At 42.3% G+C, this 70,609-nt stretch overlaps 3 protein-coding genes across 6 annotated transcripts; 1 reads left to right on the top strand and 2 right to left on the bottom strand.

Annotated features, from left to right (window-relative positions):
* Positions 1-26,800: 26,800 nt before the first annotated feature.
* Positions 26,801-43,709, bottom strand: LOC138356377 (tRNA (adenine(58)-N(1))-methyltransferase catalytic subunit TRMT61A-like). Of its 3 annotated transcripts, none has more exons than XM_069312387.1 (7): positions 41,399-43,709; positions 39,885-39,992; positions 31,652-31,870; positions 31,084-31,227; positions 29,221-29,430; positions 28,111-28,233; positions 26,801-27,153 (listed from the first exon to the last, which is right to left on the bottom strand). In XM_069312387.1, the coding sequence occupies exons 2-7, from the start codon at positions 39,969-39,971 to the stop codon at positions 26,827-26,829; spliced, it is 1,110 nt and encodes a 369-aa protein (XP_069168488.1). In that variant the 5' UTR covers positions 39,972-39,992; positions 41,399-43,709; the 3' UTR covers positions 26,801-26,826. The 3 variants fall into 3 exon arrangements, with proteins under 3 accessions (XP_069168488.1, XP_069168489.1, XP_069168490.1); XM_069312388.1 differs by having other exon boundaries at positions 41,542-43,709; XM_069312389.1 differs by having other exon boundaries at positions 41,563-43,709.
* A 137-nt stretch (positions 43,710-43,846) lies between these two features.
* Positions 43,847-45,402, bottom strand: LOC138356376 (leukocyte receptor cluster member 9-like). Its single transcript, XM_069312386.1, has one exon. It carries the CDS (start codon positions 45,385-45,387, stop codon positions 43,948-43,950), a length of 1,440 nt encoding a protein of 479 aa, XP_069168487.1. The 5' UTR covers positions 45,388-45,402; the 3' UTR covers positions 43,847-43,947.
* A 3,731-nt stretch (positions 45,403-49,133) lies between these two features.
* On the top strand, positions 49,134-56,318 carry LOC138356378 (uncharacterized). Of its 2 annotated transcripts, none has more exons than XM_069312393.1 (6): positions 49,134-49,555; positions 50,044-50,119; positions 52,698-52,891; positions 53,650-53,809; positions 54,130-54,248; positions 54,749-56,318. In XM_069312393.1, the coding sequence occupies exons 2-6, from the start codon at positions 50,048-50,050 to the stop codon at positions 55,203-55,205; spliced, it is 1,002 nt and encodes a 333-aa protein (XP_069168494.1). In that variant the 5' UTR covers positions 49,134-49,555; positions 50,044-50,047; the 3' UTR covers positions 55,206-56,318. The 2 variants fall into 2 exon arrangements, with proteins under 2 accessions (XP_069168494.1, XP_069168493.1); XM_069312392.1 differs by having other exon boundaries at positions 50,041-50,119.
* The last annotated feature ends 14,291 nt before the right edge of the window (positions 56,319-70,609 follow it).

Here is a 70,609-nt window from a genome sequence, read left to right as displayed (position 1 = left end):
TTGCCATTCTGCAGGACCAAAGCTGATGCATGATAGTCTATCAGAGACCTTATATACGCTAAATACATCATTCTTGCTATTCTAATATTAACACCATATTTCGGGCTGTACCCCACTACAGTTCTGAGAGCCTTGAGTCTGTCTCTACATTGTTGATGTAACTTATTGACTGCAGTTGAGGTACAAGGGACAGAGACACCAAGGTATTTGAAAGAAGAGACATACAGTAGTCTATTGGTATGTTGTCTATCTTAAGTTTTCGTGGTCCACTTTTGCGGTTGCCAATTTGTCTGTTAAATACCTTAGTTTTAGTAGCGTTGATTACAAGACCAAGGCTCTCACAAGCTGTATGTATACAATTTAAGACTGTTTGCATTTTGCTGTGGGTTTTAGTATGTACAAGGATGTCATCTGCATATCTGATAGTGATGTTTGCCGGACTAGTTGGGATTGATTTTAGTAAAACATTAATTAGAACATTAAACAAGGTAGGACTAAGTACTCCTCCTTGTGGGGTGCCTAGTTGCATTACTTTAGTTTCACTCTTGTAGCCTTGGAACAGCGCAGAGGACTTCCGGTTGGTAAGATAGCCTCGTATCCACTGTAATAAATGTCCCCCTATATCCATTCTCGCTAATTCATACATAATCACTTCCCTATTAGCAATATCAAAGGCATTTTTTAAATCAAGAAATGTTGTGTACTTGTGCCTTTTATCTCCATGAACAGTAAGAAAGGTTGTGATACAGTTGTGTACACTTTTACCATGTGTGAAACCATTGATATCAGGTGACATGTGCTCTTTAACTCTATACAATAATCTATTAAGCACCATTCTCTCAAAGAGAGAATGGTGCTTAGTTGATTGTCTACTATTCTCTCAAAGGTTTTGCACATGCAACTGGTCAGTGAGATGGGACGGAAAGCATCCGGTTGGCCAGGCTTTGGTACAGGTACCGTAAGACTGGTGGTCCATGATACAGGCAACTGCCCAGAGACATAGCTGGCATTAAACAATTCTAATAATGGGTTACCGGGTACACGATGTAGGAGTCTTAGAATATCATAGGTGATACCGTCCTCACCAGGAGCAGTGCTACTGCCCCTGGAGAGGGCTGCATCCAATTCATAATCTGTATATGGAACATCACATTCATCATGTTGCTTGCTCAACATGAAATTTATGAGAGAATTTCTGTCTGTGGACCTCGCCTGCAATTTCTCCCCAGTGCTAGCTGGTAGCATTCCAAGGCTGGAAACCTGAGCCCATTTTGCAATTAACTGATTGGCTTTCTGTAGCGGGTTTGGGTGTGAAACTTGTCTACTATTTTTACCAATAATTTTGTTTATGCCTTTCCAGGCTTTGCCCAGGGGAGTATGCAGGTTAAGTCCACTAACAAAACCCTCCCATTCATTTTGTCTCAGTTCAGTCATTCTCTCCCTTGCCGCTGCAAGCGCGGCCTGAAACAGTTTTAACATTTGAGGAGTTCTAAGGCTCTTATATGCTTTACCTGTCTGTCTAGCAATTGATTTAAGCTCTTTCAGTTTAGCATCATCATAGTACTGGTTGTGTCTGACCTGTTTACCAGTACTTCTTTTTGTTTGGCGTGACTCACTATTTTTGATGGCCTCATAGGTATATGGGTACATCCGGTCTCTTACCCTCGACCGCGTCGGTACCTTTATGGTCAGGAAGCCACGGATATTTACAATGGAGCTCGGTCAGTCAATATGATTCCTTTGACATCACTCAACTTATGTATTCTGTTCTCGTATTGACAATTTGAATGATATCAAGAATATTTTGAATATCTCTGACATAGATGGTGCTGTAGTTGATTGTTGTTCATGACCTGTCCAGTGGGTCGAGACTGGTCTCATTAGCATCTCTCAGATTAGTGGGAAGAAATTCTTGCTGCAAGAATGTGTGTTCTCAGAGCTAACTAGGGTAACTAGAATACTTATTTCCTAAATAAATACTTTAATTGTAAATATTTGAAAATATATGGTATGTTTCCGAATTTCTGACGATATAAAACATATTGTGGTTTATAATTAAGTTCTTAATAGTGATCCTATCCTGCATCATAATTTACATAATATCTACTTCTGTTTTGTGTATTAAAATGACTACTTTTTATGTTAATTTATTTCTGTAAATGATGATGATGATAAAGTTCAATAAATGTAAGTAAGAACATAAGAATGAAGGTAACTGCAAAAGACTTATTGGCCCATACGAGGCAGCTCCTCGTACATGAAGCCTTGTTTAAAGTATGAATATTTTTCCTCTCTAATAAGGTATAATCTCTGTGATGGATTCACAAAAACTATTTTACATCTGCCTTTCTGATAACATATTCAAATATAATCTTTATTTGTGAATATTTGTTAATTAAGCAATATATCAGAGGGCGTGTAGAGTTCGGTGTTCAATGAACGAAAAGGACTGGATCACTGTGTACAGGAGGCTGATATGGCAGCAAACACTCTCTTGGCGACCATATTTCTTGGATAAGTCGCTCCACACAATTGTCGCTTGGACCGTCGACTTCCTATGGCGTCACCTCTCACATATTTACGTCTAATTTCGTTATGAAATTAGATTATTTCAGAGTAAAAATAGGTTTGATCATGTTCTATGTGTAGCACCAACATTATAGTAAGTAAATATGCCAGATTTCTTCATTACTTACGTAATGCTAGGACGATTTGGGTAGTTTTGGCCTGATTTGGGGTGATTGGGGTAATTCTATGGACCGCACACCCCCTCTCCCTTCCAGACATCAGCATGTCAAAATCAGTACCATAATGTGTTTAAACTATTTAAACTAAGTCATTGTGTATCTCAAGGTATCTTAATTCATTTGAAAGTGTACATGTGCATTCATTCATATACTCGCCTAATTGTGCTTGCTGGGGTTGAGCTCTGGCTCTTTAGTTCCACCTCTCAACCGTCAATCAACAGGTGTACAGGTTTCTGAGCCTATTGGGCTCTATCATATCTACACTTGAACCTGTGTATGGAGTCAGCCTCCACCACATCACTTACTAATGCATTCCATTAGATATAATCATATATGATTACACATAATCATAATCATTCTATACACATAATCATATATGTGTACGTCAACGTATACATACATGCGTATATATACCTCATATTAAAATACTGATAAACGAATGACCATGAACAAATTAATTTATAATTGTAGCATTATATATAATTTTAATAGACTAATTACGTGTTTATACATTTGAATGGTCCAGACAGGTGGCCAGCCTTGGACATATACGCTTCTGGTAGGCACAATGACCTCATGTTAGACCCTTGATAGATTATGTGAGAGAGAGAGAGCTGGGGCAGGGAGGTGCGTGCCCCAGGGAGATAATCCATGCCCATGCCCCGCCTCGAGGTCAGTTCTCGAGTCACACCAAGAATAACATTCGAGCAAGTTGTCCTGACCAGGATGTGGCATATTAGGGAGGGTTGAGGAATAGGAAGCCTGTCTGATAGGGCTCTTGGCAAGCAGCTCTCCCTCAGTCTACCTATCTATATGGAAGAAATGTATCTAGGCCCTCCTCCCCCCTGCCTATTCTCTCTCCCCCACCTTTCTTCCTTCATTTCCTCCCTCCTTCCCTCCCCCTCACTGGTGAGAGAGTAGGAGTGTGAGAGTAGTTAGAGAACTCGTAGTTCTCACGCTCGTGAAATTGTCTGCGACCCTGGAGGAGTAGAGCGGAGGGGGGGGGGGGTGAAAGTAGGTGACGATGGAGGAGTAGAGGGGAGCATTATATGCAGTGAACGTTGGTGTCTATGGAAGAGTACATCATAGAGGAGGGTGAAAGGAAGGTGACGATGGAGGAGGAGAAGGGAGGGGGTGTGAAGGTAGGTGATGATGGAGGAGTAGAGGGGAGGAGGGGGGCAAAGGTAGGTGTCTATGGAAGAGTACATCATAGAGGGGGGTGAAGGTAGGTGGCAATGGAGTAGAGCAAACGGGGTGGGGGTTGAAAGTAATCCTGAGTTTAATTTTTTAGTTATATATAGTGACACCTCGACTTACGAATGAATATTTATGAACTTTTCGGGTTACGAGCCTAATTTCTTCGAAAAATTTGAATCGGGTTACAAACTTTGCCTCGGGAAAGGAGTTTGTTGATATACGTATGGGCTGACCTAGCGCGTGGTGGCATGGTGATCGCGCCTCAGTTTACCAGTGTCTCCTGCCTAGTAAGTATCGCGCCTGAATTCTTTGTAAAGCATTACATTTGTTTTGGGATTTTTGGCTATTTGAACATAAAATTTGTTATGATATATCTTGCCATGAGTCCCAAGAAAGCCAGTGGTAAGGTTCAAGCCAAGAAAACACATGTGAGAATGACCATAGAGGAAAAACAAGAGAGCATTCATAAACATCAAAATGGTGCACGGGTTGTTGAACTAGCTAGGCAGTACAACAAATCTATGTCAACAATATGCACTGTACTTGCTAAGAAAAGGACATTATGAACATTAAAGTGGCAAAAGGCATATCAACAATCCCGAAACAAAGAACACAAACACTTGAGGATGTTAAAAAGTTTTTATTAATTTGGATACACAACAAAGAGTTAGCAGGTGATAGCATTTCAGAGGCCATCATTTGTGAGAAACCAAGGCATTTGCATGAAGACCTTTTAAAGAAAACCCCTGGAACGAGGGGGGGGGGAAAAGATGAATCAAGTTTGAAAATGTGAAAAGTTTGTGTGACAATAGAGCCTCGTGGAAAACTTTTGCTGTGGTCATTACCTGGTGGAATGCACCCAGGATGGAGTATTAGGGCTATACATCTTTTAAATCATAAAAGTAATAAACATTTCCCATCAACCTTACAAACAATATTAACCTATTTTCATGTATTTCCCCCATGTGCATTTTAACAAAGTTGCTAAATTGCCTTTATCATTCTGTAAAATTTCAATTACAGTACTGTATGTATAATTTTGTTAGTATAAATGGACTGAATATTCTGAAATTGCTATTTATTTTACAATTTCAGATTCAAAGGTGGTCTGGACACCCAATTTGGTCAGACAGGTGAAGAGAGCATTTAGGATAGTTCGAAGAGATGAAGATGGTCGCAATTGTGTTCGAAGAGGCAAAGGCCCCCCTTTGCTCCTGGACATTATGTTCAACCATTGACCTCTGCACACCTAACACAAGGTAGGTTGAAAACTCCTCCTTCATGTCATTGGTACATTAGCCAGAAACTCAGGGCTCATGTAGGAATATCCCTAAAAAAAAAAAAAGTGGCCCCAACAATGCATCCTCCAAGTCTGGAGGATGAGCAGGAGCATTGTCGAGAAGCAGGACCTTGAGTGTCAAACTTTTCTCTTGCAGATATTTTTTGGTGGCAGGGCAAACCACTCCACATCACAGTTTTTCTGCACATCATATATTTTTTAAAACTCTTGGATTTTCGGAATGATACACGAGCAAGGGTTTAATTTTCAAATCGCCACACAGCACAAGAGTTAGCCTATCCTGACACAAGTTAGCCCAAGTTAGCTTGTGTCCGGGCAGTGACGTCTCCTCTTGGGTGATGTATGTCCTCTTCGGCAATTTTTTCCAGAATAGCTATGTCTCCTCACAATTAAACACTTGTTGTGGAATATATCCATCAATACAGTATCTACAAAATCTTTAAAATCATGAACAAATCTTTCAGCCCCTACTTTGTCTGAGCTGGCACCCTCACCATGCCTCACAACACTATGAATACCACGTCTTTTTTCAAAATTTCTCAAACCATCCCCTACTCACCTTAAACTCTTTCGTATCTACAAAACTCGTTCTAGGGGTTTTCTTTATAAGATCTTGCATGAAGATTTCATTGTTGACCAAACCACACACTGGAAATTGAATAGACGACGACATTTCGATCCGTCCTGGACCATTATAAAGTCGATTGTGATGAGATGAGGGAAGCAAGAGCATTAAGTAGGCAAGAGAGAGAGGTGAGGAGATGGAAGTATGTACGTATGTACATGAATAAAACATGTACATACTTATACATAACGTGTGTAAATAGTGTAATAAACACAATAACAGTATTTTGGGAGGAGGAATGTTGGCGAGTAATGTGTTGGAGGAGGGAGGGAGGACTGGCAGGGTGTGGCAGCTCACTCATGTTTTTTGGGCTCACCATACCAACATAGTGGATCGTTATGGTGAATACATACGTAGATGGGTATATACAATGTGTGTATATAGTGTAATAACAGCAAAAACACTGTTTGATTGTAGAATATGTCGCATATATGAGGCCCATAATTTTGAGCATAGCGATGTTCTATACTTTGAATTATATAAATTCCACAAATTACACACTTTTAAATAATATTACAGCAAAAAAAAAGAAGAAATGAATGAGAAACTTCAAAATAATTGCGCAACATTTTATTCGCAGCAACTGCCGTCGCACGGGGTGGCGGGGCCGACAGACCCCCATCGCTCCAACGCTCAGCGCCCATAATTTGCTCAACTTCCCAGCTCCATCGCAGCTAAAGTAAGTCACATACAATATTTTTTGTTTAGTTTCCCCGTGATCAGACTCTGCATTTTAACAATATAAGAAGAGAAAAAAAATTTTTGGAAAGAATTTATTTCTTGTGCACCAGGGTGTTATTTGGAGACAGAGCAGTTCAGTGGTTAACTACTAAATTTTTTTTTCTCCCACACACGCACCCCCCTAGGAAGCAGCCTGTAACAGCTAACTCCCAGATACCTATTTACTGTTAGGTAACAGGGGTCATCCCCTTTTGTACAAAGAATCTGCTAAAGCTTTTAGGGCTAATCTTTGACACTCGTTTGTCTTTGTCGCCCCATATTTTTTACGTCCGAGTTGAATGCTCTAAGGCCCTTAACTAACTTTAGGTCATGTCCCATACTTCTTGGGGAGCTAATCGACACTGCTCCTCTCTTTACATTCCTCTCTCGTTCTGTCTAAACTCGATTATGGCCCCGTTTACTCGTCTGCTTCTCCTTCTACCCTTCACCATCCGGACACACTGCTTCATACTGGGTTACGGCTCGGCTCTGGTACCTTTCCTTCGACACCTACCCTAAGCCTGTATGTTGAAACTGGCGTCCTGTTTCTACAGGATCGCCATGATCGCTACTGTCTTCTCCACCTTGCACGGTCCTTACAGCACCCTCACTCTTGCTTATGTCATGCCTTGACCTTTACCCATCCTGTGGTTCCTGTTCCCCTTCACCACCTATCTCTTTCTGTACGGTTGTCTCTCTTACAAAATGCTCTTTCAGTTTGTGTTACCAATATTTCCCCTCGTGTCATTCCATCTTTGCCCCTATGGAGGGGTCCCCGTTCCTAAATTCTGTAAGCCTTGACCCACATGACTAAAACTTTTACCCCTCCTACAGTTCTAAATCACCTTTTCCTTGAACACTTTTCTTCACACTTCCACTCTATTTCTGTCTTCACCAATGGGTCTTAAGTCTGCAGATGGTGTAGGCTACTCTGTTGTTTTTCCTGACTGCACCTTTGTGTCTCCTGCCTCCGGAGACTAGCATCTTCATGGCAGAACTTTATGCTATTCTCTATGCTCTTCATCAACTCTTTTCTCGCTGTCAATCCTCCTCTGTGTTTGTAGTTGACACTTGCAGTGCCCTCATGGCTCTAGAATCCTTTAATCCAGTCCATCCTTTGGTAGTTGAAATTCAACATTGGCTGTTTCTTATCTCCAATAGATTTAAGACAGTGGAATTTCGCTGGATTCCCACCCATATTGGTGCGTTCTTAAATGAGCGTGCGGACACTGCCGCTAAGGAAGCTATCCGCATCTGTCCCATCTCCCGTAAAGGTATTCCTTATTATGACTTTTACCCAGTTATTCATTTCCCCATTCTTGCCCGTTGTCAGGGTTGTTGGTCTTCGGTTACTGGTAACAAATTGCGTGCTCTTAAGAGTAGTGTGTTCCCGTGGCCTTCCTCCTACCACCGTAGTTGGTGGTGGGAAACGGCTCTGGCGAGGTTGTATATTGGTCATACACGTTTAACTCACGGGCACTTAATGGAGCGCTGCCCTGCTTCTTATTGTCCAAACCGTTGTCTCTACATGTCCCGACTTCCAGGACTTACGTGTCTTGCTTCCCGACCATTGTCGGGAATTGTTTATCGAGGGATCAATTGTCCCTCGATAAAATTCTTGGTAAATTCAACACCTTTGATATTGTTCGCCGTATGCGTTTTTGTTCTTGTATTGGCGACGTTAGTGATATTTAGCGCACTATGATTATCCCACACATTTGATGGTTTGATAATTACTGTACTGTACAGTACTTTGGTTTGGAATGTATCAAATAAAGTTGTTTCATGTATTCAAATGTGTGAGAAAATCCACTGGGGCTGTGAGATGAAGCGAACCTGTAACAAAGGCATTGCCAGTTGCATACTCTACCACCACTGATGGTAAAAGTCTTACAACTGGATATCTTGTGTGACGGGTTATGGTATCACAGCTATACTGAACCAAGATGGTATGGCTCTCCCTCACATAAATGAAAGAAATGCTGGTATTGGCCTTGCAGTGTGTAAGTTGCAGGTGGAAACAAATGAAAATTATCAAATAAATAATTAAACAATTTACTGAAATAGTAATGAACAAAAATAACACATGACAATACTTGACTATCATGTAATGCAAAGGTGAACAAGTTAGTATGACCTTAAATGCAAAAAATAAACTATAAGCAATGAATAAAAGTATGAAGATATACTGGTGTTCTGAAGACAGCTACCATACCACCATGGCATCAGTCACACGACGTTGGCTGGAAGTGGACGACGGGTTAGAGACACCAAGGTGATCCTAGAGCACTAAGGGAGAGATTGCCTCTCCAGGGAGGCAGCGCTCTTTATATAGTCCGGCGGTGATGACTCATCCAGCGTCAACACGAGGTGGACATCCGGTCAACTAGCAAAATGCTCGTTGTGGCTGGCGGTGCCTTTGTGTTGAGCTGTACCACTGTCAGTTGAAGGCGGCTAACTGCTTGTTTGCGGGGACAAACTGCCAGTTAGCAGTGGCGCCCGGCTTGCCTCTGAGTCGTACCAGGCCGTGCCAGGCCCTGGGGGGTACGGAGAGGTGGCAGGACTGATGACTCTTCTGGGCTGGTGTAGATGTATAATACTTCCAGTGCAGAGGTATTGAAGGTGAAGGGAAAAGGCAGTTCCACTGCTATGCAGGGGATTCACGTGACACTTGTGAAGCCACAGAAATTCTGGAGGCCCTACTGAAGCCAGTCCAAGTATTAAATAAAACCCCTGAAGTACGCCGGTGAAGGGTAAAGTGAAGGGTGAAGCAAGACCGTATGCCCCAACTTCAGGCACACACAGAAAATCACGTTTTGGTCCCGCCTCTCAACTGTGTATTTGAAGTTGGGGCGTATGGTGTTGAACTGCTTCTTCAGCCTTCACCCGAGTGCTTGTAGGTCTTACGTAAGACGTTGACTCAAGGAGGGGCCTCAAAACTTGCTGTGATTTATGGGGAAATCCGGTTGTAAGACTTTTACAAAGTCAGTAATATACTGTGGTAGAGTATGCAGCTGCCAGTGCCTTGGGCAAGGGTTTACGTCGCATCACAGCTCCAGTGGATTTTCTGCTCGGTGTATATCAGGTTGTGATTTTGTGTGTGTACCGTATTGTTACGATCGCCGTGTGATAAGTCCTTTCTGGCCTCAAGAGTCATTTTTACCCACCTAGAAAGATTGCAGATGGCCAAAGCAGTTATTTAAGTTAAGAAGGGACAAGTCTTAAACAGAATTTTGCATAATATTTGACTGTAAAGGGGTAAATTGAGGTAGATTGAAAAACAAAATGGTGAACCGGGCAGGCGGTACTCACAATTAGGCGAGTACACTCGGGAACTTTTAAAGTGCAACCAAACATGCTCTAGGCTCTCACAACAAGAGGCGAGTGGTGGTGGCTCAGGTGCTCAGCCAATCAGAGCACCTAAGGAGGGAGGGCAGGAGTGAGAGGGGGGTGGTATGTGGAAGTTTGGTGACAGTTGTGTGTAGTTTGTTCATCTTCATTGTAAGTTTCATGGCTTGGTGTGCATTTCCCTAGTAAATTTAATTCGGGAAAAATTCAGGCGTTTGATTTTTTAAATCAACTTTTTAAATGTTGAGTTGTTAAAGCCTCAAAGTGCATGGAGTTGGTTTGGGAGTATGGCATCCTCATGCTGTTGCGTGCTCGCGTGAGGTAGCAAAGGTGATGTAAAGTTGTGGGGTGTACATGCTTGGGACGTCCTCTCTCGGGATGGCTGGCGTTAGACCTGCGTGTTTGTCGGTTGTTGAAAAGCCATTGTCATCCTTTGCTGTTGTGGTATTGATTTTACATTGTTCATCTTGTAATTAATACTGTAGTGCGATATCTAGGGCTACCATTTGTAGGTTTAAAATGTCTAATACAAACAGTTGTCCAATGAGTTTTAATAGGAAATATCATCCACCAAGCACCATTGTACAATTATATTAATACCTGCACGGTGAATGCTCAAAGACCCTTTCTTTATTCAGTGTTGTCACATACCTCATGGGGGTATGGATAGGCAAACACTCATTCGGTTAAACTTGCCTTGTAGTATTTTCAGAGCTCAGTAATTTGGAATCTGGTTAGCACTTTGCAAATAAATTGACCTTTAAAGTGAATTCCTATTTAGGTTTAAAACATCATACCGAATGAGAAACTCGGATTATATAGCCGAACACCAGAAATGTTGTTATTCAATTTGGTTGCCTAAAGCACATTCAAGGACTACACATTACATGGCATTCCAGGATTCCTCTATACCTTGCCTTATGCTGTAAACATTGCCACAACCCTGTGTTTTATTGATTTAAATGGCCACAGGGAGGCATACAACACTGCAGATTATGATGTCATTAGTTATCCACTGTGCTGACAAGTGGGCCGACTGATGTTCGTTGACACCTGTATCGTGCTTCAATTTAATCGCCAGGAGATCACCCTCTCACTAGACTCGTCTGTAGGAAGTACAGTATAGTATGTCAAATTACCTTGGATCATAAATAGCATAAGACTTGGGGGTAGGAGAGGGTTGCAGTGTTTGTCATGGCTCTCAGTTGTTCCTGGTATTAGGCAATTTAGTTCTGGAATCATTTTTGTTGGGCAATGTTAAACTTTTTCGAAAGTAGATGTTTTTCTGAAAGGGAAGGGGGGGGGGGAACCTCTATGCTTGGATACAGTTATCTAAGTCAGGGGTCTCCAAACTTTTCAATGTAAGCGCCACATTATATATTTCCCATATTTATGCGGGCCGGAGGAATAAAAAATGAAAAAAAAACAAAAAAATCAGTGCCAGTAATTTAATTTCCTCAAATATTAAAGTATAAACATGGAAAAATTCAAACATATCTTTTTGGAAAAAATCAGGGTAAACTAAATAGATTCCTGCCTTTAGTTTTATGCAACCAAATTAGTGTGACGAATGATACTGTTGTTTTGACTTCAAAATTTCATTAAAATCAGGTTCCAGATTAGATGAGCCAATTGTAAGAATTGATTTCAAGTGATCATCAGACAAATTTGCTCGATAGTTAGATTTCACATACTTCATTTTGGAAAAAGTTTGTTCACACAAGTATGTTGAACCAAAAATGGACACAAAACTACAAGCAAACTTTATCGAATTTGGAAACTGATCTGGCTGCAGGCATTTATAAAACTCAATCAGATTTCCTTCTCTATACTTATCTTTCAGTCTGTCATCTGCCTGGAGATCAATAATTTCCATTTGAAATTGAATTGGAAGATTTTCAGCATTGCAGTCAAATGGATTATGAAAGAGCCTGATTTCATTTGCTTTGGCATCAAGGTCAGCAAATCGCTTCTGAAACTGTTTTTTCAAATCTGAAATTATTTCATTTGCAAATGAAAAAGGAAATTCAACTTTACTTCCTGCATGAAATTTTTCACAACATGGAAAATGAGCAAAATTCTTAACCTTCACCTGGCCTTCAAGTAGTGCAAGTTTTGCTCTGAATGCCTTGACATGAACAAAGTAGTCACTGATCAAATTTGTTTTGCCTTGCAATTTCAGATTCAAGTTATTCATATGACCTGTCATATCTGCAAAAAATGCCAATTTCCAAATCCATTCACATTCTGATAATAATGGCTGAGGGTTATTTTTCTCTGTGAGAAATAAATCAATTTCTAATCTGAGCTCAAAGAAATGCAGCAAAACCTTTCCACAACTAAGCCATCTAACTGCTGTATAATAAGGCAAGTTAACAAACTCCGCATCAATTTCTTTCAAGAAATCACGGAACTGGCGATGGTTGAGTGCATGAGATCTAATGAAATTAACCACAGAAACAACAGGTTTCATGACACAAGACATATCAACATATTTTAGGCACAATGCTTGTTGATGGATAAGGCAATGCAGAAAAATGGGTTTTGAGCCTCCAACCTCACAAGCTGTTGTAATTTGCCCAACCAAACCCTTCTTTGTCCCAGACATATTCTTTCCTCCATCAATTGTCACACACTGCACTTGTTTCCATTCCAGGTTATATTCTGTCATAGTTTTACTTAGTTCATTGAAAATGTCCTCTCCAGTTGTTGTGGTGTGCATGCTGTGAACTGATGCTAATTCTTGGTTCACATTAAATTCACTATCAACACCACGAATGAATACTAAGAGCTGAGAAGTATCACACACATCAGTTGATTCATCCAACGCAAGAGAATACCAACAAAATCTTTTTGTTTTTTTCCTTTATTTGCCGAATTATGTCGCCTCCTAAATCTTCAATTCTACGAGCAACAGTATTTGACCCAAGACTTATCATTTTGAAGAGGTTTACTTTTTCTGGACATACCTCTCCTGCTGCTTCCACTATACACTCTTTTATGATACTACCATCAGTGAAAGGTTTTCCTTTTTTAGCCAACACATAGGCAACTTTGTAACTGGCTCTAGTTGAAGTTTCATTTTCAGATTTTTTCTTACTGAAAACAGCTTGTTGAGAATGCAGACTGTGCTGAAATGATTCAAACTTTTTAGTGCGTTCTGCTCCTGTGATGTGAGAATAACTTGAGCCACGTTTAGATTCATAGTGCCGACGAATATTGTATTCCTTCAGAACAGCAACACTGTCTCTACATATTATGCATAAAGCTTTATCATTTGCTATCACAAAAAAGTACTTTATCTTCCATTCGTCATTGAACCGACGGCACTCAATGTCCACTTTTCTTTTCTTTATCTTTTCCATATCTGAAAACATAAGGGTAAAATAAATGAAATAAATTCTACAGGAAAAAAACAGCTTGTATGTGGTGTTAAAAAGCATAGCATATTATTATAAAGTGGTAAATATTATGGCAACAGCTTTCGTTGATAAACTTAATGGTTATCATTTTAACTATTTTAAACATGCAATATTTTTGGCTACAATAGTATTATTGCTATTTTGTATAACTAAGATAAAGGCATTGTCAAAGTACAGAGAAAAGAATATTGTACAGTGTTTGTGCTCCCTGAAACGGAAGCAGCGAAGCCCCACTCGCCCTCCATCCCCACAATATACAGTTATACACAACTGATTGGTTGTAATGCACAACACATACCTACCAGTATTAGTATCTGTGCGTCACACTATCGAGAGAGAGGAAAACTGACTCGGGTTGAGCGCCACCGGTCAGCAGCCCCAGCTTTGAATAATTCTGCGATGCCATTCGTACCATAATTATTTTTTCAAGGCCACCACACAGGGATTTGTTTGGAGGGCCGGATGAAATTATGTGGCAGGCCGGATGTGGCCCGCGGGCCATAGTTTGGAGACCCCTGATCTAAGTGAATACTTAGATTTATACAGTAGAATAACTACCTTCTTTTCCTTAGTCAAAATGGTTGCTTGTTTATTTCTAGGGACTTGTATTTTCTTTTATTTTTAACTGCAGCAACTTTCAGTGAATGATAGATTCTTACTGAAAGTACCTTTACTTCATTGTTGTTGCTTTATGGTCATCTCATTGTGTACAGGGATTCCGCGAAGCTTTTGGGGTTAGTGTTTGACACTCGTTTGTCTTGGTCAGCCTTATCTCTTGCCTCCGAGTTGAATGCTCTAAGGCCCTTAACCTCCTTAAGGTTTTGTCCCATACTTCTTGGGGAGCGGATAGAGAATCAACTACAACCACAACCTTTGTGGTTGTAGTTGATTCTCGTAGTGCCCTCATGGCTCTAGGGTCCTTTAATCCTGTCCATCCGGTGGTCATTGAGATTCAACATTGGCTGTTTCTTATTTCTAGTAAATTTAAATCAGTAGAGTTTTGCTGGGTTCCCAGCCATATTGGTGTTTGAATGAGCGTGCGGATGCTGCCGCTAAGGAAGCTATCCGTTCTTGTCCCATCTCCCATAAAGGTATTCCTTATTCCAACTTTTATCCTGTTATTCATTCTTCCCTGTTGGCAGGGTTGTTGGTCCTCTGTGGTTGGTAACAAGCTGCATACTCTCAAACTTAGTGTGTCCCCGTGGCCTTCCTCCTACCACCGTAACCGGCGGTGGGACACTGCTTTGGCACGGCTGTGGGTTGGTCATACCCGCTTAACCCACGGTCACTTAATGGAGCGCCGCCCTGCTGCTTATTGTCCGAATTGCGTTGTCCCTCTAACAGTTGTGCATATCCTTGTTGAATGTCCTGACTTCCAGGACGAGCGTGTGTCTTGCTTTCCGACCGTCCCTCGCAGTCACTTGTCCCTCAATAGAATTCTAGGTGAATCGGATACTTTTGATATCGTTCGCCTTGTGCGTTTTTGTTCTCGTATTGGCATTCTTGGTGATATTTAGCGCCCTCTGATTATTTCGCACTTTGGTGCCTTCTTTTGGTAATTACCTTACCTTCATTGTTGTTTCATTTTAATGTGGTAGTTGTGATATGGATTGTTCTGGCTCACGTGCAAGGTCTTGGATTTGTTTGTTTTAAGAAATTGCCAGTCTTGTTACTATTTGTAGAGTTAGAGATCTGCATTAAGGCCTCAATATTATATTCTTTATTTTTTTAATAACATGTTATCAGCAATTTTTGTGGTTGGTAATATTTAGATTAATGTCAGTGATGTAAATGACAAGGGTTAAGACCCCTTGTGGTATGACAGCATTTTTCCCAGTCATTTCTTTCATTTGTTAAAGGGTCCTCGTAACCATTCTTTTGTCCTTTCTACCATGTACCTGTTTGTTGCTTCTTGGTCTTTCATTTGGTACTTTGGCTATTAAAACAATGGTCTTTGGTAATGTTGCAATTACCATTTCTAAAAAAAATGAGCAGGTTCATTAGGCAGGGTTTGCTAAAAACAAACAGTTTTACAAAAAAAAAAAAAAATTCCATTCCTTCAGGACCTTGCAGATGTTAGGTCAAACTAATTGACAGTAATCTGTTTTGCCCCTTTCAAACAATGATGGTTTTAATATAGGCAAAATATTTCAGAATATCTGAAGTTTGGCAGACAAATCATTTAAGAGCTTTGATTAAATTTAAGTTACCAAAGACTTTGTGAAAACCATGTTGTATAGATGCTTCAGTGTCACTTTTCTAATGTTTTTTAAATTTAACAATGATCTTTAGTTAACTTAATCATAATTTGTACAAAGCTTAGGTGTTGCATAGCTTTAAATTCTTTAATATAAAAACTAAAATATTGACTGAAGTTTCTTCCACTTCAATATTTCAGACTAATTTGCAATATTTGTTAGTTTATGTAAATTGAATAGGTAGTCCACTTTTACATCTTTTCAATGCATTTTGCATGCACCTATGTAACAAGTTACAAATAGGTGTAAATTTTACAAAGTATTTATTTTCAAAGTAAAAAAATTTCAGATGTTTAAACATTGCATCAATAGTAGTAAACAATAATTTCCAGCATAATTTCAGGATAAAGTATATAAAGTAGTTTCATTAAAAGATTTATTAAATAGTATACAATATAACTAATGTTGACAATTGTATGTTTCAGGTTGAGGTTTCAACTGAAGACTCCAAACAACTTCAAAGGCCAGGAAAACATCCAGAGTACCAAGGACAACAACCACCTGTAAAAGAAAAATAAAGTATATCAAACAGGGACACTCATTTTATTAACACTAACACATACAAATTACTACAAAAACCCCTAAGTCCCAATCTTTTAAGATAGGCTCAGCAAGGCCTATCCCTTCCTCTGATTTTAGTGCAGAGCTTGTTCCCTGAATGGGTGCATTACATCCACCACTTTAGTGCCCTAAACACATTGTACATATGCTTTACTCAAAGCACTGTACAATGCATGCCAGGCACTAAAGTTTTAGATGCATCCACCCATTCAGCAAACAAGCCCTGTGAGAATTAACAATGTAACCATTGTTAAGGGTCCCTAAACCTAAGCAAATCTAGTCCATCTATTAGATGGGTAGTAGAGCAAAGCTCTGAAAAAGCCATGCCAGGAAAATCTGCAGGACTGCCTGGTCCCCTTTTATGAAATGGGGTAGGATCAGTACAAACTGCATCAATCCCTGTGGGTTGTAACAGTAGGACATGGTTACACACCTATAAATGGACTAGATAAGAGAATTAAGATTAGGTCATTGATATAGCTAAAACATCAAATTCAAACTCACCCACTTTTGTAGATTTCCTTTTGCAGAGTAAAGGAGCCTCACTCCAAGCCAGTCCATGCATCATAATCACTTTCACCTGAAAAAATATTTCAACAAATTAATTTCAGATTTAAAGCCAATCTTGCTTTACTTTTCAAATTAGCATTCAGTACTTTACAAATTCAGATGGAAAAAATTTCTTTAAGGAATTTACCTTTCCTACATATTCTAGTAGTAAAGATCTAATTTAGCAATATAAATATATATGGAATCAATTTGCCAAGTTTCAGTAAATGTCATTTGAGAAACTATCCAAAACTGCACTTCAATGGCAATTTACATTTATCTTTAGCCAATGCTATATTGTTTAAGTTAATACTATTTTTTTTACTTTTATGCAAATCTATTCAGATTAACCTTTACTACAACTCACCTGATTCTGTTTAACTCTTCCAACTGACAGAGGGACTTCTGGACTTTCCAAACCACATTCTGGAAAACTATATAAATTTAAAACAAAGCTAAAGTAAACATTGAATATTTTTTTTACTTTCAAGGGAAAAATACCATCACTTAGAACAAAACTTTTCCTGCCATTAACTTTGACTCATGATTACCCTTAACAGTGTTATACATTTATAGATTAAAGCGTATTTAACAAACATTTAATGTTAACTAAACAAGATTTATATTTCATTAAAATTATTAATAAAACACCCTCAACTATGCTGTTTAAGATCTAATGCCCCACATTGCAATTTTCACAATTTCAACATACCATTCTATTAAATACATTCCTGAAAGGACTAAACTTGCACATATTGTACCCACTAGCCTAAGCCTAGACTTCCATACCCTAATATTTAATAGGTTTTTAGCAATTAACTTCTACCCTCTAATTCCAATGTACACAACACTACTTACTGTAGATCTGCAAGTATTTTCCTGCAGCTCTTTGTTGCCAGGACCTTCCACAACCTGTCATGTGAACAGTAAATATTACTAAAAAGTTATATGCATAGCGATGTTATTTTGTTCATACCTGAACCACCAGTTTAACAGTTGCTGTTTTAAATGGCACACTAAGTATCTTGTTGTCCCATCTTAATTACAAACAAAGCTATAGTCATTTCAAGTCAACATCCTATACAAATTTTATTTTCCAACAACTTTAGTCTGGAACATTGCAAACAAACTTTAATTTAAGAACCATGTATAACATTTGAATAAAAGCAATACAAAACATATATACAATTTATTCTTTTGCAACCACTGCTTACTACTAGGACAAATTTATTCTGTTGAATTATGTACCAAGCTTTTTAGTCTGAAAATTCATAATTAACCCAACTATACTACCAAGACAATGTGATTTTACTAAATTTAGTAATTTTCTCCCCCCCCCCTTTCCAACTGTTCAGTGTCAAAAGGGAGGGGGGGGGGTGTCCATTTACTGTACCACTTACATTTTAGTGTGGGCTTCATCCACTTAGCTGGAACATTTGTGCCAGCTGCTGGTAGGGGAGGCATACCATGTGCCAATTCAGGAAGCTTTCCACGTTCCTCACTGCATGTCAGCTCAGGACCTCACTACCATGTTGGGAGGCAGTTGAAGACTAACCAATCAACATCCCAGGCTGGAGAGCAGTGCCACCTCGGGGAGAATTTACCACCTGCAAAAAATTTAATACTCTTAACAATCTACAACATCTATCTCATCTTTACCTAGCCTCCAAACCTTACATTTGTCAGCATTAAACTGCATCTGGTAGTCTTAACCATTTCAAAACTATATAGGGCATCGGTATTTTTTATTTGCCAATTCGGCAACTATTGCAGTCTAAACCATAATCTTGCGAATAACCGAGGTCCAAGGAGAGCTTTTAGGCACTACTTACAACACTTCCGCCAACTTAACCCCATTTATACTAATTTCCTTTGGTATAGCCATGACCTAATCAACTTCAGTCAGCATTCCCAATGATCCGAGCCCCTATCAATTTTGCGCCACTATCAAAATCTCTGATGAAGTCAAGGTACACAAAATCACAAACCTTATCACCATTTCCTCAACTATGCAACCTAATCCATGAACATTTAGTAATAAAACTATGCGATTCATGTTTCTCAAAAAGTAGAGAAATGGCACTTGCCATGTTAGATTCTAGTAACTTTCCTCACAATAGACTAAGCTAATTGGTCACTAACTTAAGCGTTAAAGTTAACTCAAACTTTTCCTTTAAAACTTGCTATATTAGGAACTTTCCACGACCGGCCTTTACCAGACATAATTAAATAGGGTAAAAACGGTATATTAAATGCAGTAAAACTACGGTAAATTCAATATGATAAACTGGCATTCTTTAAGCAAGTAGTAAGTGAACTAAACTAAATGTTAAGCACCTTGGCAAACCACTTCGTTCTATTCAATTTCTTTATTTAATCACTTTGTCCGGCTAGAATTTTTAGATTAGATTAAAGGAACACCCTCCCTGGTAACGGCTGAACTAGTTAACCAAATACAAATATTTAGGTAAAATACTTTCATAAAACCCGTCTACTTCCCCCACCAGTAGACTTGTTCAGCTAAAGGCATAATGTAATGTTCCACTTTAGTAAATAAACACTTAAAAAAACACTACCCCATCTCTGTAGTTACCGGTTACCTGACATTCTACGCTTAAAATAACCCATCTATTCCCCATAGTTGTTCGATATAACTTACCTCTCACCCGCTGGTCGAGTACACAGCAGTATATATCCTCCTCCATCACTCACCGCGTCGATACTATTTCACTCGTTCCGCAAATTGCCTCAAATCACCTGCGTTGTCCATAAACATATATAGAAGAGCAACTGACCGTAACACCCGTATAGAGATCATCATATAACGTGGGAACATTAGTAGTACTGCTGTCAAAACATAGATGGCGCCAGGACAAACGGTAATTCCTATGGACTCGCCTAGCTATGCGTAGGGAATTGAGCTTCAGCTGTTTGGTCCCGCCTCTCAGCTGTATTCACCTAGTTGTACTCACCTAATTTGTGCTTGCAGGGGTTGAGCTTTGGTTCTTTGGTCCCGACTCTCAACAGTCCTTAAGGGGTCTCCAGGGACCTCCTGGGGGTCTCCAGGGACCTCAAGGGGTCTCTAAAAAGCCTCTAGAGACCTCCAGGGACATTCAGAGGACCTCCTGGGGCCTCCAGGGACTCCATGGGCCTCCAGAGGCCTCATGGGGACCTCCAGGAACATTCAGGTGGCCTTCAGGGGCCTTTAGGGACGACCAAAAGGCCTTTAGCGGCCTCCAGGGACCTCCAATGGCCTACAGGGACCTCCAATGGCCTACAGGGACCTCCAGGGGGCCTCCAGGGACCTCCAATGGCCTACAGGGACCTCCAATGGCCTACAGGGACCTCCAGGGGGCCTCCAGGGACCTCAAGGGACCTCTACGGGGCATCTAGAGAGCTCCATGAACATTCCGGTGGCCTCCAGGGGCTTCCAGGGACCTCCAGGAGGTCTTTAGGCGCCCCCCGGGGACCTTCACGGACCTCCTCAGATATCCAGGGAGTCTTCAGGGACTTCAAGGGGCATCCAGGGGCCTCCGGGGACCTCCAAGGGCCTCCAGGGACCTCCAGGGGCTTCCAGGCACTTCAAAGTGCCTCTAGGGGGGCCTCCAGGCACTTCAAAGTGCCTCTAGGGGGGCCTCCAGGGACATCTATGGGACCTCCAGGGGCCGCTAGAGACATCCAGGGAATTTCAGGGGGCCTCCAAGGGCCTCCAGGAACTTTTTGGGATCACCAGGGGCCTCCAGAGACGTCCAGGGGTCTCCAGAGACATTCAGGTGGCCTCCAGGGGCTTCCAGGGGCCTTTCGTTACCTCCAGGAGGCCTTTAGAAGCCTCCAGGGACCTCAATAAGTCTCTAAGGGGACTCTAGAGACCTCCAGGGGGCTTATAAGGACCTCCAAGAGTCCTTTAGGGGTCTCCAGGGATCTCCAAGGGCCTCCAGGGACCTCCTGGGGGTCTCCAGGGACCTCAAGGGGCCTCTAAAGGGCCTCTAGAGACCTCCAGGGACATTCAGAGGGCCTCCATAGGCCTCATGGGGACCTCCAGGAGCATTCAGGTGGCCTCCAGGGGCCTCCAGGGGCCTTTAGTTACCTCCAGGAGACCTTTAAAAGCCTCCAGGGATTTCAATAGGTCTCTAAGGAGCCTCTAGAGACCTCCAGGGGGCCTTTAATTACCTCCAGGAGTCCTTTAGGGGTCTCCAGGGACCTCCTGGGGGTCTCCAGGGACCTCAAAGGGCCTCTAAAGGGCCTCTAGAGACCTCCAGGGACATTTAGAGGACCTCCTGGGGCCTCCAGGAACTCCATGGGCCTCCAGACGCCTCATGGGGACCTCCAGGAACATTCGGGTGGCCTCCATGGGCCTTTAGGGACGACCAGGAGGCCTTTTGGGCCTCCAGGGGGACCTCCACGCACCTCCACAGATATCCAGGGAGCCTCCCGGGACTTCAAGGGGCATGCAGGGGCCTCAAAGGGCATCCAGGGACCTCAAGAGAGCCTCCAGGGACCTCAAAGTGCCTCTAGGCGGCCTCCAGGGACATCGTGGGGCCCTCTAGGGACTCCATGGCCCTCCAGAGGCCTCAAGGGGTCCTCCAGGGGCTTCCAGGCACCTCCAGGGGCCTTTAGGGACCTCCAGGAAGCCTTTAGGGGCCTCCAGGGAACTCCAGGGGACCTCCACGGATATCCAGGGAGCCTCCAGGGACTTCAAGGGGCATCCAAGGGCCTCCAGGGACCTCCAGGGACATCCATGACCTCCAGGGGCTACTAGAAACATCCAAGGAAATTAAGGGGCCTCCAAGGGCCTCCAGGAACTTTTTGGGACCTCCAGGGGCCTCCAGAGACCTCCAAGGACCTCCAGAGACATTCAGGGCATCCACGGGCCTTTAGTTACCTCCAGGAGGCCTTAAGAAGTATCCAGGGACCTCCAGGGGTCCTCCAGGGACCTCAATAGGCTTCTAGAGACCTCCAAAGGGCCTTTAAGGACCTCCAGGAGTCCTTTAGGGGCCTCCAGGGACCTCCTGGGGATCTCCAGAGACCTCAAGGGGCCTCTAGAGACCTCCAGGGACATTCAGAGGGCCTCCAGGGACTCCATAGGCTTCATGGGGACCTCCAGGAGCATTCGGGTGGCCTCCAGGGGCCTTTAGGGACGACCAGGAGGCCTTTAGGGGCCTCCAAGGGGGACCTCCACGCACCTCCACAGATATCCAGGGAGCCTCCAGGGACTTCAAGGGGCATCCAGGGGCCTCCAGGGACCTCCAAAAGCCTCTAGGGACCTCAAGAGGGCTTCCAGGGACCTCAAAGTGCCTCTAGGGGGCCTCCAGAGACATCGTGGGGCCCTCTAGGGACTCCATGGGCATCCAGAGGCCTCAAGGGGACCTCCAGGGGCTTCCAGGCACCTCTAGGGGCCTTTAGGGACCTCCAGAAGGTCTTTAGGGGCCTCCAGGGAACTCCAGGAGACCTCCACGGACCTCCACATATATCCAGAGAGCCTCCAGGGACTTCAAGGGGCATCCAGGGGCCTCCAAGGACCTCCAAGGGCCTCCAGGGGGCCTCCAGGGACCTCAAAGTGCCTCTAGGGGGCCTCCAGGGACATCCTGGGGCCTCCAGAGACCTCCAAGGGCCACCAGGGACTTCCATGGTACCTCCAGGGAATTTCAGGGGGCCTCCAGGAACCTTTAGGGATCTCCAGGGGCCTCCAGGGGACCTCCAAGATCCTCCAGGAACCTCCAGAAGTATCCAGGGACCTCAAAGGGCCTCTAGGGGGCCTCCAGGGACATCCTGGGGCCCTCCAGAAACATTCAGCGACCTCCAGGGACGTCCAGGGGACGTCCAGGGGCCTCCAGAGACCTCCAAGTAATTTCAGGGGTCCTCGAGGAACCTTTACGGGTCTCCAGGGGCCTCCAGGGACACCCAAGGGGCCTCCATGGTTCTCCAGGGATATCCAGGGCACCTCCAGACCTCCAGCGATCTCCATGGTTCTCCAGGGACATCCAGGGCGCCTTTAGGGACCTCCAGGGATCTCCAGGGGCCTCCAGGGACTTTTAGGGGCCTTCGGTAAAGTTTCAGGACCTCCGAGGACCTTCAGGGTTCTCCAGGGTTCTCCAAGAAACTTTAAGGATCTCCAGGGGCCTCCAGGGACCTCCAGGGGCCCTCAAGGGACCTCCAGGGACATTCGGGTGGCTTCCAGGGGCCTCCAGGAGGCCTTTAGGGACCTCCAGGAGGCCTTTAGAGATCTCCAGGAGGCCCTTAGAAGCCTCCAAGGGCCTCCAGGGACCTCCAAGGGCCCTCCAGGGACCTCAAAAGGCCTCTAAGGGGCCTCCAGAGACCTCCAGGGACATTCAGAGGGCCTTCTGGGGCCTCCAGGTGGGCCTCCAGAGGCCTCAAGGGACGTCCAGGAGGCGTTTAGGGACCTCCAGGAGGCCTTTAGGGGCCTCCAGGGAACTCCAGGAGACCTCCACGGACCTCCTCAGATATCCAGGGAGCCTCCAGGGACTTCAAAGTGCCTTTAGGGGGCTTCCAATGGGACATCCTGGGGCTTCCAGAGACCTCCAGGGGCCTCCAGAGACCTCCATGAGCCTCCAGAGACCTCCAGGGACATCCTGGGGCCTCCAGAGACCTCCAGGGGCCTCCAGGGACATCCATGGGACCTCCAGGAGCCTCCAGAGACCTCCAGGGAATTTCAGGGGGCCTCCAGGGGCCTCCAGGAATTTTTAGGGATCTCCAGGGGACCTCCAGGGGACTTCCAGGTACCTCAAAGGGCCTCTAGGGGGCCTCGAGAGACCTTCAGAGACCTCCAGGAACATTCAGGTGGCCTCCAGGGGCCTTTAGGGACCTCCAGGAGGCCTTTAGGGGCCTCCAGGGAACTCCAGGGGACCTCCACGGATATCCAGGGAGCCTCCAGGGACTTCAAGGGGCATCCAGGGACCTCCACGGGGCCCCTAGGGTTCTCCAGGGACATCCAGGGCACCTACAGGGACCTCCAGGGGCCTTTAGGGACCTTCAGAGAGGCTCAAGGACCTTTGAGGACCTACAGGGGCTCTCCAGGAAACTTTAGGGGTATCCAGGGGCCTCCAGGGACCTCCAGGGACATTCAGGTGGCCTCCAGGGGCCTCCAAGGACCTCCAGGGGATGTCCAAGGGCCTCCAGGGACCCCTAGGGGCCTCCAGGGACCTCAAGGGGCCTCTAGGGGGCCTCCATGGACATTTGGGAGGCCTCCATGGACATTTGGGGGGCCTCAAGAAACCTCCAGGGGCCTCAAGGGACCTCCAGGGGCCTCCAGAGACCATCAGGGAATTTCGGGGGGCCTCCAGGAACCTTTAGGGGTCTCCAGGCGCCTCCAGGGACCTCTAAGGGGCCTCCAGGGTCCTACTGGGACCTCCAGGGACCTCCTGGGGCCTCCAGGGACCTCAAAGGGCCACTAGGGGGCCTCCAGGGACATCCTAAGGGCCTCCAGATACCTCCAGGGACCTCCAGTGACATTCAGGTGGCTTCCAGGAGCCTCCAGGTAATTCCAGAGGCCTCCAGGGACCTCGAAGCGCCTTTCAGGACCTCCAGGAGGCCTTTAAGAGCCTCCTGGGAACTCCAGGGGACCTCTAAGGGCCTCCTGTGACCTCTGGGGGCCTCTAGGGACATCCTAGGGGCCTCCAAAGACCTCCAGGAACATCCAGGGGCCTCCAGAGACCTTCAGGAACATTCAGGGGGCCTCAAGGGGCCTCTCCGTGCCGTCCTCCACGCTCAGTCCCACAAGGTCTCTGTGCCGTCCTCCACGCTCAGTCCCACAAGGTCTCTGTGCCGTCCTCCACGCTCAGTCACACAAGGTCTCCGTGCCGTCCTCCACGCTCAGTCCCACAAGGTCTCCGTGCCGTCCTCCACGCTCAGTCCCACAAGGTCTCCGTGCCGTCCTCAGTCCCACAAGGTCTCCGTGCCGTCCTCCGTCCCACAAAGTCTCCCTGCCGTCCTCTGTATTCCATATGTATAAGTCGAATTACTGACCATTCCCAGGATGCACGAACTGTATAATAAATTGATTGCTTTGGTAATTATTAATTAATAATTTTTTCACATATATTTCCCAAGACAAATCGGATGTTTGAGGGTGAGGTGCAGAGTACATGTGATGATACAGGGTGCACATGGTGGTACAGAGTACATGTGGGGGGTACAGAGTACATGTGATGATACAGGGTGCACATGGTGGTAGAGTACATGTGGGGGGGGAGGGGTACAGAGTACATGTGGTGATACAGGGTGCACATGGTGGTACAGAGTACATGTGGGGGGGGAGGGGTACAGAGTACATGTGGGGGGGGGGTGGAGGGGTACAGAGTATATGTGCGGGTAGTATTGAACCAAATACCCATCCTGTGGGGTGTAATGTGCTAATCCTGTACTAGTGGCTTTACAAGAATGTAAAATCAAACTTCATTTCTATGTTCTCTTTTAACCCCTAAATGTACCTTCTTGTATATAAATAAATAAAATAATAATAAATAATGGTCCCTATTTGGATCCCGTGGGGGGTTGTGGACCCCGTAACCATCCTGTGGAGAGTGTTGGTTCCCATACCCGATAGTACAGTCGGATTCATTCTCGACGCACAATCGAGAATTCCAGGTTCGAATCCCGGGCAGGATAGGAATGATTAGGTACATTTTCTTCCAGCTAATGCCTCTGTTCACCTAGCAGTGAGCAGGTACTCAGGAGTTAGTCAGCTTGTTATGGGGTTGCATCCTGGGCGGGGTCAGTAATTTTGCCTTAGGAATTGGGAGGGGGGTGGGGGGGCTCAGTATAAGTCTACCGTGTATGAATACACTCTGGCTTCCTGTCTTCCCCGACACAATGAATTAAAATTATTATACCCATCCTGTGGGCCGTAGTGAAGTGTACATGCGAGGCTAATTCATTGCATAATACAGAAGGCAAAGTTGCCTTTTAAGAAAGTGTTATCTGTATGCTAAAGTGTTTCAGGAACCAGTAAGCATAATACTGGTTAGTGAACTTGTTATGGGGGTTGCACAACCCCATTATTATCAATAGATTGGGTAGAATTACCTTACCCAATCCAATTTCCAGACTTACAAAGAGTATATTCTGTTGTATATATTATAATTAGGCACCAATTGAAATATTTCATAGAATAATTATTATAATTTACTGAGGATTACCAAGATTTCTCAAAACTAAACTACGAGCCTTCAATAGGATGTAGCTGATCCATGATATTCGAATAGGGTGGAAAATGTTACGTAAATCTCACCAGAAGTGGGAATGGAAAATTAGTTATCATTTAAATTTGATAAAACAGACTATTCTGGTATCTACGGCGATGGGACGGGTACTATGGGTCGTACTATGGTATGTGAGGATGGGTTGGTGCCTGGTGATAGCTAATAACTGTAAATCTACCACATGGAAACTGTGAACATTAGCAGCATAGGAACTATGAGCATTTTGTGACATAAGTAGTATGGTATCCTGAGGACAGGTTGCAACTGTGTAGTAGAAACACTTGCTCAACTCTTGCTCACTTAATTGAACTACTGAACATAGTCTCAAATACAGTAGAATAACCTCATTTTCAGGAGATCCATTTTGAGGCATTTATCTGCCCTCCTTACTTCAGTGCTGATCCTGCTACCAATCACAGCAGTGGTCTGGTTACCCTCCTCTCAGCAAAGCCAATCTGGCTGTCCTCCTGACAGTGATGCCAATCTGGCTGCCTTCATCGTGGTACTGTCTGGGACATTATCAGGACAGTGCTGCATGGGGTCCGCTTCACCAGTGCTGCTGCTTAATGCTAGCAATGCTGGCAATAATCCAGCTGTCAAATTATGCTTACTTGCTCCTGAAACATTTTACCATACAGATATCACTTTCTTAAAAAGCAACTTTCCCTTCAGTATTATGCAGTGAATCAGCCTCAACATAACAAAAGTTACTATAAGATAGAAGTACGTCTCAAATATGACCAATAGATCAGTAGATGCGACTAGTCTCCAAATTTGTGTAGATACACAAATGATATTAATTGATATTAAATGATATTAAAACTATCAATTTTAGAAAGACAAAAAAAGATTAAATAAATTAAAATATGTATTTCAAAATCTTATTCAATACAATCATCTTGGCCTAAAATCTTTGGTAGCAATGAAACTGGTTTGAGACCCGGGGGAACTGTAGCAAAGGTTAGGAATCCTGTATGTCCTGGCATTTTCAGTGGTGTAACTCCAGTTTTAATTCGAAAGTCATTATTTTTGGGCTGTCTTGCATTGTCTGAGGGATTTTCTGGGTTTATTTCCATTTCTGAATCATTTCTTTTGCAATTCTCTTCAACTAATTTTGTTTCATTGGAAGACTGCTCTTCAGTTTTTCTTTTCTTGTTTGGTTCTTGTGGCCCTTCTTGTGACCCCTTTTTCTTGGAATTCTCAGCTTCCTGAAAACAAACATTAATGTATTACAAAAAATGAGTAAGATTTAGCAGACATATTACCTTTTATAGTAATGCATTGATAGCATAAAGGCATGTGCCAAATGTACAGTTTCCCGATCTCCAATACCTGATCTTAACAAAAGACATAAAAACATTTATACTCTGAGCAATTATATCTGCACTGTGTCCTGCTTGGCCACTCAAAAACTGATCACTAAAATAAAACACCAGTGAATACCAAGGTCATCACTCAACCATTAACCAACTTTCATAAGGAGGCAGCTGTACTGAAAAAAGTGAAATTTAGTGTATTAAAAACAGGGCTCTTTCAAGCCATGTCTTACACTCTACTGCAAGATATCGAGGAAAATGCACAAGGTGAACAAGGACAGCATCTTCAAATAAGAGAAAAAGTAGGACAAGAGGACCAGGTGGAAATGCAAATGAGTCAGAAATATAAGGCAATACTCTCTCCTGGTACAAGGGGGTCAATAAGTGAATTGTACTGAAGATGTGGAAGCCACTTCCATTCACAGCTTTAAAACTAGATTCAACAAAAGTTTTGAAATAATTTATAGTTAAATTATAATGCAACAATTATAACTTTCCATACAGTAAGGTAAGGGAAGTGATGCTGCCTTATTTTTAGGAGTAATCTTGCTCAGTGAATATAGTCCTAAATCTGAATTACACCTCAAAATTTTAGTGATCGACCTACATGACGGATCGACTTGTACAGTAATTGTAAGATGCTCTGAGAGGAAAAAGTGAAAGATAACTACTTTACTGCAATTTAATGTTGCCTACAGCTTAAGCATTTTTTTCTTCTGCAATGTACTTCAAAAGAACAGTATGCTTATGAGATGCGAGTAAGCTTATACATCTACCTCAACTAAAATACATTTACATACAGAAATTGTTTACTGATCAAATATAATGACATATAAAGTTATAACATACTTGCTTGCTTTTTGATATCACAGGTAATGATATGCTTTTGACTTGGAATTCTCTTGCCAAACATTCAAGAGTTTTAATTTCTTGTAAACCCATTGAAGCCATAAGCTCACATGTTCGACACACCTACAAGAAAAAGGAAACTTATCAAAGAACTGATACACTTCGTGTAACTCATAAAGTGCTGTGAGTTGTTAAGATTGTAATGACTATAGTTTAATTAATAAATCATACACAGTACTGTATTACAAATGCTACAAAATAAATTACCATGCAAGTTTACAAATAAAATTATTTGTTTGCCTAGAATAAGCCATTTCATTTTCTAAACAGGAGGCAGAAGAAGCATTCTTAAAACCATTTTGCGTAATGACCAATTTTACATATGCAGTGGTATGTACATTCACTTTCTTTTTCTACCATCCTTTTCCTACAGTTTAAAGAGCAATTTTCTCCTCTCTCTCTCTCTCTCCTTCTGCACTCTATGCATCAGTGATCCTTGTTTCTCAATTCTGGAATTTCTTTTAATTACAAATCTTTTTCTTGCCTTGGATATGCCTTACATTTTATCAACTGTGCCTATTCTCAAGCTAAACAATTTTTTATCATCTCAAACCTGTTTCTAACACTAGTACCAGTGTGCTCTGCCTTCCGTTCATATCTGAACTAAAAAATTTCACCAATACCCTTCGTCACCTTGAAGTAAAGTTCGCCTTTCGACAAACTAGCAATCTTCGTAGTAATCTAGTTCACACTACTCCTCTTAGTTCTAATGCTGCTGGTGTCTACTCTATTTCCTGTTCGCCTTGTCATGGTACATGGCTTGGGAAGAAACTGAGTAACCTAAAATCTTAGGAAAAATTGAGTTTAATCCTACATGATTCAGATGATCAGGGTTACACTGTTCTATACTGTAAATCACTTAACAAATATTTTTGGTATATCTCCTCTCTCTTATTAAAAACTGAATTACCTTTCAGAAACAATGCCAAATACTTTCACATAATGGTGTGAAACACAGACTTTAGTGGTTTTCATCTTTTTGTACGTACATCTGTGGTAAGACTTGACACACAGAAGAATTAGTACAAAAGTTTCCACATTACTACTGACCTGCTCTATGCATGGTGAGAAGGAACATATTCTACCACCACTGCTCTTGAGTGCAGAAACAGCATGAGAAAGAGCTTCCCAGGGTTTAGGGAGGTCAAGAAATACTGCATCAGCTATGCCTTCTACTCCCAGACCTTCAACATAAACATCACGGTGGGAAACGTCAACACGTTCCCCAAAACCATGCCGAGTGAATTCATCCAAAGCTACCTGCAAGTACAAGTATAATATATGTATTACGCATTAAAACAAGTGAATATTTATAATTATTAACTCCATTACCTACATTAAATAACATTAAATATTTTCCATATCTTTTCTCTTTTTCTTTCATTGTCGTGCAATAAATATTTATAGAATTTATTTACATAAATTCAGGAAGATTTTTTGTAGCATACATTTAAAATTGGATACTGAGAGCATATCAAAAGCACTTTCCAGAGCAGCATCTTTGGAAGATACCGGGAGACAAAGGTACGGTTGAACTTTAACACCACAATGCAACTGGGAGATGTGGGCTTAATGTAGCATTGGGAAACAGAAGCAGAGAACCAGAGAAGAAAGAACATACTGACACAGGGATAACATTAGACATTGAAATCAGGTGTGGGTGCACCACAGAAGAACGACACCTGAATGAATATAGGATCTATAGGATCACTCCTAAAAGCCAGTCACATTATTGGCTAAGAATGAAAGGCTGGGATGGAGATGCACAAAGGCATTCACATGACCAAACAAAATAAGCTCCTGCTGCTCATAAACACCCTTGCAATTTCACCAAGGACATCTGCACGGCACTAAGTGGCTGTGTGTGTGTGGAGCAACCAGCTTGGATAAGTCAAAATAATCTCAGCTATGCCGGCAGAGGCCACCTTGGGTCCTGACACTGCCTTGGAGTCCTGTACAGCACTGACCCTGCCACTTGCTTCCGTCCGTATTTATTCAACTTTCCCAAACCATATCCAGTCACATGTCTTCCACACACCCATAAGCCCTGTCCTTGTCACAGATTGTCCCCAACTGTTGCTTCCGGTCATCACCAGAAACCCTTCTGGAATGCCGCCTCTTCTCGTGTCCTAGAGAAGCCATCCAGCCTACCATGACCAGTGACCCTCTCACACTTGCCATCCGGATCGCAGGTGCCAACCATCACACAGCCCCAAATCCATTCATCACGCTCATAAACTACTTAAACACGCTCATATACTGCTTCTGCTGCCAATACGTTTGAGAGAGAACTACTAACTAGATTCTACTCAATCTGGATACAACAAAATCTCCGGAAATAGAACGAGTCTTAAGCATCAAAGAGCACATGGAATTGAACCTGGGAAAGTTGCCGAGTAATCAAACTAAAGCATTGAAGAGCATTAAGAAAAACTGTCCTGGAGCAAAATGCCCTCCACAGAAGATAACATCATTCAGGAAGGGTTGAAGGACACCCACAGCTTCCTCAACTGCTCCAAAAACCAGTCATCAAATCCCCAGGGCAGAGCCATAATGGGTTGTGGAGTTCTCTGGGGTAACAAAGTAGGCCAGAGAACTTCTCAACTGATGGCACCTATACCAGAGATATAACTTCAAGGAGCCAAAAGGGGATTCCCCAGAAAACCCAGTGGAATGTATAACTTGAACTAGAATAAAATTATAATTTCATAGTTATGTTACACACCTTGTGCATAACACACACAAAATGCCATATTTTATCTCTTATTTCAGTTAAGTTAGGTTAGGATAAGATAGGATGGGTCAGGTTGAATTCAGTTAGGTTTACTTAAAGAGTAGTGATGATGTAGAGTGATGAAAACTTTCTCAGGTCTTAGACTAAACTCCTAAAACCAGTGTCATTTACACATTTACCTGAGCTCTTTCCTTATGAAAGTCACATGTATACAGTTTGCCTGTAGGTCCAATGGCGCGAAGTAGTGCATGAGACAGTGATCCACTTCCTGTGCCAGCTTCACACACAACAGACCCAGGACCAATCTCCAACTGTGTCACCACCTGAAAAATCATTGCAACAATACTTAAAAATATTAAATTAAATACAAAACCTTGCCAAAGAATATTAATCAAATAATGTTTTTGTATTACAGTATATTCATTCAAATAATATTTTCAAACCTAGTATACTCATTCCAATATTGTCTCAAGTTTATCATTATAAACATTGCTTACAAATGTTTACTGTACTAACAAAAAACCAACATTGAATGTAATAAAACCCCAATTTCTAGGTATGAGCCCAAAGTATAGTATATATTATACTATACTTTACTATTATAGTAAAGTATTGAGTATAAAGAAGTCACAAACCTGGCAAGCCCAATATGTCCCTAGCACACTAGTGCAAAAAGCTCAGACCAGTTTTAGAGATATCGATAAACTAACTTGAAGCACATGAAGAAGCTTGGAAATTAGCCCTTACCATGGATATATCAGGGGTGTAGAGGATCTGTGTACGATGTGGCAATGTCACAGTCCAAAGTTCAGGAGTTGGGTACAGCACATGAGCCCAGCCTTTGGACAAGCTCACCTTGGATCCATACTTCACACCAATTAGATTCATTACCTTCAGGGATCCATATCGGGTTTGAAAGACATTGTCGACTGATTGCCCAATCTTGTTAACTACTTTAGGTTTGACCTGAAATATACACATATACTTAACACATCATAACAAAGACATATGCTATGGTACTGGATTTATTGCTATGGTATTTACATAGATTTGAGTAGCATTTAAATTATCAATACTGAAAAAATGTAAATATGGCAGTGAGGCCTTTAAAAATTATCTTCTATGAGCACCTCTATGATTGCTTCCTAAGGCAGGGCTCCCCCCCCCCCTGAACACTGCTCACATGCCAGGCTTTCATCTAATGACACACAGGACAAGGACCTTTTCAAATAACAAACACCACAATCATGGAAGATCAATAATAAAATAATTATTATTAAAATTAAAATAAATATTATGAGATTTAAGACATGTAAAACTCTTAGGAACTGTAAGGAAAATAAAATTATGCAAAAAAAAAAAAAACCAGCGTTGAATGTAATGAAACGCCATTTTCTGGGTGAGACCCGGAGGCTCCCCGGAGCTTTACCGGCTGATATGCTAATGTCAGACTTTGGCATCAGTCATGTGTATGGAGTTCTAGGGCCTACCGGGGACCACGAGCCAGAACCTGGCCCCCTCAGAGAGGCAAGGGGAGCAATGGCCTATAGAAACCCCCGTGTGGTTGGAAGCATTCTATGTCTGCCATCGACCGGGTCAAGCATCCAGAAAGGTAAGCATTCCAAAACAAACCCCTATTCTGGTGAAAATTGCTACCTAAGCCGAACTAGTGGATAGAACTCTTCAACAGAAAACAAGGAAACTAGTATGACGTCATACGTCACAGCGCCGCTGTCTGCGCAGCTCCCCCCTCCCCGGGAGGGGGAAGGGGGAGCCCCAGACCTCCCACGCCGGCTATCCACCCATCAGTTCTGAGGCTGGATGTCAAAACACGCGAAAAACGCCGACCGGAGGGAGGGAGGGTTGCCGGGGAGCCTCCGGGTCTCACCCAGAAAATGGCGTTTCATTACATTCAACGCTGGTTTTCTGGGGGGAGCCCCGTCGGCTCCCCGGAGCTAACTACCCCAGAGGAAGGTCAAAGGGACAGAACCGGGAGGCGGACACCACGCACCCCCAAGGAGGCAAGACAACCGGCAGCAAACGCCAACCCAAGGCGCCACAGCCCCGAAAATCCCGGGAACAACACGAGAACCACGAGCAGCAAGGCCCCTGCACGAACACCAAAAATCCATGCCCGAAAGACCGCACGGCCACGTCGCCCAGACGGCAGCGAGAGCAGCGAAGCCACGAACGCCACAGGCATGAGGGAAGAACACAGGCAGCTTAGCCGCAAGAACACGGCTGACCACCCGGGACACTATCACCCGCGAACCGGGAAGAACAGAACCGGATCAACGCAAAATGCGCTCCGGACCCAAATGCCGTGGCACGCAAACAACAGCGGAGGGCCGCCACTGAACACAAAAACGACACACCCCTGGCCCGACCAACGAAGCACCAACAAACCCTGGACCCCTCCAGAATGCAGCAGCCCCACCCCGCGCCAGAAAAGATGGAGATTGCTGCCACCAAACAACCAAAACGCTAAAACCGAAGGAGCAAGAAAACTCAGCGACTCGACCCCCAGAGGCAAAGGCCCAAAGGAAAGAGCCGACGAAAAAACACACCGGAACCGAAGGGGCGCTACCAACCGAGGAGAAGACAGAGCACGCTGACCAGAGACCAGGATGGTGCAAGCGGCGCACCAACAGGCCGGAGGTGAAACGACGCACAAGACAGCTTACTAACGGTGCAGAAGCAACACCAAGACCGAAAGCAAGCTGAAGCGGATCCGCCTGCGCCGCACGAAAAGAGGCGACAGTATGTGGCAAGACGACGGCCCCCAACCCCCACTAGAAAACCAAGCCGAGAGTAAACCAAGCTAACAAGAGTAACCACCTAAGAAGGGACAGGAAAAGGAAGGACCGCCAAAATACCCCATACTGCCGCCAAGAGAAGCACGCAGGTGGGACACCTACCACGAAGCCACCCGACCACCAACCGGAGGCGAGACCACGAGGCAGAACATAAGCAGCCCCGACAAGGCCCTCCGAGTCCAGGAAAAAGGCGGAGCCGCGAGAAGATCTTGGGCGCGACCACCGAAACCCAGGCGGCACAAGGAGATGGAACGTCTGCCGAACAGAAAAACTCCCCAAAGCATGCAAGCCCGCCAGGAGTTCAGAAACGACGGGTCCGACGCGAGACATCGCAAGACAAAAAAAAAAAAAAAAAAAAAAAAAAAAAAAAAAAAAAAAAAAAAAAAAAAAAAAAAAAAAAAAAGCAGGGCAAGCTAGGAAACCAAAGAAGGCGGAAGGGTCGCCGCCAGAACAGGACCTGAACCAAGGGGCATGAACAACTGCAACAGACCGAGACAAAGAAGCACATCACAGAACACAGGCTGACCAACGCCTTAGAACACACGCAGAACATCCCTGCTGCAGAGGAGGCAGGAAGAAAGAGCAGAAGCACAAAAAACCCCAGGAGAACAACCAGGGGTGGACAATCAGGCAGGGACAAAAACCCCACGCAATCCATAGGCACAAAACGGCAGCAAAGTGCCACTCCACAACCGGACACAGGAACAAGGACACGCCACCGTGAAACACGGTACCAATGCACACGTGCAGCAGCAGCAACAGGCACCACTGCAACATGCAACATGTAAATAGCAACTCCCCTCTGCAAAGGCAGAGAACGGAGCAGGCAGACCCCAGACAGGGCCAACGGAGACACGACAAAACCCTGCAGGCCCAGAAACCTGCACCAGGCGACCGACGGCGGAGAAACCCCGCTCGATACCTGCTGGATGAGGTACTGGGAGCTCTTTTACACCTGAAGCCCGGCCCAAGGTCAGGCTAGACCGGCCAGAGGATGGCCCACCAAGCAGCTGCTAGGAGCAGTCCACCGGCCCACATACCCCCACAACCAGGACGGGCCGGAACTGCCATACGAAAACAGGCCAGTGCGCCCTGGAAGTCCACGGACGAACCAGCAAGAAGGCTTATGCTCGCAAGTAGGTCGTGTAACAAGCACAGACCTCTGATGGTAATACAGTGTTCCCCAAAGGTGCCAATAGCACCACTGCACTCCACTGGTACTATCCCGCAAGTTCTACCAGATAGGCGGGACCCAAGAGCCAGAGCTCAAATCCTGCAAGCACAGCCAGGAGCCTTACCAGGTGAGTACAGAACCAACCCCACAACCCCCACACCTCACAACATTAAAAAAGGAGGGTCCCCTGAATGACTCCAGCATGGGTTGGACATGCACATGAGGGGAACAGGAAGGGGTGATAAAGGGACAGTCACTGGTGTGCGAACGGTCTCAGTCGTACAAAAATATACCTAAATAAAGACAGGTATATAAACACCGCCGCATCCAGCGCCCGGCCAAAAGACACCAGACCGCAGAAACTCACCTGGCGAATGGTGGCACGAACTTGACACGACTCAACCGTGCCCAGAAGAACTTGGGAGCACCGCCAGGTGAAGACACCAGAGCCGGACCCTGCCGGACCCGCAGGAGAGCAGGGAGAGGCGAATTAGGCGGTCCACACCCATGACACAGGGAAAACCGCGGTGTCCTCCCCACAACTGGGAACCAGGACACCCCAGGCGCGAAGGGGCACATACCGCAGCCAGGGAGAAGAACGAGAGGCGAAGCACTGTAGCAAAAAAGGGCGCAAAACACCAGCACTGAAACACCACCCAGACCAAAACAAACTCCACGGCGCATGTGCATAACACGCTGGCAGAACCGCACACCCTCCCTGCGGGAAGGCGCCAGCCAGGACTACTGCACGAGAAAAGTAGCCAAAAGAGGAAGCAGGAACAATAAAACCGGCCAAAGAAGCAAAGAGCCCAAAAAGGAACCCAACCGGGCGACAAGTAGCCCAACCGGGCGACAAGTAGCCCAACAGGGCGACAAGTAGCCCAACAGGGCGACAAGTAGCCCAACAGGGTGACAAGCAGCCCAACAGGGCGACAAGCAACCCAACAGGGCGACAAGCAGCCCAACAGGGCGACAAGCAGCCCAACAGGGCGACAAGTAGCCCAACAGGGCAACAAGTAGCCCAACAGGGCGACAAGTAGCCCAACAGGGCGACAAGTAGCCCAACAGGGCAACAAGTAGCCCAACAGGGCGACAAGTACGAGGAGCCGACAGACGTTCCAATAATGTGGGAAGTAGCGAAAAACCTTCCCGTACCCTCGAGAACACAGAAGCCAACACTAGTCCCGAAGGCACACGAAGGCGCAGGCGCACCCGAGATCAGAAGTCACGCAGTACCCCATCGAACGGGGAAACATGACCAAAACACCGTCCCAAAAAGGGGTGGGAGGAAACATCCACCCACAAGACGGAACCAACCGACTCAAAGGCCAAGGAACCGAGCCCAGGGAGGGGCCGACGTCCAACAGCACGTACGGCGAGTGGTGAGGAAAGACCCCACTCCGCGTAACCACAAGCCCCGCCTTGTGGTTACGGGGCTTATGGTTACTTACGGGGCTTGTGGTTACTGTAACCACAAGCAACGCCCCCCCCCTCGCTTCCAGCGAGGGGGGGACTCTGGGGTCACATCCATCGGACCCGCGCGCCCCCAGGGGTTTCCCAGGGTCCCGAGCGTTTACTTTAAGAGGACTCGCACTCAGGTAATCCCAGGCAGGGTACTGCTAACCGGCACCCAAAGCTACCAAACAACTTTCTAAGAGCTGAACCCCCGGGATGTGTACACTCACGGGGACCTAGCAGGGGTACCACCAGAAAATACTCAGAACACAAGGGATACAAGGGGCAAGAACGAAGGCAGACCCCCCCACCAGGTAGATAAACAAAAAGAAAAAGAAAACCCCGCAAGAGGACAGCGTACCCAAGCGGGACAGAGCCAGTCGCTATGATTGGTAAAGACAAGCTGCACAGTACCCTGCGCCCCACCAGTGCAAACACTGCCCCTTACTCTAAGGCAAACAAGGGAGACAGAACACCCGAGCACACAAAGAGCGGCCGAAAACCAAGCAGTAAACGGCCAAGCAGGGGCAGGACCCAAGGAACTTGTGGAAGGTGGCCCCAAGCCCCAAGGGCAGTACTTACAGGGCACCTAGGGAAGGGAACCCTAGGCGCATGCAGCCCGAGTACTGAAGAATCACTCCCGGCTCACGCACCACCTAGAAAACAGACACCACACTCTAGGTATAGTGCTGAAACAACCACTGGAGCCGGAGCACATAACCACTGCCTATAGCATCAGCCGAAGAACTGATGGGTGGATAGCCGGCGTGGGAGGTCTGGGGCTCCCCCTTCCCCCTCCCGGGGAGGGGGGAGCTGCGCAGACAGCGGCGCGGTGACGTATGACGTCATACTAGTTTCCTTGTTTTCTGTTGAAGAGTTCTATCCACTAGTTCGGCTTAGGTAGCAATTTTCACCAGAATAGGGGTTTGTTTTGGAATGCTTACCTTTCTGGATGCTTGACCCAGTCGATGGCAGACATAGAATGCTTCCAACCACATGGGGGTTTCTATAGGCCATTGCTCCCCTTGCCTCTCTGAGGGGGCCAGGTTCTGGCTCGTGGTCCCCGGTAGGCCCTAGAACTCCATACACATGACTGATGCCAAAGTCTGACATTAGCATATCAGCCGGTAAAGCTCCAGGGAGCCGACGGGGCTCCCCCCAGAAAATTCAATACTTGAGAAAAATTATCAGAGAAAGTGTTACATCACCAATACAGTACCAAAGAAAAACTCCATTTCATTATACTCTAAAAAAAAATAATAATAATTGAGCAACAGTCGCCTGCAAAAAGCACCACTTCCTTCCACAAAAAAAAAAGGTTGACTAATGAAATGCCACTTTCTGGTTGTGAAATGCCATTTTCTGACTGTGAAATACCACTTTCTGGTGGAATCATGGAGGTTCCCTGAAGCTATCTTACTGATTAAATGCCACACTACATGGAGTCAACAGTCGCAGAGTTCTTGTATGTCTACCGTGGACCACAAGCCAGAACCTGGCCTCCTCACAGAGATGCAGGGAGCAATGACTCATGAACACTTTACATTTAAATTTATCATCTTGCCATCGACCAGGAAAACACCAAGAAAATTAGGATAATCAAAACAGACTTCTGCATGGTTGAAAAATGAGACCAACACCCTCAAAATATCAAAAGAACTCCCCAATAAGCCACCACCAGATAAAGTGCACTAGGCACCTCTGGCCTAACCAATAAAGAATCAACAAACAAAGGACCCTCCGGAAACCAGCCGACATCATCATCTCCAGAAAAGAAGTCGGCTGCACAAAATGAATAAAATACCAACCAGGATCAAATAACAAAAAGCCACCAAAAAATATCCCAGACTGAAAGGGCCACCATAAAATGAGCAGGAGAAAAAGGGAAACCTGGCCAGAGGAAGAAACGGAGAGACAGAGGAAGAAAAACCCCAAGACCCAACAGCGGTAAGCAAGCAGCCTGAGAGAAATGCCGGTGTACAGTCACTAGCTGAAGGGCTGGCAGCACCAGCCACAGTGCACCACACCAGCCAACAACACTCCCTAATCCAGAGAGTTAGGGAACCCAGGGGCAAGACGGAAAGCCCAAGAACCCCGACTTACCCCAAGGGTGAGGACCACAACAAGCAAGGAAGAAACACTCCCGTCAGCCCTCTGATGGGAGTGTTTCCAGATGCCCCAGGGAAGGAAACCCTGACCACACATGGGCAGTACTTACAGAGTGCCCAGGGAAGTTGACCCTGAGCTCATGCAGTTCCAGTACACTAAGCTCCTGATCAATGCACTCTTGTGTAGAAGTCTAAAAAGGCAAAACACCACCAAAACAGAAAATCGTGGCCAGAGCAAACCAATGACCTCCCGGCACAAACATCAGTCAAGAAATGGGCTGGTTCTTAACCACCAACGATGGGAAAGATGGAGCTAACTAACGGAGAGCTGGTTGGATGAAGTTTTGGTTCATTTTCTTATTGGAGGAGTTCTTTTGATATTTTGAGGGTGTATTTAATTTTTTAACCTGCAGTAGTCTGTTTTGATTTGCCTACCTTTCTGGGTGCCATCCCTGGTCAATGGCAAGAAAATAAATTTAAATGTAAAGTGTTCATGAGCCATTGCTCCTTGCATCTCTGTGAGGAGGCCAGGTCCTGGCTCGTGGTCCTCATTAGGCATACAAGAACTCTTTGACTGATGACTCAATGTAGTGTGGTACTTGATCAGTAAGCTAGCTTCATGGAGTCGACAGGGCTCCCCATAGAAAATTGAACTTGGATATTGTTTTGGATAAATATAGTATAACTGAAGTCATCACAATAAATGAGTTCAGTACATGTGAGAATACAGGGGCCAGATTCACGAAGCAGTTATACAAGTACTTACTAACGTGTACATCTTTCCTCAATCTTTGACGGCTTTGGTTACATTTATTAAACAGTTTACAAGCATGAAAGCTTCCCAAGCAACTGTTGTTATTGTAATAAACAGCCTCCTGGTGCTTCGAAGCTCATTAACTATTTAATAATTGTAAAAAAAGCCGCCAAAGATTGAGAAAAGATGTACAGATTCATAAGTACTTGCATAACTGCTTCGTGAATCTGACCCCCAGTACTGTTATTACAGTACTATACAGTACAGTACTGTTATTACAGTATTGTGCAATACAGTACTCTTAAATTGTAGCCATGACTTATTTGATGCATCACGCTATTGTGATTTCTGTGTGTAAATATCAAAAGTTTTGTTAGATGACCACCAAAGAAAAGCCTAAGATTCTGTAATGGTTATCATGATATGTATCAGGAAAAATTCTCTGACTAACATGGACATCAAGAAAAAGATAAATAAACAAATTACAAAGATTTACAGCTTCCACAGGAAAAGTCAATTTGTAACATTAGTTCTGAAATTTGTTACAGGCCAACTGAAACACCACATTAAACTTATCAATGAAGAACAGTAATTAATATTATCAAATAAAAATATGCAAGGAACATGTCATTTATTCCATTGTAAGTAGAGACATGAAATGCGTATATCTTACCTCAAGAGCATAAATCTGTTGCACACCAATGTAGAGTATAACAGTGTCTCCTTCTTCTATCGCTTCTTTACACTTGCTAAAGCTCATGATTACACCACAAATTCAAGCCTAAAAAATATGGAATATATTAATTATTTGAAAAGTTCAGTACTGTATTACTGTGCTATGAAAACACTGAATAAAATTTCCCAGTTAATAAAATTTTTAATACAGTAAACCTGTATTGAAGTTTTCAGCTAAAATGAGAATATTAATTGGAATATTCTTTGCCACAAATTATTGGCAATATCTATATAATACTAAGCCTACAGTGTGGCACTTCATTAATAGTATTAGGCTATGCCCAGGAATTTTGAAGATATGAAAATATTATCTGGCCATAGTTAAAGTGACGAGCAAAACTCTTCCCACACCACCTACACAACAACAAGATTAGTATCATAAATTTCATGAGGCTATACATAAAAAGGAGCAAGCATCACTCCCTCCTATATTACCCCTTCCCCTGTGTTTTACCCATTTATATCAGATGGAAAGTTTATTCAAATTCCAACAAATGTTATTCAGAATTTAAATCCCCTGAAATGATAAAATCAACTAGAGCTCTGAGGTGACTTTAATAATAATAATAATAATAATAATAATAATAATAATAATAATAATAATAATAATTAACACACAAATCACAACAGCGTGACGCATCAAATGAACAAATCCACAAGGGCCGTGATAAGGGTCCTGTGGATTTGTTCAATAATATTTTATTCACAAGAAGGTACAATGGCTTGGTGAGATTACATAAGACTTGTATTTTTACATTCTTGCAAAGCCACTACTAACACGCATAGCGTTTCGGGGCAGGTCCTTAATCTAACATATCAGGTAAGATAAAAGGGTACATTGTAGCAAGCTTTTATATCAACAAATAACTATTGTACAATATAAGTTGACAGAGGTGATTACACTGGTAAGATATATATCTTAAGTACTTTGGTAGAAACTGAGGATGAAATTAGGTACTTTTTGGTTTTACTTTTGAATATTGGTTGGACAATTTTTTAATTCGTCAGGGAGTGAGTTCCAAAGATTGGGCCTTTTTATTTGCATGAAGTGTTTGCAGATTTAGTCCAACTCTGGGGATATCAAAGATATTTATTTCTGGTGTGGTGCTCATGGGTTCTACTATGAAGGAAGTTTTAGATCAAGATTAGCATTTAAGAACAAGTTTTGTACATGTAGATAGCACAAGAGAATGTATAGTGTACGTTTAGCATGTTAAGGGACTTAAACAGAGGGGCTGTGTGTTATCTGAATACAGTTTGTTATAGTTCTGATAGCAGATTTATGCCGAGTGATGACGGGCTTGAGGTAGTTTGCAGTGGTTGAGCGCCATGCACAGATACCATATCAATGTAAAGTAAGTAAAATATGTAAGACAGGGATAGATTAGCGTGTAGTATGAGAGGAGACCAGAGTGGGGGAACATAATATCTGATTCTTGAAAGTATACCAACCGTTTTTGAAACTTTTTTAGCAGCAATGTGTCGTATGTGGGTGCTGAAGTTCAGTCTCTTGTCTATGTACAGGAACTTTCTCCGGTGTATCCCAACAAATGACTAGGTAACAACTATTATTCACAATTGACCATCACACCTACACCGTGTACAAGGGTGAATACCGGGTCTGGAGTACAAATGAGTGAATAGATGAGTACAAGCGAGGGAGTACAATAGTAGCCACCAGCCTCTTGTTGTTGTTGTTCCGGAACACGCGGGGACGGCCCGGGCAACACTACCCTCACGGCGGACCACGGCCTCACGGCGGCCCTCTGGGACCCACTGTCTAACAGCGGCCCTCTGGGATCCACTGTCTAACGGCGGCCCTCTGGGATCCACTGTCCCACGGCGGCCCTCTGGGACCCACGGTGGCCCTCTGGGACCCACTGTCTAACAGCGGCCCTCTGGGATCCACTGTCCCACGGCGGCCCTCTGGGACCCACGGTGGCCCTCTGGGACCCACTGTCTAACGGCGGCCCTCTGGGACCCACTGTATAACGGCGGCCCTCTGGGACCCACGGTGGCCCTCTGGGACCCACTGTCTAACGGCGGCCCTCTGGGATCCACTGTCCAACAGCGGCCCTCTTGGATCCACTGTCCCACGGCGGCCCTCTGGGACCCACGGTGGCCCTCTGGGACCCACTGTCTCACGGCGGCCCCTTATATGAATTATCTGGTCTTGGTGTTAAAGGGAGATTATTGGGCTGGATAGGGGATTATCTTCACAAAAGGAAGGCTCAGGTGTGGTATCAAGGTTGTATGTCAGGTGTGAGATCCTTTGAACTCGGCACACCTCAGGAAGGAGTGTTGAGTCCCACCCTGTTTAATGTACTAATGAATAAGATAGCATCTGAAAGATACTCCAATGGGCTAACTCCGATCATATATGCCAATGATATTTTGTTTCAGGGCAAAGATATTTCTAAGGTTCAAACGGTGTTGGATAATTTCGGTAACCTGTGTCATCATATGGGACTGGTGGTTAATAAAGACAAAACTAAGTTTGAATGTGGAAGTCGGAGGCCCATTATATTGAAAATAAACGGTAAAAATATAGAGAGTTAATATATATAAATATTTAGGTATATATATTGGATATACCCATGAAAGTTTGGAAGCCTCGTCACGGCCCTTGTGGATTTGTTCATTTGATGCATCACGCTATTGTGATTTCTGTGTGTAATATACACTGATGGTTCCTTACACCCTCCCACAGGTGCTGTTGGAAGTGCAGTTGTCCTTAAAATGGGTGATGGCTTGTATTTTGAGTGGAGAGTTCGTATAGACAACTAGATAAATGTGTAAATATTTAATTCAAAATAATCTGCCAGAAATTTTAGCCAAATATCTCCAGTTTGCTAACTGTAGATGGCGTAATGCTGTATGTAAAAGAAGACTTATAAAGCAATGATGAATTAAGAAGAATGGGATGCTCAGAATATGTATGATGCAATAAAGTAGCTGAAAATGATAGCAAACTGACACTGAGGTTATGCTCCAGGGCAGACACAGCAACAGCAGAGGACGTTACTCATCTGCATAATGTGATCAATGCAGAAGCGGAAACTCAAGCCCTTATAATGGGAGACTTTAATCACGTGATAATAGATTGGGCGAATTTAACATAAGGAGAACAAATTTTTTACCTAGTGCAGGACTCCTTTCTCATACAGCATGTGATAGAGCCCACCCGAATTAAATTTATTTCTTTATTATGCACCCCATACCCATCCCGTGGACGGTGGTGTAAAGGATTACAGAAACACATAATCGGCTCAGGAACTGAACCCTCTAGTTCGTTTAGCTAAGCAAATAACAAACCTGAAGGAATAGCATTCTACATCTTGTACTAACATCAGAAGAGGGCATGGTGGTGGGGTGGGGGGGGGGGGGAAGAAATAGCCTAAGCTATTCTATCCCTTTGAGATGTATTTCTTTCTCGTCTCAATAAACATACTTGAACTTGAAGGCATGGTTAATCAAATACAAGTAGAGGAAGGGAAGGTAATTATCTGGAGAAAGCGAACAGCCATTACTACTATATATCACTTGGAAGGGATCAGGATAAGGATTTGGATTGGGACGGGGGGTGAAAGAAGAAATGAATGGTGCCCAACTACTTGGACAGTCGGGGATTGAACGCCGACCTGCATGAAGCGAGACCGTCACTCTTTAAGGACAAGAATAAATTTTAATAAAAAATATTTTTAATTGATAGTGCAGTTTTTGTATAATATAAAACTAATATATAATATAAGTTTAATTTCAAGAAATCATTGCGATGAAACAGATTATAGATGTGATGGTTTGGTGTACAATTAACAGGTTTACTGCAGTTTTATCATCAGTGGTGCTGGTGAAGATAACATAGTGTGCTTATCACTGATAACTGAGTGGGATTAAATATGTGTGTGTGTGTGTGTGTGTGTGTGTGTGTGTGTGTGTGTGTGTGTGTGTGTGTGTGTGTGTGTGTGTGTGTTCGCGCGCGCGAGCGCTTTCGCATTAAATTAAAATTCAATTCTCTGACAAGTGACATAAAAGCCATCAGGACTTCGTACGTCATCAATAACACATAAATGAATATTATTTATCTCGATTGTGCCAAAGTCATAGTCCAGGTAATCACTATAGAGGACGGAGTTGATGTATTTAGATCGACGTTCTCTAGCTGTTGGTCTATTGACCTTGAGTAAGGTCATGTGAGGGACGAAGTCAAAGTTATTGGTGACCGTGATGCCGTCGACGTGGCGTAGAGCCTCGTACAGCATGTCCACGATGGTAGTGAAGGAGGAAGGCACTTTTAGCTTGATGTACAGCACCCTGGCACCGAATGTCGACAATCCTTGAGCTCTGATCACACGTTCAGGATTCTCCTCACTTTCCGGTGTTGGTCCGAAGAGATCCTTGACTTTGTCCTGTAAACTCCGTAAGATGTTGATGGCATGAGTCATGGCCTCCGGAGTCTCCAGTTTGACCATAGCCAGAGTGACGTGCAGAAGTTCGCTGGGCATGGTGCAGCTGCGGAGGACAGGTTCCTCCTGCACAACGTGCTCCTGCACCTCCAGGGACGCTCGCCTTACTTCATCGTTGGTAATGCGAATACAGAAAAAGTGTGTGGCGCGGAGAATCTCTGGTTTCTCCCCAGTACAAACTCTAGATATTAATCCTGTCCCTGAAGTCGACTCTCCAGTCATTATAACAAGGTCATCATCAGAGTCGTCGTCAGGATCGAAAGTCAGAGTTTTTCTCTCAATTTCTGCATCAATTTCTTGAGTAATATGTTGAATAGTGATGGCGTTACCTGCACTCCCAAACACATGATCGAGCCGTTCATTTTTGTCCCAAACTTTGGTACCTTTGTACTTATAATACTGGATACGATGTTGTGGCACGGCCAGCTGATCCAGGTCCACCATCGACAAGTGTTCCCAGGAAAACGATGTGAAAGGCTTTTCCACAACGCCACTGAACCTGTCCAAGTATCCAACTGTGAAGTATTCCTTTCTTAGCTCTGGGTCCCACTGGATCCTCTTCCTCACGTCCCCGGCTGTCTTTAGGGAAGGTTTCTTTTGGTCTATCTCGTCTTCTGGAGGCGGTTTTCTGTGTGGTGTTCTATTTTGGTTCTTGGTATCCTTCAGGTTAGCGTCTGGTATTATAACGTTAAGAGGGTGCAAGTTGAAGCAATTATCGCCAAATCTACATTTTCCTTCTAAATAATACGAGCAGACGGTCTTCGTAACTGGTGTACAATGGTCTGTGGTGTCACTCTCCATGTTTGCAGGCCCATATGGCGTAAACGCCTCTCCAGAGTCGTCTAATGACATCCTGCTTGAGTGAACTGTAATTCCTGTGGATTCAGCACTCTCCAGGACGATCACAACCACACGCGAGGTGTGGTACGATGAGGAGTTGTCCTCGTACTGGTTGTGGCAAGTGATAACGCGCATACCTTTATACGGTCCAGTGTCGCTTGAGTTAACATTGTGCAATCCTCACTCATGCAACTACATGCAATGGCTCAAGGTGTTGGTCATGTTATTTCCATTTCTTTTTTTACGCAACAGATAACCTCTTTACGCAAAAGAATATTTAGGCATGAATGTTTAATATAATTTTAGTATTAATAATGTAAAAGTGTGAACAAAATCAATGCATTCTAAGAGAACGGCGAAAGAAAAAATGATAGTCATGGGAAACTTAACTATTATTTGAGTCATTATTGCACCACATTGTGAATTGTCTGTTAACATTCAAATTAATGCATTATTTTCATACGCCAAAGAACATTTACAAATTCTTAAAACAGAGCCATGTGGAAGCAGTCATGTAGGCTGCCAAATTAGCTTCGTAACAAAAACCACAATCTACACACATTTAACAGATTGCGTCATGTTACACACGCTCAATATATATATACACACAAATATGCTAAAATTTTAGCATATTTTATTTATTTATTTATATACAAGGAAGTACAAGGAGGTTGTGAGAGTACACATGTTGGCGACTGAGTACATTCTTGCAAAAATAGTCACAAAAGTATAGTTGGGTTCGAATGACAATCAGGACTCACGGATTCGAATATCAAGAGGTACAGAAATGGTTGGACACGTTTCCTTTCACCTAATGTCTCTGTCTACCTAGCAGTAAATAGGTACACAGGAGTTAGAGTGATGGTCAGTAGTTTGACCTTGTGGGTGACCCCTATATAAGCATAAAGTACATATATTCACAGGTTGCCTGTCCCGGACAACATGAATTAAAACCACCAACACAAGTTCAAGTTCAAGTTCAAGTATGTTTATTGAGATAAGCAATAAATACATCTCAAAGGGATAGAGTAGCTTAGGCTATTTCTACCCCCCTCTACTTCAAGTCCCTCAAGGGGCGCACAAATTCAGCGAGTACAAATAGACATATAACAGTACAAAAATCCCATTTAACATTGCATACAGCAAGTACAGCATATAATTGTTACATTCTTGGGGCAAAATTCTTGTAGCTCCTAAGTATACTGTCTATTATACCATTATCACACATCCAAACAATTTGATGTGGTACACTATTTATTTCCTTATTTCTATATTTTTCAATAAGGTGACACTCTAATACATAATGTTCTAAGGTGTGGGCGGCCGGCATACTACATAATTTACACTCCTTATCTTTTTCACTGACATCAACACCGTATTGCCAGATATATTTATATCCTAATCGTAATCTCATGTAAATTGAATCCTTCCACCAACACGCACAGCGTTTCGGGTAGGTCCTAAGCCTAAACAAAGAATTTGCAGTAAATTCAAAACTAGAAGAAGGAATAGTCAATAGTCAATAACAGATATATGTAATGATATAGGGACATAGAATTTGAATTCATATAATATGCCCGAAACGCTTTGCGTAATAGTGGCTTTAGGCATTGTATGTACTAGCTCTACCTATAAGTCAACCAATCTTTGTAAAAATTTATTGTATGTATGTACCTTACCTAAATAAACATTTTATTTTTTATTTTATATTAATAACTACATCAGAAAAGAGTGGCGATAACATACATTATACTAATGAAGTTACATTTGTAGTTAGTAAAATACTAGGTGATTACGTGATTAGTAAAATACTAGTTTAAGAGAAAACTAAGTACTACATAATATATATATAACCTACCTTACCCCCTAAAATGTCTACCCATGTCTTGCTATTTTCAAACAACACTGTTTGTTGACCAACTTGTATAACTGCTGATTTCCACCATGTTTTTTTTCTTTTCCCTTTCTCAACTCAATTTATACTTTGATCTCAATTAGTATTAAGTTTTAATCTAAGTTTTTTCCCACACCTTGCCCGGAACGCTGTGCGTATTAGTGGCTTAAGGCATTGTATGTACTTGCTCTTTCTATAAATCCAACATTATATTTGTAACTCATCTTGTATGTATGTACTTTTACCTGAATAAACATTTGATTTGATGTGTGGTGAGTTAGTAGCACAAAATAGTGTGTGAGTTGCACAAGGTGAGATACTAGGGAGATTAGGAACATAATTGTTCTAGTTCTGATTAGAGAATAGATTGGAAAATTAGTTAATGTCTGTCTGTCGGAGGCCAGACGATTGGGTCTAGCCTCGCCCAAATTTGCAGGGAGAATGGTCTGGGTTACGGAACAGACATAGGCTGGTCTAGTTAGGCCGAAGTTAAATGCTTTAGGGGTAGAAATTGCCTAAGCTACTCTATCCCTTTGAGATGTATTTCTTTCTTGTCTCAATAAACATACTTGAACTTGAACTTGAAGAAGAGAACAGCCATTTGAGAGAGACATACAGAGAGCCCAAGAGACCAAAGAGCAAGAGCTCAACCCCCCGCAAGCCCAAATAGGTGAGTATACAGTTATTTCAGGGCTTCTTGAAATGGGAAGAATGGGAGGGGGGTCAGAGGGGAGGACCGAGAGGGTCAAGATGTCGAAGGGAGAGAACAATAATACGAGAAACAGGAAGGTGAACCGCCATGCGACCTCAGATACAACAGACAACAGAACATTACTGGTCCCTACTACTAAAGTAGTCTACAGGAGCTGCTCCATGGCTCACAACATGGAGTAGAGGCTCCTGAAAAACATTATTTATATAAATGAGACCCCTACAATATTGAACCCTACCAGCCACAATATTGAACTAATAATATTTTAGGTACCTTGAAGGGAAAACTCTTAACGTGTATGGCACTTTTTATTTAAATTCATTTAAGTAGTTTATAGTAATTATTATTATTATTAAAACTTTATAAGTATGTATAACTAATTTATGAGAAGTTACTCATTATAACTTAGTTGACTTAATAATTATCACTTTCCTCCCCGGCGGACACAAGATTGTGTCCGCCGGGGATCACTTGAAAATCTGCAGGAGACATATTTTTATGTCTGACGAACAAATATTTCTATAAAACTCAATTCTTATCCGGTCGACTTGGGGATAGTATGAACATATTTGCCATTAAATTTACGTTTTCTCTAATAGCCACATAGCCTATTTGAGAGAACGGCATTGTCTTGTATTTTCGTGGTAAAACTATTGTATTGTTGACACGACGAGAGTAATCGACGAAGTTTCTTTATTGGTGCCGGTCTAACGCATTCTTGTGTGACATTTTATACATAAGTTCTTCTAGAACATTCTATTGCAAACACATTGGTATAAAAATAAAATACGTACATAGAAAATTAAGGTCAGAACAGTGAAAAGAGTATACACTTTTCAATACTGGTTTCACCAATGTGTGGTAACGGGTACCGCCCACTTTCCATACTCTTGCGGGTAGGCCGCGATCATGATTCTACATTTATATGCATATTTTCGTGTGGGGAATTTTATTGCAATCTCAGTGATACCAAATTTAATGCTATAGGACAAGTGTGGAGTTGACAAACCTGAAAAGAATGAAAACATCTCGTCGCTGTTTGGAGCTCATGGCTAGTGATCCACGTAGTTTCTTTATTTGGTGGTGGTTTAAATCACGGTTTGGTGACATTTTATACATATATTCTTCTAGAACATTATATTGCAAACACATTGGTACAAAAATGAAATATGTACATTAAAAATTAAGGTCAGCAGAGTGAAAAGAGTATACACTTTTCCGTGTTGCCGCTCGATAGCCTGAAAGGCTGATTCCACTTCAAGCAAGTTTTGGTCTTGTTTGTGGAGAGCGCTAAAGTGTTTTAGATCATTTTAGCACGGAAGTTAACTAAGTCACAGTACTAGTCTATCCTAGTTGCAATTGATTCATGAGTGATGCAGTTATTCAATTAAATTGAGTGTAATTCAATTATTCAAAATATATAAACATTTGTTTTATTCGGTCCATCCTTTATCAATTTTACATATTATAAGTAATTAAAATTAAATCACACTTATGAATACATAAGAATATAATAAACAAAATTCTTAATCAACATAAAAAGCAATACCTGTATCGTATTTTTATATATGTGGGAGCTGTACCTTTTGGTAGTCACGTGACTGTCGCCATAGCAACGCTGGGAGTGAGGGACGCTACCGCCCAGCTGACGCGCCTAACATCTAACCTGCCTGTACTGACCCTTTTAAACCTTCAAGGTGAGTCTGTTGTAGTTTATTGTCTATATGTTGACAATAAGAGGAGGACGGCAATTCGTTAAATATTGTCCAAATTCACCAGAAAATGTTTAATATAAATCCGTAGTTATTAAATAAGGATTGTTAAGTTGAGGCTTCTGCGTGCTGGGGGACTAAATATTGCTGAGAGCTGTGTTGTTAGTGTTAATGTTTTAAACTTAGGTGTAGACCCCCAGGTCCCTAATCTAACATATCAGGTAAGATGAAAGGGTACATTGTAGCAAGGTATTTATATCAACAAATAGCTATAATCTAACTTATAAATTATAAATCATATGAAATTGTTACGACGAATTAATACATTAAGATGCACTTCAATATTGGATAAATTAACCGTGTGCATTAACTTTGAGTCCGGCGGAGGCTTCCTCCCCTTACCGCCAAGTCCTAACATGACCAAAGATGACCCTCCAGTGTCCCACATGACCTGAGAAGACTTCCTCCAGCAGGACAATGTTGACCCGGCGAGAGGCGGTGATCGAGGAGCCGTTCAGAGCCCGGCGCTACCGGGACCACAGACGCAAGGTGGGTCTGGTGCCCATGCCGGGTATGTTAGGGACGGCAGGGGAGGGATGGCAGGGTAGGGACGGCAGGGGTAGGGACGGCAGGGGAGGGACGGCAGGGGAGGGACGGCAGGGGTAGGGACGGCAGGGTAGGGACGACCAGGACAACATGCTACCTTACGGGCTCACCATAGCCCGTGCTACATGGACATTTCCTTCTGAGTAGCTAAATCTAAAACAACAAACAACAACAGGTAGGGTAGGGATGATAGGGAGAGGGGATAGGGCCGGATGAAGTGTTTGCCAGGGTGCTTAAAGAATGCAAAGAGGAGCTTTGTGACCCACTGTCAACCATATTTAATAAATCAATAGAGTCAGGCAGAGTGCCAGAGTTTTGGAAAGTTGCTAATGTGATACCAGTTTTTAAGAAAGGAGATAGATCACTTGCGTCTAACTATCGACCAATTAGCCTAACGTCTATTGTGGGAAAGTTACTCGAATCTATAATAGCAAATAAAATTCGTCTTCATCTTGAAAAACATAAATTAATAATTGAGTCGCAACATGGTTTTATAAATGGCCGTTCATGTTTAACAAATTTGTTATCTTTTTATTCTAGCATTGTTGAGGCAGTTGATAGTGGTAAGGATTGCGATGTTGTATACCTTGACTTTAGCAAAGCTTTTGATACAGTGCCACATGAAAGACTGATTAAAAAGATAGAGTCTCATGGTATTGGGGGTGCTATATTAAGCTGGATTAGGGCATGGCTATACCAAAGGAAACAGAGAGTTAGTATAAATGGAATCAAGTCAGAGTGGGAAAATGTTGTAAGTGGAGTGCCTCAAGGCTCTGTCCTGGGACCTCTGTTGTTTATAATATATATAAATGATGCAGTATAACCACATATGAAAAATAGAAAATGCTTAACGCGTTTTCGGCTAATTCGCCTTTATCAGAGCAAAGTAGAATGATTCATTCTACTTTGCTCTGATAAAGGCGAATTAGCCGAAAACGCGTTAAGCATTTTCTATTTTTCATATGTGGTTATACTGCATACTTGGATCAGTGTTTTTGTGATCATTGTTGCATATAAATGATTTAGATTCAGGTTTGAGTAGCAACATTTGCAAATTTGCCGATGATACGAAAATCGGTAGGGAAATTAATTCGGAGGAGGACTCACTATCACTTCAAGTTGATCTAGATAGGGTTTTGAAATGGTCAAAGGATTGGCAGATGCAGTTTAATGCTGATAAATGTAAAGTTCTGAGGTTAGGTAATGATGATTGAGTTACAAGATACGAGCTAGATGGTGTTGTGATTGCGAAGTCGGATTGCGAAAGGGATCTGGGAGTTATGATTAGTAAGAATTTAAAACAAAAGGATCAATGCATAAATGTTCGTAATAAGGCAAATCGGACACTTGGATTTATTAATCGCAGCGTTAGTAACAAGACACCTGGTGTGGTTCTCAAGCTATATCTTGCTCTAGTTAGGCCCCATTTAGATTATGCAGTTCAGTTTTGGTCGCCATATTATAGAATGGATATAAATTCACTTGAACGTGTCCAGCGTAGGATGACTAAGTTAATTCCCCAAATTAGAAATCTTTCATATGAAGAAAGATTAACAAAGCTTAAGTTGCATTCACTGGAAAGGCGAAGAGTTAGGGGTGACATGATAGAGGTTTACAAGTGGATGAATGGACATAACCGGGGGGATATTAATAGGGTATTAAAAGTATCAACACAGGACAGAACACGAAACAATGGGTATAAATTGGATAAGTTTAGATTTAGGAAAGACTTGGGTAAATACTGGTTCAGTAACAGGGTTGTTGATTTGTGGAACCAATTGCCGCGTAACATTGTGGAGGTGGGGTCCCTCGATTGTTTCAAGCACGGGTTGGACAAGTATATGAGTGGGATTGGGTGGTTATAGAATAGGAGCTGCCTCGTATGGGCCAATAGGCCTTCTGCAGTTACCTTTGTTCTTATGTTCTTATGTTCTTAGGGAGACGAGAAACAGGGACAGACTCGGACACAGCCGGATACCCCTTGCTAGTAAAGAAATAATTTACACTTTAATATCAACTCTGGATGGCATGCAAGAACCCTTCATCACGACTTTCAATATTTCTCAATATTATGAAGAATTATCTATTATCTTCTATAAGTTCTTCTATAAGAACTATTATCTTCTGAGAGAAAGAGATAGGGAGAGAGAGAATTATAGGTCTGACTGGAAAGTCGTTTATATAGTTTTAGAAGACCATAAAGCCAACTGGGTTTAGATCCGGTTGCATAAAGGTCATTATAAACTTTATCACCTGTATGACTTTCAAGAGGTCAAAGAAACCTATATAATTTGTCTTCAAGCCTTATAAATAACTTTACATGACTGACGTGTAATAAGTATGGCTGTGAGGGTTTGAAGTGTAAGCCAGCGGACGGGCTGTTGTTGTTAAAGATTTAGCTACTCGGAACAAGTTCCAAGTAGCACGGGCTATGGTGAGCCCGTAGTGAACTTACCTAGCACAGGAGCGGTGCTGGGGGACGGGCGCCAGTACCTACATATATAACACATCTCTACTGCAGGTGAGGGGCGCCTTGCCAAGGATCGACGCCGGGCCGCCGAGGGAGTACCCCCACCTGGTCCTCAAGCTGAAGAAGCTGCGGCTCGAGCTAGACCGTCAGGGCAAGATCTGTCAGGACAACATCAAGCTCGTCCACCGCATGGCCATCATCATGAGGACAAAGAGACTGGACAACATCAATATGGCTCCCAGAGGGTAAGCTAAGGTGTGAGGCACGCACATATGATGGGGGTGTGAGGCTCACATGGGTCGAGGACCACATGTAGTGGGCAAAGGCTTGGCTTGGTAATCTGTCGGGGGTTCCAGGACTGACTGCTCGGAGAAAGAACAAGCTGGAGGCACTCAGGCTGCGTGAAGCTTTCACGAGAAGGGTTGGTATAGGTTGGTAGGAGAGAGAAGGTTAGTAGGTATGTTAATGGTAGACGCACCACCCACACGTCCGGAGGCTAACCATAGCCCGGGCTACTTGCCCCGCTCCTGTGCCAGGTAAGTTACGGGCTCGCCATAGCCCGTGCTACTTGGAACTTGTTCCGAGTAGCTGAATCTATAACAACAACCACCCACACGTCTGTCTAGTGGTCGATTGTATTCACCTAGTTGTGCTTGTGGGGGTTGAGCTCTGCTCTTTCGGCCCGCCTCTCAACTGTCAATCACTCAACTGTTACTAACTACTAAGTAATTTTTTTCACACACACCGCCAGGAAGCAGCCCATAACAGTTGTCTAACTCCCAGGTACCTATTTACTGCTAGGTAACAGAGGGCATCAGGGTGAAAGAAACTCTGCCCATCTGTTTCCGCCGGCGCCGAGATCAAACCCGGACCCTAGGATTACGAATCCTTAGCGCTGTCCACTCAGCCACAGGCCCCTAACTACTTAAATAGAACTACTGTTATAGTTCCCAGGTGTCTGTTTAGTGTTAGACTGTTGCAACACCCACACCTTTGTTGACAGACCATTCGAGCCTCGACCTCGGACGTCAACCCGACGGAGCGCAGTAACTGGAGTCCCCGTGGAGGAGGACAGATGGGCCCAGGGCGGGTCTTTCCTGGAGCAGGTCACCTCAGAAGTGGAGCGCCACCTCAAACCTTCCCCGCCCGGCAAGCTCATCCAGGTGTGTACAATGCCCCTCATTACAATTACTCATCCGGATCATGTACAGTGCCCTTCATTACATCAAGTTCACACAGGTGGATACAGTGCCCTTCATTACTATATCAGTTAAACCAGGGGAGTACAGTGTTCCTCATTACAACAGGAAGTTCATCCACAATTGTGCATTGTCCCTCATCATATTAGCGACCAAGATGATTCCAAAATGCAACCTTTGTGCCTGTATATTGTAATTGTTATTGTAATGGCTGATGGAGCTACTGTTCCACGATGAAATTCACTTGTGGGACAAGCCTATAATACTTTGTAACATGTTCTCAGCACCGAGCCCCGGCTGGTCTGTGTAGGGTGCCCCGGGTAGGGCCTCCGCCATCACCCAGGACCCCTGCCCGTCGGAGTCATCTTGTGCCCACCATCACCCTACCCCTAACCAGCCCCAGGTAGTGTAATGCCTATTCAAATTTTTATAAACTAGCTGTGGCACAGCACAGCCTAGCATCATTTTCAGTTGAGCGTTTACCATTGTATGATATATTAGACACATTGGATGACACAATAGAGCATACATGTCCTAATTATGACACTATAAAACATGGAGCATTTCGTGTCTTGAATTAATAATAATAATAATTTATTCAGGTAAAAGTACATGCATACAAAATGAGTTACAAACAGAATGTTGGATTTCTAGATAGAGGTGATAGAGGTAGTTTATTCTTTGCCTAAAGCCACGCAGACGCACAGCGTTTCGGGCAAGATGTAGGGAAAACTTAAAAAACTAATTGAGATCAAAAGCATGAATTGAACTTTGAAACAAATAACAGTAATTACATGTTGAATGGAACAGAAATTGCAACAGAAGTAATTTTAACTAAATAAACAGACGTAGTACAATTTTCTTTAAGATTAAGTTGAGTGTAACATCTCACCCCGTCGGCAGGTCACGCAGGAGCCCGTCGCCCACCACTGCCTCAGAGAGGTCCTCGGCCAGATGTCGTCGCGGCCGAGAGACGACCAGACTGTTGCCCATGACCGGCACCGCCCGTCGCCCCAGCATCACCGCCTCTCTTCCCTCCCCACACGACGACAACTCCAGCTCGGCCGCTGACGAGGGCGACTTCGAGGAAAATGAAGAAAGCGAACACGCAGAGGACAGTCAAGAAGCCGACGAGCAGACTGAAAATACGGAAGAGGAGAACGAAGAAGCAGATGACAAAACAGACGAAGAAAATGAGAGCTCATCAAAGGATGATTATCACAATAACAGTGAGAGTGAAGGCAAAACAGGTAGTGTTAAGGAGGAAACTGATAGTGACGACCGAGTCTCCGCCATCCTCCTGCACCATCACCCGAACATCACCATCGACGAGCCTAGTGATGACGAGTTTTATACTTAGGCGTCAAGCTCAACTGTCTTATGGTATATCAGGTATAGCTTTCACCCAAATGCCGAACCATTCTCTTCTACTTGTTGGTGAAACACACGGGAGACATTTCCCGTCACGCAGGGTGCAGTCGCACCTCCATAGATCTCCAGTATCAGCTCTTGATACTAGTAATGGCTCAAAAGGGCCGCCACTTACGGGCTATTCATGCCCGTGCCACCTTTTAGGTGGCTTAATCTTTATCAATCTGGTGAAACAACCGATGACGGAATATGTATTGTTGGCCCATTAGTGATGTACACGTTTTACGAAGCAAAATAACTTTTTCCTTTAACATTTATTATAATTTTTATTTATTTATTATGCATCCTATACCCATCTGGGGGGCGATGGTGGAAAGGGTAAGAGGCACATAATGGGTTCAGGAACTCGACCCCATAGTTTGTTTAGCTAAGCAATTGATGGCAACGAATTACACTCATAATATGATCGGACATTTGTCATATTTTTAGAGTATCTCTCTCGTAATATACATACTATTACGTACTGACTATGAGGGCTGTCAATGGTCTGCTGCGGTCAGAAGGTTTGGGACTCCCACCACAATGTTACTGTATTACAATGTTAATTTACCAAGGGTAGCACTTTCACCAATGTAATTCCTCATTTTTACTTACCCTCTGGAAGTTACACATTATTAAATGTAGTAGGCATCCATCAGTCTCGGGAGACTACGGACATGCGCACTGGCGTCGGCCTCTGGTCTGGAGTGACCTCACCAGGGCGCAAAGCCAGGGTAGGTTGATTCGCAGAAGCTGTTACCCAGGCAGCAGGTCCCCCCCCCCCCTCTCCACGGCGCTGAAAGTCTCCAATGGAAAGGCTTACATACAAATGTAACAAGGGTACATTATTAAATGTACCCTTGTTACATTACCAAGTTTAATATACTGTACAAGGGTAATCTCACGATGATAAACTGCCATTTTAATTCAACAAGTTACAGTGCATTGTCAACTTACAACGTTAATGTTATCGAGTCATTTTACCCAGGGTACCTGTGTTAATTATTATACATTTAAATTTATATAATTTTTAATTGAATTTACTAATAAACATTTTTCGTCATAGTGTGTTTGAATCAACGAGATGAAAATTGGGGTGTAATTAGGTCTTGATATCATTATTCGTATAAATTATATAACCTGAAAAAACAAATGTAAGTGCAAACCACTTTTTAACTAGTTTAGTTTATTTATTATGCACCTCATACCCATCCAAAGGGTTACAGAGGCACATAATGGGCTCAGGGACTGAACTGCAACATTCATTTAGCCAAGTTACAAAATTCAAGGCACATCGTCACACAAACAATACTTGAAAAAACGTTGTGGGGCGTCGATGACTGAGAGCGTCATGCGTCACGTCTCGGAGTTTGCCTTGATAGCCTAATGCCGACACGTAAAATTATCATGTTAAATCGTTTACATTAAAGGTTAATAAACTCTTTAACACAAAAGTATAGCATCTCCCTTTTTCACTTATCTACATTTATTAATTTTATTCACCGTTCTACGCTATTTGCCTTTTGATAGGTGTGAATTATATAAACCGGTGGAATGTTTTGTAAAAGAAAAATCATAATCTAACCCAAGACAACAAGCACGGTGTTGTCATTTTGCACTCGCCAAGAAACCGAAGGGTAAAAGAATACTTTTCCTCGACTGTACCATTCTTGTAAATTAATTCATAGTAATTAGCCTTCGCTGGAAATTAGCCAAACAGTCGCTGCCCAATAAACTCGCCACTCCTGGCAAATTTAAATTTTTTTATAGTAATGAATGAGAACAAAGTAGAGCTTTAAGGTGACTCGAACCCATGACTAGTAGACTGGAAGATGCAACCTTTACCACTGGACCACCAAGACCTACAGATGAGGGTTGTATAGTGGTAAGGGATGCAGCTGGCAGTCTGCTAGCCGTGGGGTAAAGTCAACTAACACATCCAGTTTATTTTATCATCGACACAAATAATAATTCAGTGTGTCTGGGAACAGGAAGCCTGAGTGTATTCATACACGATAGACTTACATCATGTCTATTCATACCATTCTGCTAGGCAGAATGGCAATATCTCCCTGGCATTAACCAGAGCCTCGCTGATAAAGAAATTTTGTTTATTATTCTCAACATTATTATGTTCACGGGGAACAGTCAACTGTGGGTCATGCGTATATAGTATTTGGATTTTAAAACATAACGCTAAATTTAATTTTTATTAAGCATAGGTATACACAGCAATGTGTTGCTACCCTATTCTATATGAAGGATTACGAAGAGTATATTAAAAAACTAAGTTCATCTAATATCCCCATCTCGCAGGATGGTTAGTCATACATGGAATTAGGAGATCATGAAATCCGAGACTAATCTATTAGCCTGCACTAGCATATCTGTGTAGAGCACAAGAATATCTTCCAATATTCGTGAGCATATGAATTACAGAGCTCAAAGTACCTCATTCCATTAAGTCTAAAATTATTGATAACAAGGTAATTAGATATAATGTGGGAGAGTATGTCCTAGCTCTTATTCACGAAGTTTACAATTGGAATGTTTACCATTAAGGGGTTCATTACCTACAACCACCTGCTATAGATATCGATATCCCAGCCTAATTCTGCAATTACAATGTGACCTGTCTAGTGGATGTTTTATGTTGTACGTACATACAGTTCTTGGTTCTAAACATTTAACCTTTTATACCCATGCTTTCTGGCCTTTGTCAATGAATGTTCTGCCATCCCTGATAACCTTCAATGCAAGTTATCGCGATATTTTGATGTAGAATATAAATCGGATTATTAATAATAAATACATATATAAATTAATTATATATATAATTAATTTATATATATGTATATATTTATTATTAATAATCCAATTTATATTCTACATCAAAATAGTGATAACTTGCATTGAAGGTTAATATAATATATATAAATATAATATATTATGCGACACAACTTAAATGGTCCAAGTTATATACATCAGAAAAAAACTCCTCATAAAGGGTTCAAACTCAGACAGTGTGGCACTCCATGCACCTTCACATATCTAGTACCTTACCAAATACACCACACTGACTTCAGTATATATAATATACATGTATATTATATATAATATATACTGTATGTCTATCATTATCATAAACTAGCCACAGCATAGTGGATTTATACTATCTAGATGTGAAGTAATCATCTTTTTCTCGTACATAACTCATAACATAAATCAACAAACATTTTTATAGGTAGCAATGGCTTTTATCATGTAATACACTAACACACACTATTATAACGTAGTAATGATGTTTATAAATTGTACACTAATGAACACTGTATTATGAAAATTTACCTTGATCACACACGCATACTAATGCACTCTGTATTGTAATGTGGTACACTAACACGATATCATTAAGTAGTATGATTTTAATCACTTGCATACACTTTTGAACACTGTATTATAACGTAGTGAAACGACTTTCAATGGCTTTTTTATTCCATGATTCTACCTCTTCTCTATTTGGTGTTGGTTTGATTGAATGCAAACAATGGGATATCACTGTCACTGAAGGATTGTAGACTAGTAGTTGTTCTGTTGTTGATATCGAGATATGAAGCCCGATCAAGAGATACTCTAACATGAACCAATACTGGGAGTTCCATGGCTTGAACTTTAATGACCAATGTGTGATTACAGTACCTGGAGGTGCTGTATTTGTTGTTGCAGGACCGGGATATCCTACAGTCGATTCGACGTTGCATGACCAGAAGGCTCTGTGGCTGGTGTTTAATAACCAGTAGATGTATGTCATGAACTGTCTTGAGCAGGAGGTGCTGAGGTTGATGTTTCATGTTCAAGTAACTCCTCTGGTACAATTATTGTTGGCAAGCCATTTGCCGATAAAAGACTATTGAATGTTTGCACATACAGGCGAATATTAGACCCTGCTATTCTTTTAGCATAGTTGCTTATGTCATTCACTGTGTGATAGGTTGCTGCTATGCTGAAAGCATTTTGGTATGTGTCATTCACTGTGGGACAGGATGCAGCAGGTGGTGACACTGGCTGTGCTTCTTGTTGTTGACGTGATTGTGGAGAACCTCTCGAGGCTGCCGGCTGTTGTGCGCCAGCACCGAGCGTAGGATCACTATTACTTGACACAGCAGGGTTCACAGCTGACTGAATATTAAATGTGGTTGACGACTGGGATGTCGGTCGAGTTTGGGATGAGGCTTGCCTAGCCTCTGTCAATTTTTTAATTTCCACTTTTCTAAATGGACATTCAGTTGAAATTGCAGTATGTTCTCCTTCACACAGGATGCACTTTAATTGGGTTGACTCACATTCCCGGAAGTTGTGGTCTAAAGAACAGATACTACACTTGCCTACCTGCAGGGTGCAGCTTTTAGTATAATGTTCGTAACTAAAACACTTGTAACACTGTCTTATTCGGAAATTTCTCTCTTTCCGAATTTGATTTGGTGGTACGAGGAGGCCTCGGCACTTGAACCCATGTATTTCTGCATATGTAGCATCATCAGGAGAGTTAAATGTTAATTTTAGCGTGTGTTTCTGGTTGAACTCCGGCGTACTCTGGGGAAACTCTTTCCAAATAATCTTTGCCGAAACGGCAGTCAAGAAAGGGTTTAAGTCGTTGACACTTTTAACAATTTCAGTGGTAGAACTCTCGGTAATTAAAGTACTGATACGCCTCACGAAAATGGTCCTCTCAGCCTGGTCGCATCGAAGAGGTTGCAGTAGGAGGCCAGCTGCTCGTAGTGCGGCCACATTATCAGGGGTGAAGAGCTTCTGTTGTGCCTCTTGACTGGTGAAGAGCAGTTCAACACCGCTGTCGCCATCTTCCACAATGTCGACGGGTGCTACGCCAGTGACGCCACAGATAATATCCAACACTGCACGTATAGTGAACTGGTGGGCCTCCCGGAAGCGCACTTGAACTTTATAACTCATGGTACCGTGTAGCTGGGTACCAGGAGCGAAAGAAAAACCAGAGGAATGTACGTGGTGCAGTCACAAGGACAGCGAGGGCTGGACTCTCACACTGGTCACACTCACAGCAACTTGAACTTGTCCCGCCGGTGTAAACACACGTCCGAATCCCCACAAACATGTTCGAACGCACAAAACACTTGACTGTGGCCAGTTTTTGGGTAAACTACTATATTACATTTATTATGTGATAATAAACATTTATACTTGTATAAAATAATATGTAGGTCTTAAAACTAAACGCTATACGTGTCAGTGTTGCCAGATTGAGCTAAAGGTAGCGAATTGGGCTACATTCAACACTTTCTACTACCCAAAATCACTTACGTCCTCTAATTACTCAACACAAAGCTGCCATTAGGACAATATCCAACTCTGGCCCCAGACATCACTCGGTACCCCTACTCAAATCTCTGAATATGTTAGACATTAAGTCACTGCACATTCTCTCATGTGTATTATACATATATAAAACGCTAAACTATAATGCCAATCCTGATCTCAAAAGCTTCATAGAAGGATGTAACAGAACCCATGAGCACCACACCAGAAATAAATACAGTTTTGATATTCCTAGAGTACGACTTAATCAAACAAGAAATGCTCTACAAATCAAGGGGCCCAGAATGTGGAATGACCTTCCCAACCATGTTAAAGACTGTACCTCTCTCAACCAGTTTAAGTTAAAAACGAAGCTATACCTAATAAATTCCCTGTAACCTACCTTACCCTTCTATTGTCAACCAATGTCTGTTTTTTTTTTAAAGAGCGCTGTTTGTCGACATAACTGTATTTGTGCTGCTTTTTCATCTATGTTTTCATTCTACTCATTATGCTCAATTAGTATTAAGCTTGTCATTTAAGTTTATCATGCCCGAAACGCTTTGCGTAATAGTGGCTTTAGGCATTGTATGTACTAGCTCTACCTATAAGTCAACCAATCTTTGTACAAATTTATTGTATGTATGTACCTTACCTAAATAAACATTTTATTTTATTTTTTTTATTTTTTTTTTCAGGCTCCTGGCGTACAGGGAAAAAGTTAGCACAATGTGCTCTCAGCGTTTCGGGCCATCCAGCGGAAACGCTGAAAAGTGTATACTCTTTTCACTGTCCTGATCTTAATTTTTGATGTACACATTTTATTTTTTTACCAATGTGTTCGCAATAGAATGTTCTAGAAGAACATATGTATAAAATGACACCAAACTGTGATTTAAGCCACTACCAATAAAGAAACTACGTAGATCACTAGCCATGAGCTCCAAACAGCGACGAGATGTTTCCATTCTTTTCAGGGTTGTCAACTCCCCACTTGTCCTACAGCGTTAAATTTGGTATCTTTGAGATCGCAATAAAATTCCCTACACGAATATATGCATATAATTGAAGAATGATGATCGCGGCTTACCCGCAAGAGTGTGGGAAGTGGGCGAAGTGTTATCTGTTACTGCACATCGGTGATATACAATAGTTTTACCACGAAGATACAAGACAATGCCGTTCTCTCAAATAGGTTATGTGGCTACTAATGAAAACGTACTTTTTATGGTAAACATGTTCATACTATCCCTAAGTCGATCGGATAAGAATTGAGTTTTATAGAAATATTTGTTCGTCAGACATAAAAAAATATCCAACAATAACATACGGGCGGCTTCAAGTGACCGCCGACGGACTCGCTCTTGTGTCCACGGGGGGATAATTATATTAATAATTAATTAATGGCGATCCTAAAGTTGTAAGATAACGTTCAATTTTTTTTTATTTATATATACAAGTTCTTACATTCTTGTAATGTATATTATTAATAGGTACATTGTAGCAAAATTTGTATTCAACTTGGAGGGCTTGAAAAATTGCAGAAGGAAGCCTTGAGGATAATCCTTGGGTGCCCTCGCACCACAAAGATACTTAATATGAGGAAGGAACTTAATATTCAACTTAACTATGATGTAAGTTGCAAGTCTTAGGCACAAATATTTGGAAGTGGGCAGCACAAGATACAAGGTGCGTTTGAAGCACTAGGAAGGAAACTATGAGCATAACTTTCCTAAGTCCAAGAGCTAATGTGCAATAAATGGCAGCGGCTCGCGAAATTGACGTGATGTCCCGTTTTCTGTTTTTTTGGTCCTCAGGTAGGTTAGGATCGGGCAATTTAGTACAAAACCCTAGTGACGTATTGTATGTGAAGCGGCTGCGGAGGGCAGTGAAACAGAGGTCGCGGCTCGCCGAGTCGATTGATTGAAGATTAAGCCACCCAAAAGGTGGCACGGGCATGAATAGCCCGTAAGTGGTGGCCCTTTTGAGCCATTACCAGTATCAATATTCGAACCCCAGTTGGAAACAGACCCAACTATAGAATGGGTTAACCCAAGTATCGCGCTTCCAAAAGGGTCGCCCAAGTTGGAAAAGACAAACGCTGAAAGAATATTGTTGAAAACATCTTGATAACTGATTAAACCAAAATTATTTATTAGTCAGAAGAAAGACAGAAACGCGATCTATATGTAAAACCTCTACCAGACAAATATTTTAAGTAAAACCGAAGATATTTGTAGTTGTATAAAAGTGGCAGTTTTCATCGCTCGTCAAACTCGAAAACCGCAGCATTCATCTCAGAACCATGCCTATTTCACGCAGATTCCTTAATAAACGTAAGAGTTTTATATGTCACAAGAAAGACAGATATATAAGCTTCGTTCTAAATACCTTACCATGGGCATATTTAAATTTAAAGCGAAGATACGTGTACTTTTATAATAGCCGAGCTCCGACTCCGGACAGATCGATCGACGGAGCAACTCTCTCTCAGAACAATGCTTATTTCACGTAAATTTGTAAATAATCGTAAATTTTTTATATGTCTCAAGAAAGATAGGAATATAAGGCTCATTTTAAACACTTTATCATAGACATAATTAAAGTTCTAATGAAGATTCATGTATTTTAATAATCGCCGAGCTCCGACCCCCGCATAGACTGAGCGACAGATCAACTCTCTCAGAAGAATGATTATTTTACGTAAATTCGTTAATAAACACAAATGTTTTACACGTCTTAAGAAAGATAGAAATATAAGCTTTATTTTAAATACATTACATTAGACATATTTAAAGCTCAAGTGAAGATATATATGTTTTTATAGTGGCGTTCAGTAGCTTTTCGGTCATGGAGTGCAGACGCCTACGCACTTGCCAATATGTTGTGTAATTAACAAAGATACGCTAATAAAGCCTAAAATATTACATGCCTCCAGAAAGACAGAGCTATAATCGTTATTGTGAGTGCATCAAAGGAAATATATCATGTTGGAAACCAATGATATAGCAATTTTAATTTAAGTTTCGAGTCCCGCCCAGTCGAGGCATAACTTGCCTCTCACCCGCTGGTCGAGTACACAGCAGTATATATCCTCCTCCATCACTCACCGCGTGGATACTATTTCACTCGTTCCGCAAATTGCCTCAAATCACCTACGTTGTCCATAAACATATATAGAAGAGCAACTGACCGTAACACCCGTATAGCGATCATCACACAACGTGGGAACATTAGTAGTACTGCTGTCAAAACATAGATGGCGCCAGGACAAACGGTAATTCCTATGGACTCGCCTAGTTATGCGTACGGAATTGAGCTTCAGCTGTTTGGTCCCGCCCCTCAGCTGTATTCACCTAGTTGTACTCACCTAATTTGTGCTTGCAGGGGTTGAGCTTTGGTTCTTTGGTCCCGACTCTCAACCGTCAATCAACAGGTGTACAGGTTCCTGAGCCTATTGGGCTCTATCACATCTACATTTGAAATTGTGTATGGAGTCAGCCTCCACCACATCACTGCTTAATACATTCCATTTGTTAACTACTCTGACACTGAAAAAATTCTTTCTAATATCTCTGTGGCTCATTTAGGTACTAAGTTCCCCTTGTTCGTGTTCCACCCGTGTTAAAGAGCTGTCTTTGTAACTATCAAAATGCATATATCTTTGCTTTCACTTCAGTTATATTTATGACAAGGGATTTAAAATTTGCCTATATTTCTGATTCTCTGATGACATTAAAAACTTTCGTTTATTACAGTATCTACATAAAATTAACATTTATCTTCATTAGGTTGTAGTTCTCATCAATAGGGAGAGCGTCGGTAAAAAAAAAAAGTTTAAATATAAATATCTTTCCTCTCTCAATAATATGCCTGAAACGCTATGCATACTAGTGGCTTTAGGTATTGTATGTACTAGCTCTATCTATAAATCCAATATTATGTTTGTAAATCGACTATTTATGTACTTTCCTGAATAAAATGAACTTTACTTTACTAATATCTAATCTCTGTGACTAAAACGTAAGAACGACTTTATCTATGCCTTTTTGATAACATATACAATTATAAGCTTTATTAGTGAATCTCTATTAATTAAACAATATATCAGAGAGTGTGTAAGGTTCGGTGTTCCATGTGCGAAGAGACATGGGAGATTTTACATCAGTACAGTAAATGTTTTAAGTAGCGAACGCATACTAACGAATATCGATTAGTATAGACCAACACTATTCAGATTCAGATTCAGATTCAGATGTTTATTCAGGTAAGGTATATACATACAAGTGATGTTACATTAATGGATTGATATATAGATAGAGCTAGTACATACAATGCCTAAAGCCACTATTACGCAATGCGTTTCGGGCAAGAAAACATTAATATCTAGAACTTAATACTAATTGAGCATAAAGAATAAAAGATGTTGAGAACAAATACAAATAAAGATAAAAAAAAAGGGGGAAACATGACTGAAAAAGCAGCACAAATACAATAGGTTGACAAACAGTGTTGATTAAAAAAAAAAAAAAAAAAAAAAGAAAATAACAGACATGGGTTGACAATAGAGGAGTGAGGTAGATTACAGGGAATTTATTAGGTAGTGTTTAGTTTTTATCTTAAACTGGTTGAGAGAGGTACAGTCTTTAACATGGTTGGGAAGGTCATTCCACATTCTGGGCCCCTTGATTTGCAGAGCATTTCTAGTTTGATTAAGACGTACTCTAGGAATATCAAAACTGTATTTATTTCTGGTGTGGTGCTCATGGGTTCTGTTACAACCTACTATGAAGCTTTTAAGATCAGGATTGGCATTATAGTTTAGCGTTTTATATATGTATAATACACATGAGAGAATGTGCAGTGACTTAATATCTAACATATTAAGAGATTTGAGTAGGGGTACCGAGTGATGTCTGGGGCCAGAGTTGGATATTGTTCTAATAGCGGCTTTGTGTTGGGTAATTAGAGGACGTAAGTGATTTTGGGTAGTAGAACCCCAAGCACAAATACCATAGTTGAGATAAGGATAGATAAGGGAGTAATAGAGAGTCACCAGGGCAGGGCGTGGTACATAATATCTGATCTTAGAAAGAATGCCCACAGTTTTTGAAACTTTTTTAGATATATTTAGAATGTGTCCCTGGAAATTCAGCTTGTGGTCAATGAGAATGCCAAGGAATTTGCCATCTAATTTGTTACAAATTTGGGTATTGTTTATTTTGAGATTTATAAGACTAGAGGATTTATTGCCAAACAGAATATAGAAGGTTTTGTCAATGTTAAGGGTGAGTTTGTTGGCAGTTAGCCAAAGATGGACTTTATTTAGCTCAGTATTTACTGTGGCATTTAGAGCAAGAGGGTCAGGACTGGAGTAAATGAAGGTTGTGTCGTCAGCAAATAGAATTGGTTTGAGGTGTTGGGAGGCATTTGGAAGGTCATTAATGTAGATGAGAAAGAGGAGAGGGCCAAGTATGCTGCCCTGAGGAACACCAATGTTGATGGGTAGGGTGGGAGAAATTGTATTATTCACAGAAACATATTGGAGCCTGTCAGTAAGGTAGGACTCGAGGTATTGTAGGGAGTGTCCTCTGACTCCATAATGATGTAATTTAAGAAGAAGGTTATGGTGGTTGACAGTATCAAAAGCTTTACGCAGGTCCACAAATAACCCAACAGGGAACTCCTTTTTATCAAGAGCTGTATGAATCGAGTTAAGCATACTAATAAGTGCATCGTTAGTGCTTTTTTTGGGTCTGAAGCCATATTGGCAAGGGCTAAGTATATTGAGTTTGGCTAGATATGAGTAAAGCTGCTTGTATATAAGTTTTTCAAAAATTTTTGACAAGTTTGGCAGGATTGATATAGGTCTGTAGTTGTTAACATCTGTGGGGTCACCACATTTGTGGACAGGCGTTACTCTCGCTTTTTTTAGAATATCTGGAAAGGTTTGGAGTTCAAGTGACTTGTTGAAGAGCAAAGCAATAGCAGGGGCTAAAGATCTGGAGGCTTTTTTGTAAATTAAAGTTGGTATCTCCTCAAGGGCACCAGACTTGGTTTTAAGGGAAAGGATTATCTCATTGACGTCAGTGGAGTTAATAGGCTTTAGGTACAGAGACTGTGGATAGTTACCTGTAAGATAGTCCTTAATGTCAGTACTGGAAGATGGAATATCATTTGCAAGGGATGAACCAATGGAAGAGAAGAACCTATTAAACTCAATAGCAGAATCAGAGGCTGAAAGCTGACCATCGTTATTAGACAGGAGAGTCGGTTTGTTATTTAAAGATTTCTTTGATCCCAATATTTGTGAAATTGTGCTCCAAGTTTGTTTAATGTTGCTCTTTATTTGAGTAAATTTATCTTCGTAGTAATTAGTTTTGGCTCGTCTAATTATCTTAGATAGCAATAATGAGTAATTCTTTGAGAATTCTTTGGAGACAATTCCTAACCTATACTTCTTCTCAAGGTCGTGTTTTTTGTTAATGGATTTCAGTATTCCCTTTGTAAGCCAAGGATTGTTAAGCCTTTTGCTTGTGACTTGTTTTGTAAGCCTAGGACAGTGGGTGTTATAAAGGCTAAGAGTTGTTTGTAGAAAAGATTGCACTGCTAGGTTGATGTCCCCTATGCTACCTAACTCGGTCTCCCAGTTGACATTATCAGCAGCAGTTATAAAATTGTTTATAGCAGTTTCATTGTGCAGCCTAAAGCTTAACTCCCTTGTTTCTAGAGGTGGTTTGCTAATGTTAGTTAAGAGAAATGTGGGGTAGTGGTCTGTAGTGCTATCGGTGATTATACCTGAAGTAAGCGGAGAGGTTATGTTGGTCCAGATGTGATCTAGAGTCGTGGCAGTGCTATCAGTGATTCTAGTAGGTCTAGTGATTAAGGGTATGAGGAGGCAGGAATTCATACAGTTGAGGAAGCTAACAGCAGTAGGGTGTTCTGGCTCGCAGAGGTCAATATTAAAGTCCCCTGCGATAATTAGGTGGTTTTTGTTCAGTCTGTTATCAAGTATTAGATTTCTAAGGTTTGAGTTGAATCCAGACACATCAGTGTTGGGAATTCTATAGACTGCACCCACAGACAGGACAGACTCGGCACCCTTGACTCTGAAGCTGGCGAAGATATACTCCCCATAGCAGTCTCTAGTTCTAATTTCTTTTAAGCATGTTAGTTCTTGGTGGTAGTAAAGAGCAGTGCCACCACCTCTCTGAAGTTGACGACAGTTGTGAATTGCTGAGTAGTTAGGCATGTTAAAGAGTTGAGTAGTATCCTCTTTCAACCATGTTTCAGTAAGTATAATAAAAGAGAATTTGTTGCCAATAGTTTCAATCAAGGCACTAACATCATCGAAGTGTTTACCTAGGGATCTAACGTTCAAATTGATTACAGAGATATTGTGATTATGAGTTAATACATTGTTTACATCATGTGCTGCAAAATATCTGCAATTTAGATCATTAAAGTGATTATTGTCATAGATAGTGGATAAGAGGTTAAGTTCAGGGTCTATACTTGACTGCATAAAAAAAGCTGATTGTAGAATCAGAAATAAGTAGAAAAAAGCTATAAAATAGGGAAAAATATATACACAATACTGTACAAAACAAACACAAAAGGGGCTTACAGGGGTACAAAGGAGTAAGGGAGTATGGCTAGGCTAGGCAACCTAGGCAATTAATGAGATTAAAGAAAAAACATGTAAACATGGACTATACAAAACACAAGATATGGAAATACAAAACAAAAAATATAAGCAAGACTAAGCAATACAAAAAAAAACAAATTGAGCAAAAATGAGGTAGATTGCTTACGAGTACTCACAGGTACACTGTAAGTAACAATTTGCAATTTGAGATGCAGGCAAAGCCAGGGGTACAATGGAGTAAGGGAGCATGGCAAGGCTAGGCAACCTAGGTAATAAATGAAATCAAAGAAATGTTGAATAATAAACATAGGCAAATTTAAGCTAATGATTAATAACTATAGATAGTTCAGTAATGACTGTATAATTAAAAAGACCTGAAGAACTACTTAATAACTCAATTAAATAATTTCGGTAAATGACTAGGTAAGAGTAAGTTAAAAATTAAGTCAGAAAATGAACCAAGGAGACTTAGGATACCTAGTCCCACTAGTTGACAGGGGGTTAATTAAGTTAATTCATTGGGAGTGATAAGGTGAGACAAACCACATTGGGAGAGGAAAGTGTTGAGGTTTTCTTCTCTAGTAATAGTAAACATTTTGCCCTCTGCGGTTTTTCTCACCTTTATCAGACCATCTCTAACGAAGCACTGATGAATAGCATCTGGGTTTTGTTGCCGGATTTGACGCAGGCGGTAGAGGAGGTGCTGTCTGTTCCTGGTCAAGCACTCGTTGATGTATAATCCCTTCCGTAGGGATGCAGCTGTCCGGACTAGATTGGATTTCGTGAACTGGGAAGACAGCTTCAGGCGAATTTTCCGTTGATTTAGACCTGATGGATTCTTTTTGCCTACTCTGTAGGCAGCAATAACGTCAGTTTTGTTTAGATTGAGCTGCAGTTTGTTTTTTAAGAGATCCTGAGCTATTTCGAAACAATTTTCACCTTCATGTTCCACAGGTATATCTTGGGACGACACGATAACAGAGTCTAGCAGCTTTTGCTGGTCTTGTTCCTCCTGGGAGACGGAACTATTGTTCTATGAAGTCGATTTAACTTCCAGACATGTATTTTTCAATAAGTCTTAAATATTTTCTGGCTAGTTATGTTAGATATTATTAGAAATACGTATTCTACTTGTTAATATAATAAACTAAATTTGCGATCATTTAAGGAGAGAAGTGCGACGACTGGATCACTGTGTACAGAAGGCTGATATGCCAACAAACACTTTCCAGACAACAATATATCTTGGATAAGTCGCTCCACAACATTGACACCTGGACCGGTGACTTCCTATGAGGCCACATATTTACTTATTTCATAATGGAAGTATATTATTTTATAGTAAATATATGTTTTCTCGTGTTCTGCATTAAGCACCAACATTATAGTGAATAAATATACCATATTTCTTCATTATTTAAGTAATGCTAGGAGGCTTTGAGTAGCTTTGGGTCATTAGGTGAACAGAATCTCCAATCGATGGGGCGAGAGTCGCGCTATCTCTCGCCCGAGCGAGAGTCGAAACTTATTTTAGAATTGATATATCTTTGTCCTCCAACAAGATATATTTCCTTTGGTGCACTCACAATAACGAGCATATCTCTGTCTTTCTGAAGGCATATAATATTTTAGGCTTTATAAGCGTATCTTTGTTAATTACACACTATATTGGTGTTCCGAACCTTAATGGAATCTGACCCATATATCAATCAGGTCAACCCATGTGTTGCGTTTCCAAAAGGGTCGCCCATGTTAGAATCGGTGAACGCCCTAGTAATATTGTTGAAAACATCTTAATAACTTATTAAACCAAAGGTCTTTTTATGTCAGAAGAACGGCAGAAACTGGATCTATATATGAAAACTCTTTCAGGACAAAATTTAAAGTAAAACTAAAGATATTTGTAGTTATATAAAAGTTGCATTTTTCATCGGTCGTAGAGCCGGAAATCCGCAATATTCATCTCACAACAATGCTTATTTCACGTAGAATCGTTAATAAACGTAAGATTTTTATACGTCTCAAGAAAGATAGAAACATAATCTTCACTTTAAATGCCTTACCATGGGCATATTTGTATTTAAAGCGAAGATACGTGTATTTTTCTAATCGGCGAGCTCCGATCCCGCACAGATCCGGTCCATAGAATTACCCAAATCAGCCCAAATCGGCCCAAAACTACACAAATCGTCCTAGCATTACGTAAGTAATGAAGAAATATAGTATATTTACTTACTATAATGTTGGTGCTACACGTAGAACATGATCAAACCTATTTTTACTCTGAAATAATCTAATTTCATAACGAAATGAGACGTAAATATGTGAGAGGTGACGCCATAGGAAGTCGATGGTCCAAGCGACAATTGTGTGGA

This window comes from Procambarus clarkii, chromosome 72 (genome assembly GCF_040958095.1).
Source record: "Procambarus clarkii isolate CNS0578487 chromosome 72, FALCON_Pclarkii_2.0, whole genome shotgun sequence".
Classification (NCBI taxonomy): domain Eukaryota; kingdom Metazoa; phylum Arthropoda; class Malacostraca; order Decapoda; family Cambaridae; genus Procambarus; species Procambarus clarkii.
Note: the sequence above shows the minus strand (reverse complement) of the source record. Positions and strands in the feature narration are given on the sequence as shown.

Bases quoted from the DNA above. Each gene is read 5' to 3' on its own strand.
- LOC138356378 (XM_069312393.1), top strand. From the start codon at position 50,048: ATGTTGACCCGGCGAGAGGCGGTGATCGAGGAGCCGTTCAGAGCCCGG. The intron at 53,810-54,129 runs GTGTGTACAATG...ACATGTTCTCAG, and splicing joins CGCCCGGCAAGCTCATCCAG to CACCGAGCCCCGGCTGGTCT. The intron at 54,249-54,748 runs GTAGTGTAATGC...CCCCGTCGGCAG, and splicing joins CTACCCCTAACCAGCCCCAG to GTCACGCAGGAGCCCGTCGC.
- LOC138356377 (XM_069312387.1), bottom strand. From the start codon at position 39,971: ATGAGCTTTAGCAAGTGTAAAGAAGCGATAGAAGAAGGAGACACTGTT. The intron at 31,871-39,884 runs GTAAGATATACG...TGTATATTTCAG, and splicing joins AACAGATTTATGCTCTTGAG to GTCAAACCTAAAGTAGTTAA. The intron at 27,154-28,110 runs GTATGTTATAAC...GTTTGTTTTCAG, and splicing joins TGATATCAAAAAGCAAGCAA to GAAGCTGAGAATTCCAAGAA.
- LOC138356376 (XM_069312386.1), bottom strand. From the start codon at position 45,387: ATGCGCGTTATCACTTGCCACAACCAGTACGAGGACAACTCCTCATCG.